General features: G+C 34.6%; 2 protein-coding genes across 3 annotated transcripts in view; both read left to right on the top strand.

Moving 5' to 3' along the window:
* The window catches only part of LOC145297541 (solute carrier family 12 member 2-like), a 101,382-nt gene extending 81,027 nt beyond the window's left edge, over positions 1-20,355 (top strand). For both annotated transcript variants that reach the window (XM_080143498.1, XM_080143499.1), the window contains 8 exons: positions 403-509; positions 3,114-3,238; positions 5,413-5,679; positions 7,252-7,366; positions 10,917-11,003; positions 14,152-14,263; positions 16,716-16,783; positions 19,236-20,355. In XM_080143498.1, the coding sequence (XP_079999624.1) occupies positions 403-509; positions 3,114-3,238; positions 5,413-5,679; positions 7,252-7,366; positions 10,917-11,003; positions 14,152-14,263; positions 16,716-16,783; positions 19,236-19,371 (1,017 nt within the window). In that variant the 3' untranslated portion in view covers positions 19,372-20,355. The remainder of the gene's footprint in view (positions 1-402; positions 510-3,113; positions 3,239-5,412; positions 5,680-7,251; positions 7,367-10,916; positions 11,004-14,151; positions 14,264-16,715; positions 16,784-19,235) is intronic.
* An 18,509-nt stretch (positions 20,356-38,864) lies between these two features.
* Positions 38,865-64,521, top strand: LOC145297540 (uncharacterized). Its single transcript, XM_080143497.1, has 7 exons — positions 38,865-39,034; positions 50,630-50,814; positions 52,931-53,097; positions 55,707-55,776; positions 59,245-59,387; positions 62,563-62,716; positions 64,125-64,521. The coding sequence occupies exons 1-7, from the start codon at positions 38,988-38,990 to the stop codon at positions 64,277-64,279; spliced, it is 921 nt and encodes a 306-aa protein (XP_079999623.1). The 5' UTR covers positions 38,865-38,987; the 3' UTR covers positions 64,280-64,521.
* Positions 64,522-72,089: the final 7,568 nt, after the last annotated feature.

Here is a 72,089-nt window from a genome sequence, read left to right as displayed (position 1 = left end):
CCAATACCAATCAGCTTACAAATCAAAGATATTAAGAATCTCAATCCACAAACTGTCATTTCTGCTGCTACAGTACTCTCTGGTGTGAGTAATTTTCTAACATGGTAGAGGGAGCTCTTCTTCTTTGCCTTGACAATGTCCTCAATATATTTGTTCCAATTCATGTTGCCTGTGAATGTTAGGCTTAGGCGTTTGAACCATAAGCACTAGGTAGGATGCTATTTGTCATTACAATTGGTGGTTGAAAAGGCTTTTTTGTAGTTGTTAAAGGATTACAAGTAAAACTAAATTGCTTTGACATAATGCGGAAACTTATTACACTGTAAATAGTAAGTGAACATATATTAGGAAATTATCACAGCTTATTTATGCTAAACAATATCTCTTGATTTTTTTTTTCAGATTAATGGTTTAGGCAAACTTCGACCAAACACTTTGATGTTGGGTTATAAGAACAATTGGCAAACGGACGATCCTCAAAACTTGGAAAATTATTTGAAAATTATTCAGTATGTATAAATTTTTTTTGCTTGTTTTTTTTTTAATACACTTTCTAGATATGATTATTTAGTTTATCTTCATGGGTAAACCTTACACATGTAAAGTTGAGAAAAACATGGTTGAAATGCGTCAACATTATGTGAATAAGCAAAATGAAAACAAAATGGCGACCGAATTTGACCTGATGTCGTGTGATTTCACTTATTCCTCATAATTTTGACACATTTCAAGTATGAATAAAATACAATACACATCAAGTGCACTTGAAAGCCAAATCACAACGTGGTAGTTTACTTGTTTGAAATTTATGATATAAATATATTTCGAAGCCAAACTCCATCCTCAGTATTTTGTTTTCTTTCTTTTTTTCTTTCCTTCTTTCTTGCCACGTTGTAAAGTTGGAGAAAGAAAAGTCTGTTTGTAAAGATCCGCGCGTTGTATCTCAGCGGTTGTTTTTTGAAATGTTGGAACACTGCATAAACAACGCAAGAATAACATCAAGGGTGTGAATTCCATATAGAAACGCTGATTTAATTTGATTCTCAACTTTACATGCATAATATTAAAAGCAACAAAACATTCCGTACAAGCATTAAAAATGGTTTTAATTTGTTGGGGGGAGGGGGTTTCTCATCGTCAGTGTTATTTTCACAATGTTTCGGTTAATTTAACCTCCGACTTTCTTCAAGTGTATCTTGTTGAACTCAAGAATCTGCACAGACTCATAGTGTAGTGGATAAAGTACTTGGTAAAATTAAGTTGTAAGTTACTTTTCAAGAGGTTGAAAGTTCAATCCTCAGTGTGTGTGGCACTTAAAATACATCTGCTAATTACTTGGGACTTCTACCCAGTCATGGCGTACAGAACGTGAGTATGCTCCTCTCATGGATTAAACAGAGGGTTCTGTTTGAAATTCCATGCAAATTGACGAGCTTGACAGAAAGATAACCAAGTTTAACAAGATACATATGAAGAAGGTGAGAGGTTGTATTGGCCAAAATATTGTGCGAAAAATACTAAAGATAAAATCTATAGTTTGAATAATCCAAATAATACGAATTTCAAAATCTTATTTTAAAAAATATAAATAATTTAAGAAAATAAAAAGCAAAAAAAAAAAAAAAAACGGTTTAACTAAAAAGCAAAAGGAAGAAGTGGACCATAAATGAAAAAAACAAAAACAAAAAAAAAAAAAAAAAAAAAAAACACTCCCGGACAACACCGGTAAATATTGCCAGTTTATGATAAAATACAGCACGAATTAATTTGCTTATGAAATAAAAATGCTGACGTCACACATAACCAATGACACTTAAGCACACATTGCATCTCTATCACTAACTTTGTCAGTCCAACTTAATCCATTAAATTCCAGTTTATCTGAATTTTTTACTCAGTTGAAACTGTGCATAATGATTAAAAATGAGTTCGAATACACAAATTGAAAGGAGCAAAGTTATTTATTTTATTTACAAAGCGAAATATTGAAAATCCTATAAATAGGACACTGGCTACATGTGTGTATATTTTAGAAATCAAGAAGCTATACATTTTAAGATAAAATTTAAACAATATGGTAAATAGCAAAGTAGTTCACACAAAGAGTTGCATTGCACTTTTGGCAATAAGTTAATGGATTATTATTGCAAAATTTATTTATTTATAGAAGTTCATACATCATCGAAGAAATAGAATTTTAGCAAATTTCGCAAGAATTTTTAAGAAGGTTCCAACAACTTTCAGAGAGAAGTTGATGAATACAGATTAATTTTATCTTTTCTTCAGAGTAATTATGCAGTAAGCAGTATTATTATATACTAGCATTTCAGCCGACGTTGCCTGGGTTTTTGGAGGTGTATGTTGAGCAAAAAAAACAAAAAAAAGCGGTCAATTTTTTAAAACTTTGACCGCTATTATGACCCCTTAACATTTATTATTTTGGGCTCAAATCAAGTTATTAAGTTAGATCCATGTCCAAGGAACCTATATATAAAATTTCAAGTGATTAGACCCAAAATTGTCGGAGGAGTTTGGTAGACTTCTCAAAGGTCAAATCGTTGAACTTTGATTCCTTAACAGCCACATTTCTGGCTGAAAACCGATCACAAAGATTTTCCCAAATCTCAGTACCCTGTATATCAAATTTCGAGTTTGTAGGCTTAAAATTGACAGAGTTATTGCATAGGGAAATGTACACAGACACACAGGCACACACACAGACACACACAGATACGTTCACTTTTATAGATATATAGATTATTTTATTAATTTGAGAGAGAAATTATTTGGTGTCTTATTTATAAGTCAGTGGAACCTAATGGGTTAATTGTTTCACGGGCTTTGACCCGATTCTGACTTTTATTTTCTTAAGAAGTTAGTAACGATCATGATTGAATTTAGAAAAAATATGTTTATTTTGTTTTACTTTTTCTAAAGATACTATGTTTTTTGCTAACGTTGTGAAAAATTACATGAAATTCTATACAAATTGGACGAATCTTAAAACAACGTATAAAAATCGTGTCTATCTATGCTTGTTATACTTTAATAAATTTTTCCCGAAAATTTTTTTTCGGTATTTTTATAAATTTATTGCCATTTCTTTTTAACAGTGATGCCTTTGATCTTAACTATGGTGTCGGTATTTTGCGAAACCAACATGGATTTGATAAAGAAAAAATAACGGATGATTTCCTCGACCAAGACTCTGATGGTGACGTTCAAAGTTCCGATGAAGGTACGTCACGGGTTCCGTCGACATGCGGTAAAGTATCAAATTTTTTTCCCTTCTTATAAAGAATAAAGAAACCAACAGCATTTGTAGCTCTACGTAACCAACTACTTCTATACCAACTCACTTCCAAGGTTATCGTTGCCACCTACCTCTACCACAGCAATAAAAATTGGTCTCTCTGGAGTCTGAGTGACAGCAAGTCTACCAAAGTTTCCAGTACTCTTCGCCTCTTTTGCTAACCATTGCGGATCATTTTGCAGTATCACAACAGTTGTTTACCGTTGATTTCTTGCTAAGAATGATGATCGCTTACCTCTGGGATTTAAGTGGTAATAAGCTCCTCTCCCTAAGGTGCCAGTAATTTCTATATATATCAAGTGAAGATCTGGTTGGTGTCCTCCCACCTCAGCTTCCGGTGTCACTACATTTAAAACAAAAATCGTCTGTGTGGCAGCAGTCTCAGATTTGTATTTGTTTTTCTGTTTTTATGGCATGATTTTAATTTGTTTTCTCTTTGAAAAAGAGACGTTTACTCTCGAAATTATCAAAGACATGATACCATCATACCATCATGCTATCATACCATCATACCATCATATCATAATACTATCATACCATCATACCATCTCGGTTATATTTAACAGTGAGTCCATATTTACTGATTTATATGTGAAAGATATTTCATAAACAAATAGATATGTGAAGATTTGTAATTCAAATGCTACTCTCAGTTGTCGGTTTTTGTTCGTACATCATTTCATCCTACATTGATATCAGCCTTCTTAAACATTCATATATTTGTTTACCAGCAAACTACTTCTCCATTTTACTTTAAATAAAATGTTTTTTATATTTTTCATTAAAACCTAGTTCATATATTTCCAAGTATTTCATCGAGTTTATAATATTTTCATATAATACACATAAGAACTGCATGAAATGATTGGGATATTTGTAAAATTGAAACAAAACAAAAAAACAAAACATAAAGTCTAACTGTTTTAGTATTTAAGGTTCCAGCTATACTATCTCTTAACAATTTACCTTTTCTTTCCAAACTCATTTAGGTCATAAATTTTTAACTTAATTTTAGTAAAATCTGAGAAATACAGGGTGAAACGATAAAAGTGTCGCCCTAAATCAAACAACACTACAGCTTGATTTTAAAACTTTTATTGAAAAAAATCAATTCAGGTAACTTGATTATCTATTTAATGTAGCCATCTTCAGCCTCAATCACCATCTCGATATGGTTCCGGAACTGGGAGCATGCCTTTTCCACAAGCGCCAACAGGAGCTCGGCGAATACTTGGCAGATGGCAGTGATCAGGCTGGCTTTGGTGTTGTGAGAAGCCATGTTGTTGAAGTTCTCGACATATGACCAAACGAAGCAGTCTAGCAGATTACGGTCGAGGAAGGAGGGGGGGAGGTATCTCTCAAGTGTACAAAGCCTGAAGCCAAGCCTGAGTCTCTTTGGACTTGTGGGCTGGTTTTGAGACCTTTCGCCACACCCAGGGTCTGCCAGCAGCCACCTGATTGCACCAGGGTATTAACACACTCTTTAGCACATCCAAGTACACTTTAGTGTTGACCTTCAATCTGACTTCAAAGATGTGAGGTGGCATGATGTGGCCTTCACTTGAAACCACACGAAAGACCATAACCGTGGCCGGAAAATTTGTTTTCATCACCCTAGGCATGTCCCTGTTATTCATAGCAACCCAGCAATGCATTTTGAGGTTGCTGGCAATGATCCCATTGTCACAAGTTGGATCGGTAGAGATCATGAGTTGTACAGTGGTGCATCTCCGATCTCGCTCATTGAACATTGTGTCAATTCAGACATGATAGAAGGCTGCTGGGATTCGTACACAACTTGCCAACTAGTAGATGGTCTGAAACAGCAACAAAAAAAAAAAAAAAACGATTTTCATCAAACAGAAATGGAACCATGTCGTCTTTTCTAGGGCAACAATTTTATCATCCCACCCTGTATTTACAAATATAAAATCAAGTAGATTAAAGAAAAACGATCCACAATGGCTATAAAGCTCCAAAATAAAAAATTTTTGATCAATATTCTTAATAAAACGCAGTTATTGAAATATTGAAGTTCTTTTTGTTCTCTCTCCTGTGCATATTAATATGAATGTATAAATGTAATTTTCAACTCACAGAGACGCCCAACCCTGAATCGGAACACCCGCAAATTGATGAACAGCGTACCTCTATCCAAATCAACAATGGTGATATCATTCTGCAACGGTTCGCCCGCAAGAAAAGTTGCTTTGACAATCCGGCTTTTATCGAAGAAGTTTGGAAAGATGTCCCGTTGAGAGAATCGGAGTCTTCTCCTTCTGTAAGTGTCAACTTGGAAGATCAAACACAAACGGATGACAAACAATCAGGAACCATTGATGTCTGGTGGCTTACCGATGATGGAGGTGAGTATCTAATGCAATTTATAGCTACAAGGACTGTCTAGAAGAGAAGTTTGTAACCTTGTGGTTGTCATCGCAAGTAGGGGCCAGTGAACAATTTTCTTAGTTTTTTTTGTTTTTTTACATAGGCATCACCACTTATCAAGGCCAAGAGGCCACTCAAAGATAAGGGTTAAAGAGTGTACAGTAGACATTGGGCAATATAGTAATCATTAGTAATGAAAATTTGGTAAATTTGATAACTTATATAGAACGGCTCATCAAGAACTTATTTATGTTAGACTTGAACTCAACCATATTGTAGTCAGCCGGAAAGCAGGAAAACGGAAGACAATTCCACAGGCGTGCAGTTCTAAGAAAGAAGCTTTGTTCATGGAATCTACGTTTAGGTGTAGGCACAGATAAAGAGTGGGGGGAATTATTGATAGTGTTTACAGCTAGACGAGTGTTTCTAGGTTTTTAATATTGTGAATTTTTTAGATGAGGATTGATAATTCATATTATTTGGATTATTCAAACTACTGTTCTCATCTTGTGTTTTATTTTCACAATGTTTTGGTTGATGTAACCTCCGATCTTTTCAAGTGTATCAAGTTAAACTTGGAAATCTTTCTGTCAAACTTAAAAATCTACACGCAATTTCGAATGGAACATTTTATTTAATCCATGGGGGGGGGGTAACATGCTCTTGTTCCATCAGCCATAACTAAACACAAATCTCAAGTAATTCGTAATTGTATTCTGAGTATTGGATCCCCCTTGTCCTTCTTCCCATTTCACCTTTCTCTTTCTATCTCCCCCACTTCCTGACTGGTTTCCTAACTTAAAATGTACCAAACATTAATACTGTAACTGTTTTCCCTCTCCCATTGCAAAACTCATTCATGTTCTGTAGGGCAGGGAACAAAAACAATAAAATCCGCAATAAAACAACCAATCACTACAAACTAGCGATTGAATATACAAAGAGCTTGAAGAATAAACCCTTTTACAAAATAACTGTATCCAACATGAATAATATTTCCAAAATAACTGGATTCAGCATTAAATAACCCGAAAAGGGTTGATATGCCGTAAAACAACCAAACCAAACTCTACAAATAAATATTTGAAGCTATAAAGAACTTGACGCATAAAAACTGTTTTCAAAATAACTAGATTTACCATTAAATTATCCAAAAAGAGTTGATATGCCATAAACAAAACAACCAAATCAGTCAAACTGATCTATATTTGACCAGGTTTTTATTTATTTATTTATTTTTATTTATTTATTTATTTTTGCTCTATCAAATACATCTCTATCAGTTTCTTCTATGTTTTTCTTGACATATCTTTGCCAACTGATCTTGCTTTCTCAACTGTTCTACATTTATTAATCCCAAAACTTTCATTTATTCTGTGAGCTAGCATGCTCCAAAATAGCCCCAAATGTTGGTAAATTTCTGCAATATCGTTCGTTTTCTCTCAAAATCCATCTAAAATTAGCATTAAGGGGAGATAACTCGTGCTTGACTTTCATTTTCATCATCGTTTAATTCTATTTTATTACATTTTTTTTTTCTTCTTAACCAGGTTTGACATTGCTGATTCCGTACTTGCTTTCCTCCAGAAAGAAATGGAAAAACTGCACTCTTCGAGTATTTTGTGGTTGCAGTAATATTGGGAATGTTGATAATGAACATCGAAGGTGAGTTCACGCATATAACATTGATCTTCAATTGATCCATGGAGTCGTAGAGTTTGATTTTTCCTTTCTCTGTTATTTTAAAATTTAACAAATAAATATGCAAGATATTCCTTTGATGCAAAACTTCATTCTTTCCTTTTGTTTGGAAGCACAAAAAAAAAATTAAAAATAAATAAAAAAGTTTTTTTGGAGGGTATTGATTGTCTCCCTTTGATTAGATTCGTTTTGAGAAGAAAATAATTTGTTCCACCATTCGCCCATGTATGGAGTAGTACTGTTGTCACATTTGGGTCGGTGCATCTGCTACTTGTCTCTCACTCCTGGACAGGGTTCAAAAGATAGTCGCCAACCTGATAGGTCCTGAACTGTCATCTAGGCTTCAGCCTCTGTCCCATCAACGAAATGTTGCATCCCTCTGCCTGTTCTACAAGTACTTTAATGGTGAATGCTCTGACGAACTACAAGCACTTGCACCCCCTCGACGTGAATACCTCCGACAAACCCGACAAGCAGCAAAATCCCACCCCTTCACAGTAGAAATCCCGAGGTATGAGAAAGCCTTCTACTCTAATAGTTTCTTCCCCAGAACTACGAGAGTTTGGAACTCCCTTCCGGGATTCTGCTTTCCCAACTGTACTGACATGCAGAAGTTCAAGTGTAATGTGAACAGACATCTTGCTGCTCATCTCCCTTCATAATATTCCTGCACCTTATGTCCCCGATAGTAGCCCCCTACTTCCAAGTGGCACTGTGCCTTGTTTGGGGTGAAAATTGAATAAACAAAATCTTTTTAAATTAAAACTACATTTTTTACTATTACTACTACTACTACTACTACTACTACTGCTGCTGCTGCTGCTGCTGCTGCTGCTGCTTAACCATGATTGAAAAATAGATTTCGCTTGCCATTTCCTATAGAAATCGAGTGAAAAATAAAAGGAAACATATATTGTAGGGCAGAATTTGGTACACATAACAAATTTAATACTTCAATAGTTGTACATTGTAAAGACATCAGAGAATTGAAAATATAAAAAAAAAATTTATAAAGTCAATTTTAGTGCAAAAAAATTGTTCAATAAATGAAACAGAAATCAAATATTTCAGTTGATTCCCGACCATTTTTTTTTCTTTTATTTTTATCAAATTTAATGATTGTTATATAAAATTGTATAAAAAATCTAAACTAGCTTGTGAAAAAATAGAACACAATATGTTATAAGTTGCCCATCCCTACTTTAGATTGTAATAATGGCGATATATATATATGAGGATGTACTATACGTTACCTCCAGCATGACACAAAAGAGTTAAAAAAAAAAAATTGTCTATTTCCTGACAAAGAATATTTTACTATCTAAAAATTTGAAAAAAAAAAATTGAATTTAATCTTAATAAATAAATATGTATATTAAAATTAATTTTTGCACTTGTTCGTTTCTATTATTATTTGACCCATGCATACGAACGATACCTCACACTGTCATCAGCCATTAAACATCATTCAGCCTCAATTTTCATGCGTTACCGCCAACATGACATGAAAGACAGAAAAGAAAATGTCTATTTCCTGAGAAAGAATATTTTACTATTTAAAAATTTTAAAAGTAAATTTTGAATTTCATTTTGATAAATAGATATGTTTATTAAAATTAATTTTTGCACTTGTTTGGTCTTTTTAACCATTAAATTATATATATATATATATATATATATATATATATATATATATATATATATATATATATATTATGGCAGTAGAGTTTAGTTTCCTAGAAGTACATCCAATGAAACATCATGTGTCTACCAAAAAGTGCTCAATGAGTAAACAGAACAGGTATATTAAATTTATTTATACAAACATTTATGGCTACATATGTGCATACATGTTTCTGTAATCACTCGTTATTGGGGAGATTACGTCTTCAGGCCAATAATTAGGCAGTTTTCGAAGGTAATTCTTGGTCTGAAGACGTAATCTCCCCAATAACGGGTGATTAGAGAAACATGTATGCACATATGTAGCCATCAATGGTTGTATAAATAAATTTAATATATATATAAATATATATTGTATAAATAAATTTAATATATATGTATATATATATATATATATATATATACAGTTTTTATATTTAAATTTGATTTAGAAAAATATAATTTTTCAAAACAAAATTTTATTTGAAGAAAGAATCCAATATTCAAAGTAATTTCTTTATATATATATATATATATATATATATATATATATATATATATATATATATATATATATATATATATATATATATATATATATATATATATATATACTCGGGTTTTTTTATATTCCAAAGTAATGGACTAATGAATTCAACGAGGTTGTTAGATAGTGCTCAATAAAAAGAGCTGATAATACTTGTTTATTGTTATATAAACATGCTCACATCCTGCTGCTACAAATAGCCACTTGTTTCAATCAAACAACAGATTATTCATTGAACTTTTGAATAGTCAAGTCGCTGCCTGATGATATCTGTTGTTTGATTGAAACAAGTGGCTATTTGTAGCAGCAGGATGTGAGCATGGTTATATAACAATAAACAAGTATATATATATATATATATATATATATATATATATATATATATATATATATATACACTCATGACACATTGTTTCACAACCACTATCTCTATTTGTCCTATTTTGATTTCATTCAAAATTCATAACCTATGATATATCTATACAAAGACAATGAAAATGAGAGTACTTTGTTTTTGTGATGCCAAAAACTGCGTTTGAAATTTCCCAAAATATTCAGGTAGAAACTACAAGTAAAAATATAGAAAATTTGATAATTTCATGAGGAGAATTAGATTTTTTTTCATAGAATATAGAATATCAATATAACAATTCTCTTTCAATATTTATCCATTTATTTGGAAGAATTTATTTTAGAATAATTTTTTTTATTACTAAAATCTGTATTATGTTTCAGAACTTTTTAAATAACTATTGAAAATTTGGATTACTGTTATTCTTACAACATTTCGAACAATATGACTTCCATCCTTTTTTAGGTGTAGCTTGTCGAACTCAGAAATTTTGAATGGAACCCTTTATTTAATCCGAAAGGATAGTATGCGCTAGTGCTGTCAGCCATGATTGTGTAGAAGTTTTAACAAATTTGCAATTGTATTCTTGGTATTGTCTGCACTGAAGATTGAACTTTCATCCTCTAGAAGTATCACTTAGATGACCAGAGTTTGACAGAAAGATTCCTGAGTTCAACAGGATGCACTTGTAGAGTGGCAGAGGTTATATTGGCTGCAACATGGTGAGAATAACACTCAAGATGAGAATATTAGTCCAAACAATCTAAATAATATAAATTCCCAATTATTTGAATTGTTGACATCAGATAAGCATTGTATTTCTCTGTATCTGGCCGAATCCATGCTTTTAACAAAGGATTTCCAATTGATAATGACCTCGACAGCATAGAAACATGCATATTATTATATAGATAAAAAACAACATATTTTCCAACGTTTTATTTTCCAAACAGGATGGTTACATTGCTGAGTAAATTCAGAATCGATTATTCCAAATTAACAGTGATTCCAGATTTGCGACACAAACCAAGCGTGAAAGGGTAAGTTTGTCTGCATTATTGGTTGAATTATTTTTTTTTTAAATCACAGACTAATATTTTCTGTAAATTATTGAGAAAACAGATTTATATATGTACATTGTATGAAAAAATAAACTATTATGGTCAAAAGCATAAGAGAAAAAATAACTCCATAATTGATGAAACAGATTCATATATATATTTTTTGTAAGAAAAAAAACTATTACAGTCAAAGGCTTAAGGGAAAAACTAATTCCATAATTATTGAACCGGATTTATATATATACATTGTAAGTAAAAGAGCTATTATAGTCAAAGGCATAAGGGAAAATCTAACTTCATAATTGTCAAAATAGATTTTTATATATACTTTGTAAGAAAAAAGCTATTACAGTCAGAGGCATAAAGGAAAAGAACTAACTCCACAATAGACGAAACTGATATATATATATATATATATATATATATATATATATATATATATATATATATATATATATATACTTTGTGAGAAAACAGATATAGTTAAATGTATAAGGGAAAAACTAACTCCATAACTAAGGAAACAGATTTATATATGCTCTTTGTATGATAAAAGCTATTACAGTCAAAGTTATCGGGAAAAGTAATTGTATTTTATATAGAAGAATACTATATATGTAATGTCATTGGAAGTGAACTAATAGATAATTATGGATATCATTTGAAAAAAAAAAGTGAAAATAGCAGTTAAAAACAGTGCTCAGTGATGAAACAGAGTAATAAACAAATTTTAACATGTGGTGCACTACTTGAGTTTTGTCCTGAAGGGTTTCTCAGGTTGCAAAAGACATTTGCATTCGACGTCTTTTGTAATCTGAGGAAACCTTCAAGGTGAAACTGGAATAGGTTAGCGAATGCACTCTTAATTTTAAAAAATATTGAAGTTTATAGACATGGAGTCAACAGCACACAGGTGTTAATAGTTTCTCCCGTTGCATTCTTCAGACTATTTCTCTTATTTTCGATGGTCTGAAGGACACAAGATGAGACACTGCTAGTCACCATGTGTTCTTGAATTCACATCTCCAAACTTAATAATACCGAAGTTCCATCAAAGCTATTGAGCCCTCTACCCTTGTGTTGATAGTGGCTAAGTGGTTAACAACACAGACGGAAAAACTCGATGTGCTAAGTTCAAATCCAGTTCGTTCCACAAAAAAGCACATTCATCACGCCCACACCTGACCTTGTGCCTACACCTCTTGGCGAGTAAGTTAATACAATAATACAATAATTCTTCAAGGTGTGATATAAAATAAATTATCAGATGACTTTTCGTCAACGCTTGGGCTCATTACCGATTACAACTATCAGCACAAATTATGCAGTAAGTGAAATCTTCATGGCTTTATACGTAGGTTTTATCTGTCACATGAAGTGTGGGAATTTGAATGTACCCTTCAAGGAGTTTTTTGCCCCAACCTCAAGATGTGGTCTCTGCATGAAAGATGTACCATGAGATAAAAGCATCTCAACAGAAAAAAGGCAGCATTCTCTGTGCCCTGTTGCATGGAACATCTTAGCAGAGGAGGTCGTGAAGGTGCTTACCATATCCATGTTTAAAGTCGCCTTGGACAAAATATTCAGATGATAATTTTATTTGATTTAATTCTTTCTTTTATAAAGATATTTGTGTTATTTTGCGATATATATATATATATATATATATATATATATATATATATATATATATATGAACAAATGATTGATAAAATATGTTAAAAGACATCTTGAAAAAGAGTTAAAAACATATTTAATTTTAAAAAAGGAAGCACAAGATAAGTGGATAGTCCTTAATCCGCGGAGTTTCGAAGAAATACTCTCCTTCTCATCAGAGGGCAGGAATTAGCAAAATGCAGGATCGGATTTTGCATATAAAAGTATTTAATGAAACTACAAGTAAGTCAAAGATCTTACTTGGTTAAAAAAAAGGGTGAGGTAAGGGGAACAGGAGGCAAAAGAAAATTAATAAAAAGATTTCACATGAATGGATAGTCCGGTGAAGGGTAAAAATCCAAAAATGGTAAAATCCAAAACGGTCGAATTTAAAATTTCAATCCACTGGGTAAATTCCAAATGGTCCAAAATCATCCAAAAGGCAGAGTTCCTTGGAAAAAAGTGCAAATGGAATGAATTCCAAATCATTAAAAGAAAAGTACTAGAGATAATATTTGAAACACGTCTGTCAAGGCTGGATGAATATATATATATATATATATATATATATATATATATATATATATATATATATATATATATATATAAAATATTGGATATTCTACTCTTCACTGGACCATCTATTCACGTGAAATCATTTTTCCCTTTTCCGCCCATTCCCTCTGCTTCACTATTTTTTTAACTTTTACCAAGTAAGCTCTATGGTTTACTTGTAGTTTCATTAAATACTTTGCAAGCAAAATCCGATTCCACATTTTGCTAACTCCTACCCTCTGATGAGAAGAAAAGTATTTCTTTCAAAACTCTGTGGACTAAGGATAATCCACTTAATTTGTGTCTCCTTTTCAAAAATTAAATATGTGTTTAACTCTTCTTAAAGTGTTTTAACATGTTTTATTAATCATTTTCTTATATATATATATATATATATATATATATATATATATATATATATATATATATATATATGAGAGCAAATAGTTAATAAAACATGTTAAAAAACACTTTGAAAAAGAGTTAAAAACATATTTAATCTGAAAAGGAAACACTTAATAAGTGGATAGTCCTTAATCCGCGGAGTTTTGAAGAAATGCTTTCATTCTCATCAGAGGGTAGGAACTAGCAAAATGCGGGATCGGATTTTGTGTACAAAAGTATTTGATGAAACTGCAAGTAAGTCAAAGATCTTACTTGATAACAAAAAGTGAAGCAGAGGGAATATGGTGAAGAAAAAGGTGAAAATATATTTAAAAAATCTTTTCTTACATTGGAAATGTCTTTAAGTTTACAAAAAGTATTTTATTTTACTTTTCTTGTTTATATATATATATATATATATATATATATATATATATATATATATATATATAATCTCAAATATTTTATTACTAAGAATATATATTATGCAGATGATATACATATATTTATACAAATTTTTTTTTGTATTTAGAATGAAAGAATTCAACGAAATGATTGATCCTTGGATGTTAAGGAATTTAGAAGATCAACATTCACATCCATGGAAAGTGTCGGAAGATGATTTAACAGGAAACAAATTAAAGGTAAGATAATAATGAGTTTCATCTCAGAAATGAAATGCTTTGCTTTGAAATTAGCGACCATTTTTGTTTCAGGCTACAAGCATAGAGTAAATGTCTAAACTAGATTCGAAAAGACAATATTTCATTGATATTAGCAGTAAAATTGTATTGGTTTTATTTTTGTATTTTCACATTCTTACCATGCTTGAGTTTCTTTTCATGCGTTGGATTTTATTGTTTACGTACATGAACATCGCATTTGAAATGAAAAAAAATACTTTAAGTATTTACTTCAAAAGTGCTCAATACGTAGGTAGAGTTAGTTAGTAAGTTATAAAATATATATGGCGATTAAGCTACACTGAATATTTCACGTTTCATCCAATCTAGGACTTTTCAGGCTTATGCACATAAGAAATTTGGCTGTTAAGGGGTCAAAGTTCAACGATTTGACCTTTGAGAACTCTACCAAACTCCTCCAACAATTTTGGGTCTAAACACTTGAAATTTTATATATAGGTTCCTTGGACATGGATCTAACTTAATAACTTGATTTGAGCCCAAAACAATAAATGTTAAGGGGTCATAATAGGGGTCAAAGTTAAAAAAAATTACCGTTTTTTTTTTTTTTTTTTTTTTTTTTGCTCAGCATACACCTCCATGCACCCGGGCAACGCCGGGCACCCATTGCTAGTATATATATCTTGTGAATGCCTTTGGAAAGGCAAAGGGTAAGGGAGTAAACCTCAACAAAAAACTCTGGTTTGATGTCCTGATATGATGGATGGTGAAACACTACAACACCTTTCTGGCAACACCTGCAGCTGCCTTGACTCCGACCGTATTGGTTTGCCTTTCTATCACACTTTGTATGCAATGCTGAGAGGGGAACCTAGTAACTAGGCAAATCTACGTCTCCTTATCACCCGCTCAGGCTTGCATCTGGAGAGCCAATTCCAGCTTCGAACTGTATAGCCACAGCAGATGCTGCAGTGCACCAGAGTAGATAGTAGTCGGTCAGGAAGCAGGCCAATGGAACAGTGTTCCACAGGCAGGTGGTTCTAGGAAAGAAGCTGTGTTCATGGAATCTGCATTGAAATTTAGTCATTAATAAAGAGTGGGAGAAATTGTTGATAGTTGTTGTAATCAGTCAATTTTTTTTTGTGAAAGTTTGGCAAGGAGAGTACCATAGATTGGAGCTCAGACGAACACTTGCCATGAAAATAACGATAGAGCAAAGATAGGCTTGCAACGTTTTTTCTTCATGCATATTAACTTCTCCAAACCATTTTCCTGTTTTTAAAGTCATGAGAAGTAAACAGTGTTAGTTAAATTAACGACACTACCCAATCATGGGCCCCACTTTCTTGTTTGTTTCATTTCATTTTCGCACAACTTTTGATAAAAAAAAATGATTTTATTTTTTTTTTACAATTCCAAAAATGTAGGACAAAATTAAAATATTGTTTTAAATATAATAAATAGGAATATTCATAAACCTGATTTGTTTTTCAAATAAATATATTTATTTACACATTTTTTTTTTAAATATGCTAATTTACAGAAATATTTTCACAGAAATAATGAATATTGAATTTAACCTATGAATTTTTTAGATGTAATATAATTAAATTAAACCACATAATACGAATCGAGTAGATGATATTGCCCCAAAATTATATGTTTATAAATTAAGGGCAAATATGTAGTTTAGTGGCATAAATTATTTGACAGTCAAAAATTTATAAAAATTATTTATTTTTATATAAAACACATTATTAACCCCTAAGGTTGAAATAAAACCCGAAAAAAAATTCATTTTTATTATTTTTTTCAACATTTTTTATTAGACTAAATGTACGACAATCGAGCCTGCCATATTTTTATTATTTGGCCTTTCTAAAGTTTGACAGATGGACTTTTTTATGGCCAAATTTGGCCTTCTTTACACTCTTTCATTACAAAAAATGGTGACCAAAACAGTTCCAATAGCGTAAAAAAGGTCTTAAAAAGGCCAATCTGTCAAACCTTGGAAAAGCTAAATTTTAAGCAATATGGCGGCCTCGATTGTCGTACATTTAGTCTAATAAAAATATTGAAAAAATAATAGAAATGAATTATTAATTCAGGCCTAATAGTGCGTTTTATATAAAAATAAATGGTTTTTTATAACTTTTGTCTGTCAAATAATTTACACTGCTAAACTACCCATTCGCCAATTAAAGGAACGTCATTTGGTGAGGTCGGCAAATTAACTAAGACCATATACGTCTTTTGACATTTAAAACAGGAAATGGCTTAGGAAAGTTAATATGCATGATTACTGAAAATATAATTTGGGGAAAATTGACAAACATAAGCGATAAAAGTTTATTCCACTAATTTAGAACGAATTTATTGGCATTATATTATTATACTTGCGGTATTATTTTGCAGTAAATGAAATTAATTCTTATTTTTGTTGTTTTTTTAGACTTACCGGCACGTAAAGTTACATGAAACTCTCCAAGAACATTCCAAATCTGCCAACCTTATTGTGTTGTAAGTAGACGTCTTCATTTTTGTACAAATTTCTAACACATTCACATAAGCAAGAGTTAATTTTCCAAAAGGGGAGAAAATGAAAAATTGGAACAATTAATGAGGGCCGAACTAATACATTTAAGTTTTTATTTTTACTTTTCAAATGGAAATTGCTCCAGACAAGAGATGAGGTCACTTGATGTAAGGATCTAAAAAAAAATATCACTTCAAGATAAAAAAAAAAATTAGCCTACGATAAGTCTTATATGGATAGATTGTGGCCCAGAAAATAGCAATCCTTTCTCCTCTTTCAGAAACATCGTTCATGGAATGTGAGGACTAAATGACAAAATAAGAGAAGTGAGAGTTACAAGGCTATTGAAAGAAAATCCAAGGTTTAATTTCTACTCTCCAAGTTATTAACTGATATATATTATTTTACCTTTTAAAAGCAGTAAATTCAACATTAAAATATGATAATGTAATATCACTAGTAAGGCTTGTCCAAGACATGGATACAAAATAAAAGAGTTTAAAAAAAAACGTTGTGTAATATCTTTCTTTTAAAACTTCTCATCTTTCCCTTTCGCTCTCTACGCAACCTCATCATTTTGTGAAGCCCCCCCACCCCGCCCTCTGATTGCTTCTCCCTTCCTCCCCTTCTCCTTTTATTCATTGTCGTTAGTCAACACACCTCCTCATCCCACTGCTTCAGTATTATGAAAGAATTATAGAAAAAAAAGAAAAAAAAAAAAGAAAAATAACACTAGCAGCAGTAAGAATGGTTGTATTGTAATCTTTGCACCCACCCCACCACTCTAGTGCTAAAATGGTATATTTGAATACCTATGCAGTAATTTGGACCCTGGAGAATGAAAATTGTATATTTTAATCATAACCAGGCCAGGGTCACATTGAATCCAATGATGTAAGATTTATTAATGTATCTTGTGTAGTTTTGATTTTTAGCTACAGACAGAATTATGACTTTTTGTTATATAATAGATGATCAGGTTGTCTGAAGATACTGTCTTTCTGACCTAAATTGTACCAAACATCGATGTTATTTTTTCCCTTTCACTTTATAAAATTTTATCCCCTTCTTTTAAGTAAAAATAACAACAATTTTCCTCTACAAAACAACTAAACCAAACCAAACATCTTGAATAATATCTGAAAATATAAAGAACTTGAAGCATAAAAACTTTTTCCCAAAATAACTGGATTCAGCATTAGTTAACTTGAAAAGGGTTGATATGCCGTAAAACAAAACAAACAAACAAACAAACAAACAAATAAACAAATATAATAGATTATAATTTGTTGGACCCCTCCCCCCACTTCTGATTTTAAGAATAATCTCATTAAAAAAATTTATTTAAAAAAAAAAAGCACTTAGAAAAAACAATCTGACAAAATATGTAATGCGAATATATAAATCAAATTCTCTCAAATATTTTATCAGATAGTCTCCAAAAATGTCCTCTGTAAATTTATTTTTTACTACTATTCAGAATTGTTTATTTTTAAACGATTTTCGTTACAGCTATTTTTAACTTGATTTGTCATTTTTTTCTAGAGATATATTACTCTGTTACAAAAAGAAAAAAAAAAGAAAAAAGAATTATGTTGTAAATTCAATTTTTGAAATAGTTTTTGGCAAAAAAGAAGAGATATTAAAAGTTCCTTATTAGAATGCAAGATTTACTCAATTTGGTTTCAATCAATTTCCATCACTGGTGAGTCATGTCAGCCACAAATGATCACCTTGTTGTTGAAAAATCAAAGAGGGAGAAAGAAAGAGAGAGTTAAATTATGTTTTAAGCTCATTGCTTCATTATATTATTGTTTAACAAGAACATAATTAATGTTTTCTTATTGATGCCCCCCCCCAAGACAAACGGGAGGTTCAACCACCACTCTTTCTGTAATTCATCTGAAGTCATATCCGCCTAAATATCATCGACTTTCTTTTCTACTGATTTTTGCTTATACACCTGTTTAATTTGAGTTTGCCGTCTACAGCACATCCTGTACAATTGCTAATATTTACTAGCAGAGAGAGAGAGAGAGAGAGAGAGAGAGAGAGAGAGAGAGAGAGAGAGAGAGAGAGAGAGAGAGAGTTAATATTTGTTAAGTATATTGCTTTGTTTAAATATATTATCATTTCAATTAATGTGTTGTCATTTCAATGCTTTCACGAGATTGTTAAACCTCGCATACTTCTCTATGCTGTTCTGTTCATTTGTTAACTTCCTTTTCTTAAAATCTAACTGGGCCAACCGCCTAATCTCTACTGACCTTTCACATTCTGCCTAATTGTATTAGACAACATATGTACTAGCAAACTTACCCACCTTAATATTTAACACTTTTATTTAAGAGATTCACTAGAGCAAAATTAATACGTTTTGTCATTGATATTTAAAAAAGTGTTAATTTTAATGTTTTTTTTTCTTTTTTTTTTCAGAACGCTACCTTTCCCCAGAAAAAACACCTGCCCCGCAGGACTTTACATGACTTGGTTAGAGATGATCACCAAAGATCTTCCTCCCATCCTGCTTCTTCGTGGAAATCAGCAAAGTGTTTTGACCTATTATGCTTAGTCACAAAGTTCATAAGGCAACGCCATGGCAAATACAAAAAAAGAAGCTTTTTTGCTGACTCACGGATACGAATGCTATTATAGACATTTGGAAATGAGAGGAGAGATTTCTGAGAGTGAATCAGCAAAGTAGTTTATGCTTAGCAAAGTTTATAAGCAAATCAGCAAAAGTGAACCTTAGGGGCGCCATGAAACTATACATTTTCAAAAGCTCTGTTTTTTCTCAAGGTATCGTACTTGATAGTTTATAAGATTCGTTTTGGGACTTAATTTTTTGGGAGAATGAATATAAATATTTTCAAAATAGATTTTAATATTTTGGAAAGTTAATTGGAAAGATCTGTTTCGAATTTTGCTTTTTTTAGAAATGGATTTCAATTTCATATTATTTGGATTCTTTCGACTACTGTTCTCATCTTGATTGTTATTTTCACAACGTTTTGGTTGATGTAAAATAACACTGAAGATGAAAACAGTAGTCCAAAGAATTCAAATAATATGATAATTAATTCTCATCTAAAAAATTCAGAAACCTAATAGGATTTCAATTTGGTTTGAATGGTAAAATTGAAATTTTCTGAAGACAAATATCAACTTTGTTTTTTAAATTTTTATTTGATTTGAAGTGATTTTTGTACTAGTACATATTACAAACCGGATTTCTGTAAATGTCAGCTCAGGTTTGCCCGGCATCTGATGTAAACTTCCGGAATATGCCGAGCATTACTGAACAAATTTTAAAAACGCTAGAAAACGGAAAACAACATTCATTGTATACGAATTACAATTAAAAAAATGGAAGATCAAAGTGTAGTATCTGTTCTTCAGATGCGGCACTTCCATTTCTTGTTCTCTTTCAGTGGGGGAGAAATCCTTCACGACTGAGACAATTTTAATTTTTGTACCCTTTCTCCACGTTAAAAAACGACCCTGGTGTCTAACTCTGTCCTGTGGGGAGGCATTGTAAATAGGTACAATTAAAAAATGGAAAAGCAATAACATAAAATATAACAATAACCTACCGTAAATTTCATGAATAAATATTATTTATTTTTTTTGTAAATAAGTAGAAACATTTTTTCTCACATGATTAAAAAATAAATTTGGAGGGACAGAATAGTTCCTTCAATTGGTAACAGTATGTTCTGAGCCCACCCCACATTCTCTTCTTTGGATTTTTTTTTCGGCCATATACTCTGCGCCTTATTTCAAATGCTATCAGTTTCTTCTGTTGACAGTACTGTAAGACTTGCTCCAGTGTCTGTACTAACTTGACCAGCACGGTAAGATTAATTGCCGTGTGCTGGTCCATGATTTAAAAATAATAAAAAGAAGTTCTTTTATTTTCCTTTTCTAGCAATTTATCAAAAGCTGTCTGCTTGGCTTCTTATAGGCTAATCGCATTTGTTGTCACATTCTGATTGGCTGATCAATTTGACCAACAATCGACATATTATGCATTAGTACTATAATTGTACTTTTTATGAGACGATAAGTAGAGACAAAATTGCCTTTAAAATAAGCATAGTTTTATGGCGCCTTTTGAGTACACTTTTACCAGAAAAACCACCATCACCACCATCATGATGATGATCATCATCAAACGTTTTCTCTGCATCTTACAGAATATGGTCTATCATGCCTAAACTGTCTCCAAGACCTATCTCTGTCTACTTTGTCTAGTTGATTGATTGATCTGAAAGTCGAAAAACATACATTATCATGCCATCTTCTCTGGAGTTCACCTATTTTTATGCACTCTTCCGCCATTCTTTCTAGATATACTAGATCGACAATCGATTGGTTTGTGCTGTTGTACATGTTGTATATGTTTTCTGGATTAATTATAGATTTGAGATTAGAAATCCAGTCATTTAGGTGCGTTTCAAAAAGTCTATGAAAGAAAACCATATGACACATATGAAAAGACACTTCCTTTGCTGCCTTAGGGCTACAGATGCTATTATTTACATTTTGAAAGGCAAAATAGAATTTGCGAGATCAACAGCCATTGTAAATATTAATACTTTATAGGATAGTCTATCCTTTCTTTGCTTTAGTTGGGATGCTTTCATCTTATGCAATGGAATTTCTTTAGATGATTTTACTAGTGTAGTAGTGCCATTATCTAAGTGAAGTTTTTATTTAAAAATAATTATGCTGCCATGAAATCAAGAGACTTCACTTGAAACATGGTACGATCACCTGAAGAAGGTGTTAGCAAAAGATGCATCTAAAACATTATGAAAACATCACTAACTAGATACAGAAAATGTCAGAAAATCTTATTTAAAAAAATATTTAAGATATGTTTGCTTAAATTACAAAAACAAGACAAAAAAACTGTTGATAATTTTCTATTTTGGCAATCAACATCATTAACTTTAAAACAAATAATTTACGCACAAACACATTTGTGTATATATTGTGGAACGTTGAACGAGTAAGAGAAAAAAATGAAAGACGTGTGAAGATAAAGAAAGGCAGAAATAATAAAATAAAGAAAGGAGAAGTGAGCACAAATAAAGAAGGATTGAAAATTCCAAGAGAAAAATAAAAAGGAAGAATAAAAATGAGAACAAAAAAGCACCAAAATGAAAAAGAAAAAAATGAAGAAAAGAAAAATAAGAAAAGGAAAAATTAAAATATAAATTGAAAAAAAAAGCGAAAGAAATGATTGAAGAAAGAAAAATAAAAAAGAAAGTAAAAAATGAAAGAATAAATTAAAAGAAATAAAAAAAAGAAGATAAGAAATGATGAACTAAAGAAATGATTGAAAAGAAGGAGTGAAATAGATAACAAGGGATTTATATGAAAAAGAAAATCAGAGGAATAATAAAGAAGAAAATGAAAACGAATCAAAACAAGTTTTCCCATCATTCATTTTTTATCAAACAAAATTTCAACCATATATTTGTTTATATTTGTATGAACTGGACTTTTTCCAAATTTGTATATGACTTTTATCTAAATTTGATTGCATTTTGTAATAAATACAAGAATTGTTTTAAATTGTTCAATCTTTTCATAAGTTGCACGTCAAAAGTTTAGTAAATTTTAGTTTAATTTTTTTATAAATGTAAAAATTAGTAAAATCATACAAAAATGTTAGTAAATTTTAGTTTATTCGCTATTAAATTGAGAAATCAGCTGAATCACATAAAATGTTAGTAAAGTTTATTTTATTTTTATGAAATTTAAAATTTAGTCAAATTACATAAATTGTTGGTAAATTTGACTTTATTTTTATAAAATCTAAAAATGAATCAAATCACACAACAAGTGTTAGTAAATTTTACTTTACTTTTATGAAATTTAAAAATTAATCAAATAACATAAACTTTATTTTTTTTATAGAATTTAAAAATTAGTCAAATCACATAAAATGTTGATAAATTTTACTTTATTTTTGTATGAAATTGAAAAATTAATCAAATCACGTAAAATATTAATAAATTTTACTTTATCTTTTTATGAAATTCAAAACTATTAGTAAATTTTACTTTATTTTTGTATGAAGAAGATAAATTACACAAAATTATAGAGACTTCCAAGTCAGCAAATTTAAAATAACTCCCAAACTTTTCTAACCACGCATCTCACACAGTTTCAACAGAACAGTCAATGTTTTTGATTATTTTAAGATATTTTAGTGTAAAGAGATCAGGTGTATTTTAAGAATCTGAGAATATTTTGTTTATTTCAATCTTATTAAATCACATTTTAAACATTGTCAGTAGAAAGAAAGTCCTCATGGATAACCTTAATATTGTCAAATAATGCCGTCAAATAACACAGTGTAGAAAACTGTGTGAAAAACAGCTTAAATGATTGAAGTTATAGACTTAAAAAAATGTGTATTTAAATAGAAAGTTTTAAAAATGATAAAAATTTTCACTGATTTTGTGTAATTAAATTATCATTTAAATAAGATTAAAATTTGAAGTGGTAATGCTTCATGTTTGGTCAGGGTTAAGTTTATAAAAATAATAATAAAACAAGGTAAATATTACTCCTACCACTACCTTTGTGTAATTCTGGGTGAGCATTCCTATAAAATTTCAAATTCTTATATCTTAAATAAAAATAGTTAATAGACATAAAAACAGGTGAACATCACTCAGTATTACTATAAACTCAAAATTCCAACTATGGATAAAATAACAACTTGTCTTTAATAAATCGTACACATCGAATCGTTTCCAACAGGTACTGTTTTGTTTGGCATTGAATAACACCAAAACGGGTTGATATTTTTAAAACTAATAAACCAGCCAATAAATAAAGGATAGATAATAGCACCAAGTAGGTAAAAACATGAACAGACAAGCAACCAACCAAACCCATCTCATAAAATATAGATTATTCAGCATAGGTTGGAACTGCAGTTAATAGCTTATAGTTATAAAATACTAATCACCACGTTTGCCAGTTATCATTTGATTCGTGTAGTTATTTCAACCACTATTTTATTCATTTGTCCGGAATCAATTCATTGAACATTTCCATTGTGCCTTGTATATATATATATATAAATGTATATTTGTAATTATATTTGTAAGTATATACCAACATGACTATACACTTCTGTGTATTTGTAATATCTTTCTTTTCTGTATTAAAATTCTTCTACTCTACAAAATTGTTTTTATTTTCTTTCGATTTGTTACATGCAAATGTTGACTGTTTGGATTTGTTGTGACATGGCTAGAACACGTGACAACGGTTAATGTATATTTAAAGAGAGCGAAACTCTAGTTTAGCTGCAAGCTGGAAAGGCAAACTCATAGCGAATCATTAGCAGTTTGCTTGCCAACTCAGTTACCAGTTATTGCTACCTGACATGGATATCTATTATTGTACCATTGCTACCTGACATGGATATCTATTATTGTACCATTGCTACCTGACATGGATATCTATTATTGTACCTACCGGAATAAATTTATTCTATATTATTATATTTATGTATTGTTTTCCACTCAATGATACAACACAATTCAATAGTCACAAAATGGTTCTCCCTTGCCAAACTTTCACAAAAACATTCGACTAGCTACAACCACAATATATAATTTCCCTCACTCTCTGAACAAAGCTTCTTTCCCAGCACTGCCCGCCTATGAAACACTCTTCCACTGGCATGCTTTCCAGTTGACTACAACATGGTAGCCTTCAAATCCAATGTAAACAAGTTCTTGTTGAGCCATCCCCCATAAATAATCAAATTGTACCCAATTTACACCATTAACGATTACTACACTACCACCTTACATTCATTGACCCTTATCCTCGAATGGCCTTCGGGGCCTTGATAAGTGGTGACTTCCGAGTAAAAAAACGTTTTAAAATCTTAGAAATTGCTAGAGGCTTTCAAAATAGTAAAATGGTGAAAGAACATTTTAAATCTAAAAGAATTAAAAAAAAAATCTCTATAAATGTATATGAAAATAATTAAGTATTTTATATATTTGTTTGCTTAAGAAAAATGAGAAATCAAATGGTTCCTATTGCTGTGTATGTAATTAAAACAGACTAAATTGACAGAACGTGAGAGAAAGCTTAATTTTTTTTTTTTTTTAATGAAATGTTTTTTTTTTAAACTATCTGACTAATTTTGTGAGATAGACTAAGAAATGTAGAAATAGGCCTAATATTAAAACTATTATCGACAACGTTATTCGATAAAGAAGATTAATGTGGTTTAGACATGTTTGGCACTTACAAAACTTTAGTTATATAAAGAAATCATATTAAGATTTCATTCTAGATAAAATCAAGCGGACGACCACTGAAGAGATGGGCCCAGCAAATAAAGGTTAAGATTGGCATTCCTAATGTTATATAGTTGTGTGTATATAAAATGTCTATTTAATGTGTCCATATGTGTGTATCCCTACTATTATATAAAAAGAACTTTGTATGTGTGTGTGTGCACGTGTGTGAGTTCGTTCCCTATGGACTTAAAAACTCACCCTCAACTGGGCACTTTTCTACAAGGAGGGGTCGCTTTTTTCATTGATCTTTTTGAAAGGCATCCCCTCTTTTAGATTGTCTAGCCTTAATTTAAACCTACATCACTTCCGCTTTGGCAGTGGTCGTAACAGCATAAAGGTTAGGTTTTTTCCCATTCTTTTCCTCCTTCGCGGTATGGGTTCAAGCCTGCCTTCCTATTACCACTTCCAAACACCCGGGCAACACCAGGCACCCATGCTAGTAAATATATATATATATATATATATAACTACTTCATTTATTCACATAAAATTAATATACGAACATATAGATTTATGCGTAAACTTTAAGTATTTACTTCAAAAGTGCTCAATACGTAGGTAGAGCTAGTTAGTAATTTATAAAATATATATGGCGATTAAGTTACACTGAATATTCTGCATTTCATCCAACTATAGGATTCGTCATAAGCCTGACGAATCATAGTTGGATGAAACGCAGAATATTCAGTGTAGCTTAATCGCCATATATATTTTATAAATTACTATATATATATATATATATATATATATATATATATATATATATATATATATATATATACATATATACATATATACAGTTTTTTTACTCAAAACTTCTCCAGACTATATATATAAAGATATTTTCTGAAATCAAGTCGATTTGAAAACATGTTTTCACTTGAAAACGTGTGACGTTTGGTTTATTTCATATAGAGAGTTATGTTAAATCCATTCTTTCCAGATGTAAACGTACTTGCAATTCTGAACCCCTACTTGATCTCAAACATTAAATAAAAATAAATTCATTATTCATGATGCAAGAGAAGCTATTTTGTAATTCCCAATTTCCTATATTTATTTTGGATTCAGTTATGAGATGTGACCCTATTTGTTGCTTATTTATATTAAAGTTGGAGCAACAACGTGACAATAAAGAGAAACACTTATCAGCCTAGAATGCAAATGAAATGAAAAAAGGACTTCTCTTCACAAATGTAGACTGTTATACTGAATTATCATGTTCAAAAATTACAAAAACGATAAAATAGAAAATTAATTATTAATAAAAATAGTTTTCGAAGATAATTAGAAAAAAATTAAGTTTTGCAAAAAGTAAAAAAGAAAAAAAGAAACCGAAGAGTTCTAATTGTAACAAAAGGGAGGTAAATCTTTTCTGAAAACTGAAAATCTTTGGTCAATTTAGCAAAACTTTATTTTCTCTAATTATCTTCGAAAACTGTTTTCATTCATTAATTTTCTACCTTATCGTTTTTTCATAATTTGTGGATGCATTCATTGTTGCGACATAACAGTTGAAAGTCATTAAAGAAGCAACGATACATGCCCTTCCTTAACCCTACAATTAACCTTAAATCTAGAAAAGGTGTACACGATGTGAGCATAATGGGACCGTTAAAAGTCAATTCCCTCCTCATACTTAGTAATTATTTTATTTATTGTTTTTATCAAGAAAACAGTATCTCTAAAAACTAACAACAGATTTCCAAGGCCTTATGAAAATCGCCAATATTTAAACAACAAGAACAAAAATGAGCTACTTCTACTTAAAAACGCAGAAGTTTTATGTTAAATTTATATGCAAAAAATGACCCCTCGCTCTCAAATATAAAATATTTGGTGCAAGTTGCAAGTACACTATAATAGCAAAATTCAAAATTTTTAATATTCTATTTCAAGCAAACCAATGGTATCTATTTAATTGTGATGTTACAGTAATGAATATATCCAAAAATAATGAAAAACGATAAGGTAGAAAAAATTATTAAAGAAAATATTTTTTGACAAAAATCTAATATATAAACGGCTATATGACTGTCTGTCAGTCGGTCTGTCTGTCTCCATATTTTCAAACTCTATCTCCCCCGAAAATAAAAGTCGCAGAGCAGTGCTAAGAGCCTTAAAGGATTCAATTTTTTTTTTTGGTCTTTGGCCAGTTAAAATTGTTTTTAAAGAGTCAAAAATGGGTCAAAATTGAAAAAATCGTTAAACATTTTGTACATTCATCTTAGTTTATTTTTAATTTTTAATCACTTTATATACGTGTCACATTGGTACAGTGGTAACGTCATCAGCTTTGGATGCTGCAGTTTTGATTTCGATTCTAGCTGATGCCATCTAAATACTTTTTTTTTACTTTTGAAATCACAGCTTTATAATATGTACGAAATTTGGACAAATTAAAATATCATATTTAAGCATATTTTACGCCCAGGCAAAGCCAGCGCCCCTTCTTCTGCTAGTTGGTGATCAAAAAATATTTGGCCAAAAAAAAAAAAAAAAAAAAACTGAAGAGTTGCCAATTTTTTTAATAAATTGTGTTTTGCCTTGTTTTTAACATAACTGAGTTACTTCCTTTGTTATTATGTAATTCCTTTCCAAGGAAATATGGCGACAAGTTTTTACGACAAAGATCGGAAACTCATGTTTTAAAAATAATGCTGTAATATTTTAGTACTTCTGAAATGCCAAATTAAGTAGATATCATTGCTTTTAGTTAAAATTGACACAAAAATGTCAGTAGATGCCATTTTTTTTAATTGATTTTTTAGTTTTCCAAATTTCGCTATTATAGTATATTTGCACCAAATATTTTTGTTGTTTTATTTATTTTTGGCATGAACTTTTTCAGGTTTCTTACACACAATCGCCTACAAAAAGTAAAATTTCATTTTTTTTTTTAGAATGAATTAGCATAGAGTTTCCATTTATAGTTCTCTCATTATATTCTTAATCATTAAACCAACCATCCATCGATCTCATTAATTTTTATCACGAAGTGGCTTTTGGCTTTGATAAGTTTATAAAAATAAAAAAATGTGTTAATCAAGAATAGTTAAAAAAAAAAAAAAGTACAAAAAACAAAAACAAATTTACAGCAAATAATTTATAACAAACACAAGAAAATTTAATCTTCTATCAATCTAGGATGGAATACTGTTACCATATCTGGGGAGAAGCTGATTAGAGCATCCTCTCCTGCCTTGACAGAACACAAAACTGGCTTCGAAATCTAGTGAGCAATGTCCTTTTCATCCTTCCTAGTACTTCTGTCTATCTCTGCTCTATCATTATTTTCATGGCAGTGTTATGTTGGGACTTTTGGATATGATCACAGCGTAGTATCTGTGTAATGTTGCAGCGGGCAATGCCAGAGATCTGAACGATTATATTAATGATGTGTTAACTGTTATGTAGAAAAAGACATGCAGAGAGGCGGAATCGAACCCAAGACGCCCAGTTACAAGACTGGAGTGGTCTTGGCATCAAATCCCAATAGAAGTAGACTCACTCACTTACATGAGAGGCAAGAGCGGGTTACTTAAACAAGACATTCATGGCAATAAGGGTGCTCAAATATACGTCATCTTGCCGATACTTTACATGGTATCAACGACATAGGAAACCTGCTACAAACAACGTTGGAATATGGATGAATAAACTGTTGAGCAAATATTACTTCAACAGATCCTTCAGCTACATCGAGGAGACGGAGGACAGCCAAGCAAGTCACTTACAAGGAGACTCAACAGTCCTACCATAGAACTGGACTCAAGTGATAGTGACTGGCCTATATTCATTGACTCCTGGAATAGATACTAGGAGATGTGTGGGTTGGCAGAGTCAACAGCGTTAAGAAACGAGCTGAGAACGGCCTGTGTCCCAGAAGTAAATAGGCTGTTGTTCAACATGGTAGGAGCAGAAATACTGAACTTCATGGACGAACGACACATAAAGCTCGTAGCTGTCAGAAGCCTACACAAAGAAATGTACTGGCAAGAATTCCACTCTGTAAGGCAGAAAGAGGGGGAATCGATTACGGACTGCATGGCATGATTTCGATCAGTCGCAAAATTCTGTGACTTTTCAGTGACTTGTCTGAATGGGATAGGACGCGATCGGAAAGCTACTCCAACGATATGGTAACAGGACAAATGGTGGCAGGGCTGGAGCATCAAAGCAAGGTGCTGTCTGAGGTTGCGACGCTTACGACACTGGAAGAAAAATTCAACAGGCTTGTCAGCCTAGAGACCATGGACAAGTCTACCCCCAATCTCCACAGTAGTATATACCCTACTACAACGACGTCGGACCGCAGGCAGCAGCCTTGGGAGAACCAGACCGTATCAACCCAAAGAGACACTGAACCCTGTAAATAGTGTGAGAAGAGCTCACACCCTCACAGCTCAAATGAACCGCCCCCTTAAGTAAACACTTCATCAAATCTCCACACTAACGTACTGTACTTGCAATAACCCTTATCCCTGAGTGGCTTCCGGGCCTTTGATAAATGGTGACCACCATGTAAAAAAAAAAAAAAAAAAAGGTACTCCTGATCCAGCACCAACCCTGACGGTAGAGATAACTCTTATTCCAGAGGCCCATGCAAAATTCGGGTGTATCTTCATAGGACCAGCTGGCTTCCATCCTCACTAGATTGATGTGATTACAGACACTGGGGCACAGACATGTTCTAGTGGACCAGAAATCCAAAAAATTCTGAAGTTTCCAGACAAATATCTAGTATCGATCAGTCAGCGAATTTGGGGAATCACAGAAAACCTACTAAACATAAAAGGCGTGACATTTGCTAAAATCAGAGTAGGATCACGGGAAACATGTCAGATTATATATGTATCAAAAAATACATCAGGTTTCTGTCTGTCCAAGTCAGCCCTAAAAGACCTTGGTCTGGTACCAGAGAACTTTCCAAACTCAACTTCACAGCAGAATGTGGCAACTAACCACGGCAGAAAGGCACAATGCGGAAGAAAACAAACCCCGATTGAAATGATGGATGAAGGAGCATTTTGAATCCAGTGCATTCAGTGTATACTCACATTAACGGCTACAGGTGATGAAAAGAAAGCTCATGGACATCACGTTTGTCCCGGGAGCTGCTAACACCCCAATCCCAGTCCCACACCATTGGAAGAAAAGAGTCAAGGAGGACCTTGACCGAGACATGGCATTGGGCATCATAACACCTATACCAGTGGGTACACCTACAACATGGTACTTCAGAATGGTGGTGGCACCAAAAAAAGGACAGATCATTGAGGCATACATTGAACCTACAAAAGCTCAACGCTGCTACCCTACAAGAAACCCATCATACACCGTCTCCTTTTAATCAGGCATCTGTAGTGGTCTAAGGTATAGAAGGAAATGTGTGTTCATCTCATGTTCGGATGTCGCCAATTCGTGGTGGACTGGTGTAGGGTATAGAAGGAAATGCGTGTTCATCTTACGTTGGGTCACCAATTTATAGTGGAGTGGTGGATATATTATACATATCCCCCAGTCGTACAAAATAGGAAAAATGAATTGCATTGAGAAAGGCAAAATGAATTGCTTTGAGGAAGGACGGACAACGTGTTTACTTGAATTAAACGAACTAGTATTTATTTCGTGAAGAAACACATGAAAGAAAAGGGTACACCACGCGTTTAGTTTGGCATGTGTCTCTTGCTGTTTACTGGTGAGAAGGAAAATCTATTGTGGTAGAGAGAGAGAGAGAGAAAATGAGAAAAAGTCAATCCAGGCCATGGAGATAGAAAACGTGTAAGGTATACATACTATCTGTTAAATCTTGCCCCCGCACATGCAATAGCAGGGGACGTGACGTGCGTGGGTGCTCCGAAAGGGAGGCGAATGGTCCAACGACCACTCAGCTCAGTCGAAAAAGCTGGTATGAAAAGGGCTGGAAACAGCTTGTCTCTTGCTTTTATAGTTGTTTCCAGTGGTCTTTTGCGCATGTGTGGATTTCCTTTGAAAGGGGAATTGACGTTGTCCATGTGTGCGTACATGTGTGCACGTTAGCGTGTGTGTGTATACACGTGAATGTGAGTGTATATACGCCAACGTGAATATATCTACTTGTGTGTACATGTGCACATATGTTTGTGTACGCGTATGTATATGACAAGAAATTTGGCTTGAGATGTGAACGCGTGTTTTTGTGTGAGACTAGGAAAGGCTCCCACACATCGCTGGTGCCTGCGAAAACTAGAAAACCCATCTTTGATGCATGGAATAGCCATCATAGTCTAACCATCTCCCTATCGACAAGATTTCTAACTTAATATCTAAATCTGACCCCCAAGATCGCCATGGGTGATAGGGATATCTCCAGAGAAAACCCTAATTTACCTTATATGTGCTTTCAAGTTGCATTTGCTTACACCACCACATTTATATTTGCCCTCTATCACCCCCCACAACAGCAGAGTTACTATGTTTAAGAGTATATCTGAGAAAATTGACCACATCCTGTCTGCTCATCCATCGGTTAACATTCACATTTGTGGTGACTTCAATGTTCACAATGTGGAATGGCTGACCTACTCGAAAATGACAGATGATGAGGGGAGGTTCTGTCATGATTTTGCCATTGCCTATGATCTTACCCAGATTTTTCATGAACCCATCCGTGTGCCCGATACTACTGGTCAGTATGCAAGTCTTCTAGACATTTTTCTCACAACTTCCCCTGAACTATGCTCATGTTCCGTTCTATCTCCTCTGGGATCTTCCGACCACTCCGTTGTATCAGTTAAGATAAAAATGAAATGTAATAAGTCTTCAGATGTACCTCTCCACTGTACTGTATATCAATACTTTACGGCTGACTGGAATAGCTTCCGTACATTTATATCTGACAATATCACTGTGGATATGCCCAAGAAAACAAGATGTATAGACGACACGATACTATGGGACGACTCTATTGAAATATCATTTTGACATACTATGGATTACATAAATAACTGCAGCAAAAATGGTATTGTATTCAACCCCCAGAAATTTCACTTCGCAGAAAAAGAGGTGGAATTTGCCGGAAGACAAGATAAAATCCACAAAAAAAAAAAACACCGGAAGAAAACCTACCAAAAAAATGACTGAAACAATACAGAATTTTCTGACACCAAAAAATATAACTGACATAAGATCCTGGTTTGGAATGGTAAACCAGATAGCCTACGCCTTTTCTTAAGCCGAAGTAATGGCCCCATTCCAGGAGCTGCTGAAGACAAAAAGTCGAAAATTCTACTGGAATAGCACACTTGATCGGATCTTCGAAGAGTCGAAAAGAAGGATCACGGAAGATATCGAGAATGGTGTAAGAACCTTCGAAGTGAACAGACCAACTTGTCTGTCAACGGACTTCAGTAGGACAGGCTTGGGATATTTTCTTTTTCATGATTTCAGGTGGAATGCGATAACCACCTGGAGCTTTACCACTAGCAAGAGCATCAATGGCTTCAGTGAGTTCGTCAGGGGAGTGGGGATTATCCATGACTGGCAGGGGTGGGATGCCTTCAATTGCTGTGTTAGTGACGATATTCTCATGTGAGTATAACTGCTTATAGTATTCAGCCCATTTTTCCATTTGCTTTCTGCAGTTTGTGATAATGTTGCCTGATTCTGACTTTAGTGGTAGTCTTCATTATAGTTGGGCCAAAGGCCACCTTCAGTCCCGCATACATCACATGAACGTTTCCACAGTCAGCAGAAAGTTGGATGCTGCTACATAGGTTTAGCCAGTATTTGTTGGTGCAGCGCGTGGCAGTCTTCTAGGCATCACTTTTGGCCATCCTGAGTGCAGCGAATGTCTTCTCAGAAGGCTCTCTTTTATACTCAAGCAGCGCAACATGTTTAGCTGAGATAACTGGCTCTAGTTTAGTGATCCCTGCTTCAAAACAGTCTGGATTCTTCTTCTCCTACTTAACAAAGGTGTCCATAGCAAAGTTATAGATAGCCTCACGAGTGTGTCCCCATCTCTCCTCCACTGTATTGGTTGGACAATCCTTTTGTGAGTTTGCAAAGTGTGCGCACGCATTGGAAAAGAAGGTGAAGGCTATATTTATGCGGGGTCGTTCGTTTTGCTTGGCATTGTGGATTTTCTTAGGTTTGATACAGACTTTAGCTGCAACTAGCATGTGGTCAGTATCACAGTCTGCACTGTGATAGCTGCAATTATTCTGGACACAATTCAGCAAGTTCCTTCTGGTAATGATGAGATCCAATCGGTGCCAATGGCGGGACCGTCGGGTTATCTCCAAGACACTCTGTGATATGGCTTGGTTTGGAAGAATGTGTTTGTGATGCATAAGTCATTGAATGTACACAGCTCGAGGAGTCTCTGTCCATTTTCATTCATCTTGCTTATGCCACAATGACCGATGCAACGAGGCCAGGAGTCACGGTCGGCTCCGATACGTGGCATTGAAATCACTGAGGAAGTATAGTTTATCTGAGGCAGAAATTGTCTTTATGGTGCTCTCAGCTCCCCATGGAACTCATCCTTTACCTTAGCACTAGAGTTGAGAGTGGGAGTGTAGATATTCAGGATATTCACTGGGCCTCATTTGCTGGAGAGACGCATGGGGAGGATTCTTGGCTTTGGATGGAAGTTCAACGACAGACAGTTCTTCATTGCCAGTCCAACACCATGTAAGTGTGGCTCCTCTGGTTCCTTGCCTTGCCAGAAAAATTGTAATCCTGTTCTCTGATACTGCCACTGTCTGCGAGTCTTGTCTCCTGCAGGACTACAATGTCAATGTTGAGCCTCTTTAACTTGTGGCTTATGATAGCTGTCTTTCTTGATTCGTCAATTTGCTGGAGATCATTTGAGAGTTCAGGACACATGGTCCTAACGTTCCAAGTTGTCAGTCTCAGTGCTGGTGGCTTTGAAAATTTTGAAGATTTGGTTTTGGCAGGTGACACAGTTTCTGATCTACTTTTTGGATTTTGTCCTAGCTCCAATCACCCAATGAAGTAAACAGACCATGGCGAGTCAGTATCTAATTGACCGGGTGCTGCTTGGCTTAAGGCGGGCGATGGCTGACTAGTCGTGATTTTGATGATCCCTCCCATCGTCGGAGACAACTCGTAGCATCCAAGTTTACACAAATATACTCAAGACTTATAACTCGTAACTGCTGTCTCCCGTGTTGTTTCTGTCGTTGGAGCAGGTGTGTCCTCTCCGGGTCGTGAGCCTGAGCAAAGTGTATGGAGGTCCTAATCTGCCCAGTATTTAAGACCACCCACTCGACCTCACCAGTGTGTTCCAAAGGTTTGGCACCAGTTTGGTTGCAAGAGTTGCCAGAGTCAGTTAGCACAGCACACTGATCCGCCTTCAGGACTCCACTCCTGATTTGGTAGGTTTACTCCCCTACACTTGGGCGTTGGATCATTAATATCATCTGCCCTCTAACCGTTGACAAATTAGCAGCAGTTCCTCCGCCTAGATTAGTGACGCAGTGTAAACATGACCCCCCTCACGTTGTTTAGCCCGCCAGCTGAAGCGGTTGTTGTACCGGGGTGGGATGCTTGGGGTATAGGGGGCGCTGAGTACAGGTAGTACCAGCTGGGCATGCTGTGTCCTACCTTTTAGGACAGATGAGCGCCACTGGACCCCATCCACCTCCTAATCTCTCATGTGCTGAATCCAAGATGTAAGGACTAGAGTGAGAGAAAACGTTATAAATCCCTGAGGGAAACACCCGACTGTGAAAATGAAAATAAACGAGGAAAAACAAAAAGAAGTTCTGTTGTTACTGGTTCACAGTGAAATGTTTTCTTGCAGTGTCTCTTTATTGACGTGTCACGTGATTAGTTGCAGTGAGCTTTTCTTAAATTCCCTTACAATAAACGGTAAAAAGAAAACAATAAAAAATAAAAAATAAATAAAAATGACCCCTACTGATCCAGAAATATATCTACTGATACCGAAATATATTTTAAGTGTCTGGGACCAGTAGGCCATCTCTTTTATTTTTTATTTTCACTTATTTATTATTTTTATTAATTATCAAAGTTACATAGACACGAGAACTATGTACACACAGAAAATCTCACTAGTCGGATGATATGTAGGTAAAGAGATGTACAGTAAGTCAGGGAGCAAGTAAGTAGAACGTTATAACGAAAAAGTGAACCCTCTTCTTAAAAGTTCTTAAATTTAATTTTTATCATTTTTTTTTGTTGTTGTTGTTAATATTTTAGTTAAGTCTGTAGTCTATGAAAATCATCGAAAAAGAAAAAAAAAGAAACGGTGAAAACCCGCAATTTTAGGTGGGGGCACTCTCGTACAGGTCTGCTAATAAAATCATGAAAACATTTTTTTTTTTTTTTTTTACAGTGTCATTGTGTATATATTAAAAACAAAACTTGAAAAATATTAAAATGTATTCGGCCTTCACTTGCCGGTAAAAAAAAAAAAAAAAAAAAAAGAAACAGCAAATTTGCTTTTCGAAAAACAAACAAACAAACAAACAAACAAACAAACAAATAAACAAAAACTACTTGATCAATTTTTGTGACTTTTGGAATATTTCATATTCATTCCGTGACAAGTAGGCACACGATAAAAAATTTAGTGCTAATGCTGAGAGTGATCCGCGCTATTTTTTAAAATCATATTTCCACATTTGATTATGTTTTTTTTTAATTCAATTATAAGGTTAAAGTACAGAATAGGTACAAAACACCCTCCCCTCCCCATGTTAAGAATGGCTTTTTAAATAATAACGTTATTATTTCAGCACAGCGGACGGATCACTCTCTGCATGAGTACCAAAAATTTCCTCACTTTTGTTTATCGCCATAAGTGCACACTGCACATCTGAATAAGCACCAACTCAGTAAATTCTATTTTTGCATGTAATTATTTTTTACTGGATAATTTTTCGTATTTTTTTTTTAGAATTTATAATAATTTAGCTATAACATGTGGGAACATGCCAACCGGATGCTAACGTCTCCAGCATAAGAGATAAAATAAAAAATCGTCGTTTGCACATGGCTCCACGCATCGCTTCCGTTTGGAAAAAGAAAAATAAGAAACCATAAAAAGAATTATGAACCAATGGCAGAGCTCCCCGCCGAAAATAAAGGCCTAAATTATCACGGCCGCTGGAAGCCGGTTTACGACTATAAAAGGAGGGGACCAGAAAGAAAGAAAGGAGAGACTCGCCTAGCTGCGTCAGTGAACGCACGGACAGTCTTCCACCCGACCTAAAGAAATGAAGGAGAAAAAGAAAAGAAAAGGAGATTCGCCCAGCTGCCTCAGTGAACGCACAGACATTCTTCCACCCGACCTAAAGAGATGAAGAAGAAGAAGAAGAAATAAGGCACCAGTGAACTGAAGCCAACTCCGCCCTCACGTTATAAGCCGAGACGCCTTCAATTCTAACAATGCCTATCTTACACAAACCAAAGAAGAAAAAGAAGAAAAACACAGGAGGCAAAAACGCCGCGCTGCTAGCTTGATAAATGTAGTCGTCGCTCTCCAGTTAAAAGCCTGACACATATCACCGAAGTAGCACGGCTGGCCGCCACTTACCACCCCCGTCGTCTGAAAAGATAAGTACGCTTTGTTTAATTATACTACCCCCACAGAAGTTAATTCCTTATCAATGCATACACACGCTGGACTACTATTCTCAATTTTCCTACAACAATTATTTCTCTTCCCACGCGCGAACAAACAATAGTGACCCGAACTTCAGATGAAAACACATTTCCCTTCTTGCAACAACACCAGTCCTGCAACGAACATTGGCCACATACGCGCGGACATATTGTGACTAAAACGTTCATTTCTTTCAATAGCAAATAAACAACGTTTATCTTATCCATTAACTGAGCCTTTGTTTCCTTCAATTCCTCATTCGTTTCATTATTCTCTTGTAACGGGATTGGGGTATTTATATATGACCTAGTCCCCTACAAATATGGTGACCCCGCCCCTTTATTTAAATGAGATGGATGAGGTTGAACGAAGCATGCATACACACCTACAAACATTCTAGGAACACTTTACCTCTTCTAAATGAAATTATCCAAAAAAAAAAAAAAAAAAAAAAAAAACCTCCTCAACCTCCTCAACCTCCAAAAAAAAAAAAAAAAAAAAAAAAAAAAAAAAAACCTCCTCAACCTCCTCAACCTCCAAAAAAAAAAAAAAAAAAAAAAAAAAAAAAAACCCTCCGAGTCATAAATGGTGAACCAACCAACGAACTAACCCACCAACGAACCAACAAACAAACCAACCAACAAACCAACGAACCAACCCACCAACGAACCAACCAACGAACCAACCCACCAACGAACCAACCAACCAACCAACCAACAAACCAACGAACCAACCAACAAACCAACCCAACCAACCAACGAACCAACCAACCAACCAACCAACCAACCAATCCACCAAAATCCTCTCGGGCACTCTCGGAATAGCTCCGCTATTTCGGGTGGCGATGTGTGTGGGAACATGCCAACCGGATGCTAACGTCTCCAGCATAAGAGATAAAATAAAAAATCGTCGTTTGCACATGGCTCCACGCATCGCTTCCGTTTGGAAAAAGAAAAATAAGAAACCATAAAAAGAATTATGAACCAATGGCAGAGCTCCCCGCCGAAAATAAAGGCCTAAATTATCACGGCCGCTGGAAGCCGGTTTACGACTATAAAAGGAGGGGACCAGAAAGAAAGAAAGGAGAGACTCGCCTAGCTGCGTCAGTGAACGCACGGACAGTCTTCCACCCGACCTAAAGAAATGAAGGAGAAAAAGAAAAGAAAAGGAGATTCGCCCAGCTGCCTCAGTGAACGCACAGACATTCTTCCACCCGACCTAAAGAGATGAAGAAGAAGAAGAAGAAATAAGGCACCAGTGAACTGAAGCCAACTCCGCCCTCACGTTATAAGCCGAGACGCCTTCAATTCTAACAATGCCTATCTTACACAAACCAAAGAAGAAAAAGAAGAAAAACACAGGAGGCAAAAACGCCGCGCTGCTAGCTTGATAAATGTAGTCGTCGCTCTCCAGTTAAAAGCCTGACACATATCACCGAAGTAGCACGGCTGGCCGCCACTTACCACCCCCGTCGTCTGAAAAGATAAGTACGCTTTGTTTAATTATACTACCCCCACAGAAGTTAATTCCTTATCAATGCATACACACGCTGGACTACTATTCTCAATTTTCCTACAACAATTATTTCTCTTCCCACGCGCGAACAAACAATAGTGACCCGAACTTCAGATGAAAACACATTTCCCTTCTTGCAACAACACCAGTCCTGCAACGAACATTGGCCACATACGCGCGGACATATTGTGACTAAAACGTTCATTTCTTTCAATAGCAAATAAACAACGTTTATCTTATCCATTAACTGAGCCTTTGTTTCCTTCAATTCCTCATTCGTTTCATTATTCTCTTGTAACGGGATTGGGGTATTTATATATATCCTAGTCCCCTACAAACACATAAGAACGTAACAATGTAACCTAGAACCTATTGGTTTAAAAGGTCACCAATGTAAACAAGCACCGACTATTATTATTCTAGTAAAAGTTCTGTAGGAAATATCAGAAAGTTCTGGAAATTCCTGGAAGTTTTTTTTTTTAATTTTATTTTATTTATTTAATTCCTCTCTCTCTCTCTCTCTCTCTCTCTCTCTCTCTCTCTCTCTCTTTTGCGTTTTAATCTGGAGTTCAACTGATCTAAGGGGAATAACTCTAAAGTCTTCGTCATCGCCGCCGCTAGAGGGACACACTACGTAGACGAAAGGTTTTTTTCACCTGAAAAGGTCGAAAGAATTTCAAAAACAAAATGAGTAATTTCGGTGATGTCTTCCGATTTCTCTTTGGAGAAACCAGGTACGTTGAACAATTCTATTGTTTCGATTCTTCTTCAAGCGCAGTTTACGATATTACACGATTAAGTTGGAGGAAATCTTTAACAGTTTAAAAGTAATAATCAAGTTTGTTTTTCTTTTTACATACAAAACAAACTGCTTACAATGAATTCGACGAATCACATTTCGTCTTATGTAATAACATTGTGTAACTATTTCTCGTGTGTACGTGTGTTTTTCACACCTACGAGACTTACACTTTATGTATTTATCTAAATAAAAATATACTAGTGTAAAGTACTAAAAGATAAATAATTACAAAATTAATCTACCATAATGCATTTTGGTTTCGCATGTTTTAGTGTTTTCCTTCACGACTTTCAGACTTTTGCTTAGGCCATTTCCAGGATTGATTCAGGATTTTTTTTTTTTTGATCTGGAATTAACATATCTTTCAATTGTTAAGTGAAACTGAAAAATAAAAATTTGCGGCCTGTCTATAATATAATGGGGATTTTTTCTTGTTAACATAGTTTGAAATATTTAACTTCAGATTTGGCCGCCATGGCACAGTGGGAAATTTCAATATTTCAAGTTGATTTTTTTTTTTATTATTATTACGACGTAGCCCAAACACCCCAACCTCCCCATATTAAGAACGGCTTTCGAAATAAACACCCCCTCAACATCGAAAGCTCTTAACATGGGGAAGTCGGGCGGGGGTTATTCCGAAAGCCGTTCTTAACACGAGGTGGTTGGGGGTGTTCATATTACGCTGAGACAGGTCGTAAAAAAAACAAAAACAAAAAAAAAACCCCTTTTTTTTAATTTTCGTGCAAATATGACTTTGAAGTGAGGATTCTGTTTCCGGCCAATAATAATAATAATAATAATAATAAAACAGTTTAGTTTTTAGTCTGGAGACCACTTTTCTATATAAATTTAATGATCACTCCCTCCTTGACCAACAAATATGAAATAATAATTCCCGTCTCCCCATATTAAAAATGGAAATTTACCATTTCTGACATTAAGAAAAAAAAAAAAAAAATGATCGATTAAAAAAATCGAATTTTTCTGAACAATTTAATTTTCCGTTCATATATATATATATATATATATAGAGAGAGAGAGAGAAATAAACAAAACAAAACCCTGGCACACTTATGAAAGTTGGTTCAAGAATTACATCAGCAAGTCAAAAGTCCGAAAATTAGGAAACCGATGATCGATGTCTGAAAACAAGGGAGATAATTCTGCTAGGTTTAACAAAAGTTTAAAGATTTTATCGTGTTTCTTCGTTATTAAAACGAAATATTAAATTTCAAGTAAAATCAATGGTATCTACTTAATTAACCTGTGGTAGTAATGAACATACCAAAAAATTACGAAAACCGATAAGGTAAAAAAAAAAAAAAAAAAAAAAAAAAATTAATAATGAAAACAATTTTCAGTCAGTGTGATCCGTTATTCCAACTGAAGACGCCTCAACATTTTTTGATAAACCTGTACCGTGGCTCTTGGTCTTGGTTAGGGTTATTTTTGACAAGTTTAGCATTTTTGAGGATTGCTAGGAACTACACCGACCATTACTATAAGTAAGAACATAATATGATTCTAAATAGTGAAGGAATATAATATGATTCTAAATAGTGAAGGAATATAATATGATTCTAAATAGTGAAGGAATATAATATGATTCTAAATAGTGAAGGAATATAATATGATTCTAAATAGTAAAGGAATATAATATGATTCTAAATAGTGAAGGAATATAATATGATTCTAAATAGTGAAGGAATATAATATGATTCTAAATAGTGAAGGAATATAATATGATTCTAAATAGTGAAGGAATATAATATGATTCTAAATAGTGAAGGAATATAATATGATTCTAAATAGTGAAGGAATATAATATGATTCTAAATAGTGAAGGAATATAATATGATTCTAAATAGTAAAGGAATATAATATGATTCTAAATAGTGAAGGAATATAATATGATTCTAAATAGTGAAGGAATATAATATGATTCTAAATAGTGAAGGAATATAATATGATTCTAAATAGTGAAGGAATATAATATGATTCTAAATAGTGAAGGAATATAATATGATTCTAAATAGTGGAGGAATATAATATGATTCTAAATAGTGGAGGAATATAATATGATTCTAAATAGTGGAGGAATATAATATGATTCTAAATAGTGGAGGAATATAATATGATTCTAAATAGTGGAGGAATATAATATGATTCTAAATAGTGGAGGAATATAATATGATTCTAAATAGTGGAGGAATATAATATGATTCTAAATAGTGGAGGAATATAATATGATTCTAAATAGTGGAGGAATATAATATGATTCTAAATAGTGGAGGAATATAATATGATTCTAAATAGTGGAGGAATATAATATGATTCTAAATAGTGGAGGAATATAATATGATTCTAAATAGTGGAGGAATATAATATGATTCTAAATAGTGGAGGAATATAATATGATTCTAAATAGTGGAGGAATATAATATGATTCTAAATAGTGGAGGAATATAATATGATTCTAAATAGTGGAGGAATATAATATGATTTTAAATAGTAGAGGTATATAATATAAACGGACATGAGAGCTAGGGATTTGTGAATTTGTAAATATGCATGAATAATATGGCAGTGTGGCATTGGTTGTGTGGTCTACCTTTATTCTGTTAATGTATGTTAGTGGGTAGCAATTTGTTCGCTTCACCTCTTGTGCACAACATGATTGAGCTGGTATGTGGTTGAAATGTTATTTTTGCTTCCTTGGCCCAAAAGTGCGGGGATGATGATGAGTATACGCTCTGGATCTTTTCTAAAGTATGTCGGTGTGGATCTGCCTTTGTTTGTTCAGATGTCTCGTTTTTATTGAAATTTCACATTTTTACTGGTGAAAAGATGTTCACACTTCTATGTTATTTCAAATAGTGTTATATTTCCGTTAAAGTAAAATTTTCTATGGCACATGATTTTGCACGCGTTCCTTTTCCTTTTTAAAAGGGCTGAGTTTTTTTCTTCAACATTTCGTTACTAACAGTTCTTGTGTTTACTACTGCAACCTGCTATTTGCTCTTATGTTTACTATTTGCTCTTACGTTTATTATTGGCTGTGAAATTAGTTTGGTAAAGCCTAGTAAAGAGGTTTTGGTCTGTCTTCCGTTTTATGATAAAACACCACAATTTACCAAACTAATTTTTTATTTTCCTCATGGAGAAGATAATTCGCCTAGATAGATTTTATGTTTTCTCAGCAGACCCTCAGGCCAACAAGCTTTGGAAATTATGGTTCCGCAACTTTAATTACTACTTATCAACTATTGCTTCGTTAAACCTTGATAAGCTAGAAGTTCTCTATTTAAACATCGATCCCTCTGTTGCTGACGTTATCGAAGGTTGCTCTGGTTTTGAACATGCCGTGGAATTATTGAAAGGCATTTACGACAAGTCTCCAAGTGTTATTCACGCTAGACATCTGCTTTCCACGCGTTTGCAACAAGAAAGCGAGTATGTCGACCAATACCTTCAGGCCTTGAATCGACTTGCCGCTGACTGTTGTTTTAAAGACGTAACGGCCACCATTTACAGGGATGAATCTGTCCGTGATGCATTCATTTGTGGTCTCTGGTCCTCATTGATACGTGCTAGGCTCATTGAAACAGACATTCTAACTCTCACAGAAGCTACTCAATGTGCTAGGGCTTTAGAACAAGCTCACTTTCGCACGGAATCATATGGCTCTCAGATTGGGGCAGTCGCTGTTATTTCTACGGGAACTAAAAATGTGCTGGCCGATTTTGCTGAGGAGGCCACTTGTATTTCTAAAAATTCTGTTCCAACTGATTCTCGAATGGAGTGTGACTCTGTACAGTTCTCTGCTGCCCTTCCTGTTTGTGGCAAGTTCTACAACTGTGGAGGGCGACGTCACCTTAAGGATGACCGCCACCTTTGCCCTGGGCGCGATAAGGTATGTCGAAGCTGTGGTAAACTCGGGCATTTTTCTAAAGTTTGCCATTCTACTCTAACGACACCTTCACGTTCTTCTCCTGCTATCATAGGGGCCCGCGCTAAAGGTGGTGATAGTTGCCCTCCTATCACTGAAACTGTGAAGTTAAAAGGAAAAAGGTTAACTGCCCTTATAGACACCGGCAGTTCTGATAATTTTATCAGTGCCCGCATTGTCGAAACAATGAGACTGCCCACTTTAAAACGGAACTCCGTAATTTCTATGGCATCATCTGCCGTTTCCCTTAAACTGAATATTGCACCGAGAACATTTTCTTCAATGGTTGCGAATATAAAGGGATTAACCTTACTGTACTTCCTGACTCCTGTATGAACATTATACTCGGGGTGCCGTTTTTGAAACTACACCGGGGCGTTACTATTTCTTTTGGTGGATCTTAAGATGCCTTAAAAATCTGCGCACTAACCAAAATCAGTTGTGCCCCTGTAAAATTGTTCCGAAACCTGACTCCTGATTGCAGACCCATTGCTACAAAATCCCGAAACTACCGTGCGGAGGATGTCCGATTTATTGAAAAGGAAATTCTTCAACTGCTTAAGGATGACGTCATTGAAACCAGCTATTCACCGTGGCATGCTCAAATTGTCGTAACTTCATCACCTAATAGAAAGAAACGACTGGTGGTTGATTTTTCCCAAACTATTAATTGTTTCACCCTACTTGACGCGTACCCATTGCCTCGGATTGAGGTCTTGTAAACTAAATTGCCCAGTATCATATTTTTAGTACAATTGATTTGTCTAAGGCTTACTACCAAATTGAAATTTATCCTGAAGATCGGCCCTACATGGCTTTTCAAGCTGGAAATTGTTTGTATCGATTCAAACGAATACCCATGGGTGTCACTAATGGGGTTTCTGCCTTTCAACGATTTATGAATTCCTTTATTTCTGAAAATAAGTTATTTGGAACTTTTTCTTACATTGATGATATTACCATTTGCGGTAAAACTCAAGAGGAGCATGACGCTAACTTGGAACGTTTCTTAAAGGCTGCTTCAACATACAACCTCGAAATAAACCGAGTAAAATCAAAGTTTTCGCTTCGCTCTATCAATTTGCTTGGATACCAAATCTGTGACGGAACTATCCAACCTGATTCTGAGTCGTTGAATCCCCTTTTGCAAATGCCTCCTCCTTCGGATTAAAATTCGTTAAAAAGGTGCCTTGGTATGTTTTCTTACTACGTGAAATGAATACCTAAGTATTCACACAAAATTCATCCCCTGGTTGAAAATAAACAATTTCCCATGCCGCCTATAGTTGTGAATTCTTTCGAGAAACTTAAGGACGTCGCCGAATCATCTGTAAAGGTTATCGATGACGAACTACCAATTACTATTGAAACCGATGCGTCAGAAAAGGCTATCGGAGGCACCCTCTTACAGCCTGTAGCGTTCTTTTCCCACTCACTAAACCTATCGGAAATACGACTACACATAGTTGAAAAAGAAGCTTATGCAATAGTTGAATGTGTCCGAAAATGGAGGGACCTCCTTGCTGGGAAGCACTTCTTTTTTTTTTTTCTTTTTACAGGAGGGTCACCACTTATCAAAGCCCAGGAACCACTTGGAGATAAGGGTTATTGTGTTAACACTAATCAGTGAGATTGTATCGTAGTAATAGTAAGTATTGGGGATTTGATAGGTGTCATTACTTAAGGGGGCGGTTCATCAGGAATTTGTTTGTGTTGGACTTGAAGACATCCAAGTTGAATTCGGGTGGGAAACAGGCAAGCAGCAGAGAGTTCCACAGCCGTGCAGTTCTGAGAAAGAAGCTTTGTTCATGGAATCTACGTTTTGATTTAGGCACGGATAAAGAGTGGGGAAAATTATTGACAGTGGTTTCAGCTAGTCGGGTGTTTTTCATGAAAGATTGGTGGGGGGGGGGACCAGAGAATGGAGCTCAGACGAGCACTTGCCATCGAAATAACGATAACACAGAGACAGGTTTGCAACGTCTCTTCTGTGGGAGAGAGGTTGCAGGGAAAAGAAAAGGTCATCCCCCACCAAGCCACTCTGTCGAGGTAGGATAGACTGTTTTTAGCAGCTCTTGCCCAGATGTGGCAGCAGTACTCCATCCTTGGATGCACTTGGCTTTTATACAGATAGAGAATTGCATCATTAGTGAGTTATCTTCTGGAGTGGTAGAAAGATCCCCCCATTTTCCCAGCAACCTTGGCCACAGACTTGATGTATGTGTTCCATTTCAGATCAGGAGTAAAGGTCAAACCCAGAAGCTTATCAAAACATGGGGCCTCCCCTAGACGAGAGCCATTCATTTCAATCGATGCCAGATGGAGATCAGAGCGTTTATGATGTAATGATAGGAGCTTGGTCTTAGATGCATTAAAGGTAACCAGCCACCTCTTCTCCCACTGAACCACGCGCTCAAGATCTGAGGAGAGAGAATCAGAGAGATTGTTGCCATTTACGGCCTTTGATGTGCCGCCATAGACAGTCGTGTCATCAGCATAGATGTCAGCGAATGATTTTAGTATGTGTTTTAGGAGATCATTGATGTAGATCAAGAAGAAAGTTGGGCCCAGGATGGACCCCTGAGGGACTCCAGCATTAATACTGTGGGCCTCTGATTTCTGCCCATCAACCACGACTCTTATGAGCCCATCAGAGAGAAATGATTTAATGATAGAGAAAACACCTTCAGCCACATCGCAGCCGGAAATCCTGTGAAGCAGGCCCTTATGCCATACCTTATTGAAGGCCTTTAATATGTCAAGAGCAATTGCCCTAGAAATTAAGCCTTTGTCGAGAGATTCGCTAATTCTATGTGATATAACTGTTAGCACGTCAGCTTTAGATTTAGCAGAACGGAAGCCATATTTCGTGTCACTAAGAAGATTATTTCTGCTGAGGTGGTTGACTATTTCTCTATTTAATATGGATTCCAGCAACTTACTCATGACACACAGGAGACTTATTGGTCTGTACTGAGAGGGAGATGACTTATCACCTGAATTCTTAAATACAGGGCATACTGATGAGGTTTTCCAGGATGTTGGAAAGCACTTCTCCTTAAGGCAACGTTTAAACAGTTTGGTAAGTATGGGGGCAATTTCTGGTTGTAGCTTTTTTTAATACTATAATTGGAATACCGTCAGGGCCAATTGCTTTACTGGAATCAAGGTTCTTGATTAGCTTGGCGACCTCACGCACAGATATTTGTATGTTACCTAGCGTGTTGTGTGCTGTAGGAGGAAATACGGGGAGTTGATGGCCTTCGTCGCATAGGGTAGAATTTGCTGCAAAGTTCTTGGCAAATAGTTTTGCCTTGTCGGATGCTGACGAGATGACCTCTGGACCATTAATAATGGTTAGGATAGAACGCACGCTTCTGTTCAGGATCCTATTTGCTATTTGCCAGAACTGGTGGGAACAAAGCCGCTGCTCAGCTACTTTGGATTTAACAGATTGAGCGTGTAGCTCTCTTGCATTTTTTATTATTCTTTTACAGTGGTTGCTGGCGTTCCTGAAAGCAGCTTTAGTCTCAGTGCATCTATTATGTTGGTAGCTATGGAAAAAGTGATTTCTATGTGCGATGGCAGCAGCACATTCAGGAGAGAACCATGGCTGGCTGTTAGGTTTTTATTGGAATTTTTTGGATGGTATGAATTGGTCTATGCCAACAAGTAACCATTTGGTCAGGTCTGATACTATAGAGGACACATCCTTTTTAAACATGGAATGGAGAGGTAGATCAGATAGGAATGTACGGAAGCTATCCCAGTCAGCCATAGAGTATCGGTATACAGTACGGTGGAGAGGTACATCTGTAGAATTATTATATTTCATTTTTATCTTAACTGATACAACGGAGTGGTTGGAGGATCCCAGAGGAGATAGAACGGCACATGAGCATAGCTCCGGGGAGGTGGAGAGAAAAAGGTCTAGAAGGCTTGCGTACTGACCGGTAGTATCGGGCACACGGGTGGGCTCGCGAACAATCTGAGTGAGGTCATAGGCAATGGCAAAATCTTGACAGAACCTCCCCCTCATCGTCAGTCTTATTTGAGTGGGTCAGCCATTCAACATTGTGGACGTTGAACTCACCACAAATGTGAATGTTAGCCCTGGGATGAGCAGACAGGATGTGGTCAATTTTCTCCGATATACTCTTAAAGATAGTAACTCCGCTGTTGTGGGGGGGGGGCGATAGAGGGCAAATATAAATGTGGTGGTGTAAGCTAGTGCAACCCGGAAGCACGTATAAGGTAAGTTAGGGTCTTCTCTGGATATATCCCTGCCACACGGGAAGCCATCGTTAATGTAGGCACATATTCCATGCCCATGGCGATCTCGGGGGGTCAAATTTAGATGTTAAGTTAGAGTATCCATTAATTAAGAACTCATCTAGGGAGGTGGTCGGCCATTTTCCAGTTTTGCTTAGAAAAAATATGTCTGGTTTTGTCTCCTGTAATTGGGTTTCAACCTCTGGAAGGTTGGAACATAGACCCCTGACGTTGGAGAAGGAGACATGGTAGTAGGGGTCTACGTTGGAGGATGGGGTTCTAGGTTTATTCGTTTTTTTTAGATATTTCATGTTGAGGATTTTGGGATTTGTGGAACAGGTCAGCATACTTGGTTAGAGCAGTACAGAGAGGGAAAGTAAGACAGAAAAGATGGAAATTTTTTTTTTTTTTTTTGTAGCACATGATAAGGTAAAGCCGTAACAATTACCCACTAGTATGCCATTGAGAGGACCCACCAGAGATTACTGCAATACAGCAGCCCCAGTACTTTGCACCTGCTGATAGGACAGCCTCCTTAGTGGTTAATCCAAGGTTTGGGTCCTTGATTATCAGGCGGTTAACGTCAGCCGAGATGAAAACGTTTACCTCCAGCACCCTTACTAGTGACATGGCCGCAAGGATAGACATAGAAACAAAAAATTTCCGACATCTCAGACTACTGTTCACAAAGTACTACCGACCTGGGAAGCAGCTTTTTCTTCACCCTTTGTCAGAAACATCACTCATTGGAAATGAGGACTAGGGGACAAAAAAGGAGAAGTGAGAGTATCGTAACAGACCAGCAAGCCGTATCTTTCATATATAAGCCAGTTAACCGAGGAAAAATTAAAAACTATAAAATCATTTGGTGGAAAATGGAGCTTCTCCCATTCTTGTACGATATAAAACACCGTCTCGGAAGTGAAAACATTGTTGCCAATGCTTTATCAAGAGTATGTGGTGCTGCTACTTCCTCCTTGGAGGAGCTAAGGGCCATACACACTTCATTATAGGCACCGCCAAAAATGGCCGAAAAATCAAGTTGTTGTTGTTTTTTAAAACTAAATTACATTTATTACAATCCATTATTTCTGAGTAACTTTTTTTTTTCCAGAAAGATAAAACCCTGAATTTTATCATATAGAAAACAGAATAATGTAAAACTTTTTCTACTATTTTTAATTCAATTTTAAATGTTAAATTTTCCCAAAAAGTTAACAATTGATATTTTTTGTCTTGCACAAATAACGTACTTAAATATTTAAAAAAAAGGGTTTTTGAAATAATTTATTTATTCATTTATTGTCTAACTAAGATTTAGGATGATTTTCTAAGAGAATATGCAAAAATATTATAATATAAGTACCTGAATTTCAAATAATTCCACTTATTCATATAGGTAACCAGACATTTCGCGTCGCCGTAGAGTTCAGATCGACTCTGTTTACGTTTTCTTTTGATTGAGACGAAAACTATGGAAGACCAAACAGGCCAAAAAAACTTATTTTTCAGTGACGAAAATTTCAATGTATTATTAAGCTGAGGCTGGCCAGTACCAGATGGGTGACCATTTGTATGAGTTTGGTTTTTAATGTGTATGTGTGTGGGGGCCAGGCTCCCCAAAATGGGGGGAGGGGGCAATTTAAAGCAGAATAAAAAAAAATTATTTCAGCGCGTTTGGTCCACCGTAGTCAAAAGGCGGCAAACGTTTTCAAACGAGATCGAAAAAAATGATGCTATTTTTAACACAAAGGGCACAATATTTATCGAATTTTTTTTTTTTGTATCGATTATTCAAAGCATGCTCTGTTTAATAATGGTCATGCATTATTCGGCTCGCTAAAAAAAAATTGTTAATTTATTTATCAAAAATTTTAAAATGGCTTTTTTCGTATAAATATAAAAAAAATTTTTTTTTTGTTTTGCTTAACTTAAATTAATTATTTTACTTAACATATTCACCGAATTTCACACTTCAAAACTCAAAAGCGGGATAATTAAACACAATCGAAGTTCTGATATTCAGACGTCAAAATAAGGTATGCAAACAATGTTTTTTTGTTTGTTTTTTTTTAATCTATAATTCTGTCCCTTACAACAACACAATATGTTTTGTTCAGTTTCAGATGATTATTTTAAGCATATTTGTTCCCACTTCAAAACAAGGGGGGGTTTTGTAAGCAAAAAAAAATATATATATAAATATCGTTTATGAAAAATAAGTACACTGTTATAAAGTTCATTCTTCTCCTAATAATCGCTGAAAATTTCGTATTGATCGGATAATTACCTGATTTTTGGTAGATTTTTAAAAAGACGGTCCGTCAAAAAGTACTGACCTGCCCCCCCAGTTTTGGCGGTGCCTACTTCATTAATACAACCCAAGAGGAAACAGTCAGTGTGAGTGCTATAATGGCGTTATTTGGCACTCAATATTATTGGCCCTGGAATCTAAACAGCTACTCCTTAGTGCTTGGCAGGACGTTCTGCCTGATGTTTTAAATTCTATTTGCTCCTTACTATGCACTAGTACGAATGCAACTCTCCATGAACGATTGAAATGGTTTGGTAACAGGAGCAAGTACGACCCCGATCGTCAAGGTAGTGGAACTCTTTGAGACCAACCCTACGCATGTGAGAATACGGCATAATGATGGCCGGGAGGATTCAGTGGTGCTAAGACATTTGGCTTGTTTTCCGCGCTCTGATGGACCTCAGGTTCCTGCTGAGAATACTCGACCCGACCTTGCAAATGCAGACCCGGCCCATTTGATTGAAACAAATCCAGTTGACAATACACATAATGCAGAAAATATAGAGAATTCGCAGAGACCGGCCAGTCCTTCGAATATTGAACTGCTTCCACGCCGGTCTAGCCGAATCCGTAAACCAGTCCAACGACAGATCACCACTTTCAAAGATAACTTTCTACTTCGTTAAAAAAAAAAGAAAATCTACACCTTGCAATCTCTCTTACTAGTGGGAGGGGGGAGATTGTTATATTTCCGTTAAAGTAAAAGTTTCTATGGCACATGATTTTGCACACGTTCCTTTTTAAAAGGGCTGAGTTTTTTTCTTCAATATTCCGTTACTAACAGTTCTTGCGTTTACTGCTCTTGCATTTATTATTGGCTGTGAAATTAGTTCGGTAAAGCCTAGTAAAGAGGTTTTGGTCTGTCTTCGGTTCTATGATAAAACACCACAAATAGTAATTATTTAACTAAATAAGTAACAATTAATATTATTCTAAACTCTTAAATATCTGTATTTTTATTTTGTTTATTTATTTATTTTTTTTTTCAGAGATTCTCCTTACAATGAACCATTTTCAAGAGATTGTCCCCACGGAGAATATGGCTGTGAAGACAATGGGAATGTTGATTCTATATTTTTTCACTTCCAGTCAGACATGCAACAACACATGGAAGAAATGCAACAGCAAATGGAAGACATGATGAAAAACTTTGGTGCCGTAGAGTTTTCGAATGGTTTGTAAAAATTCTTTAGATTTGTTTTATCGATGAATTTCTCAAACGTTTTTAATAATGATAAAGTTGACGCCTTTTCATTTTCTTATTTTTTTTATTTTTAAAATGTTCTTATTCATTTTTACCCATTTTCTTAAATCCAATTGTTTTGCCGTTTTCTCTACCACATCCACCACTTTTTTGATCTTCCCGTGTCGTGTTTCATTCGCCAAAGTTACACTTGATGTCTTTCTCTCTAAACATGCCGCAAACACTGTTTGTTTCTATGACAATTGTATCTTTATTATTACTAATAGAATCCTTTGGAAATTCTACATTTCCTTTCTTCATCTATCTGCATCATTTACTGTTTTGAAAAACTACGTTTAGGTTTAATAATATAAAGCAAAACTTGGGTGCATATTTAGAATTGTACTTATTTAGGAAAACAAAAATAAAAAAAACCTTTATGGTGTAACTATTTGTCAGAAAATGAGGATGTTATATTCTAAAAATCCACAAAATTAAAGTTATTAAAGAAGTTATGAAGTTATAAAATGAAGTAAAATATTAAAATATTTTTTAAATATTAATTAAAATACTATTAGAATATTTTTGAAGATTAAAAATAAAATCAAAATAAATACATTCTTCTGGAATTGCATCATATTTCCGGTATTGTCTGTACAAGAGTTATGCCCCTTTTATCACAAAACTACCTGATGTTCCTATTTACAATGCCTCCCCACGGGACAGAGTTAGACACCAGGGTCGTTTTTTAATGTGGAGAAAAGGAACAAAAATAAAAATTGTCTCAGTCGTGAAGGATTTCTCCTCCACTGACAGAGAACAAAAAATTGAAGTGCAGCATCTGAAGAACAGATACTACACTTTGATCTTGTCCCGAATGCCAATTGGTACCTGATGTTATCCATATATTTTACGGATGTAGCCGAAGTGAAATTCAAAATCAAAATAAATAATATTAAAATATTTTTTAAATATTAATTAAAATGTTAGTCTTTTTGTTTATTATATCAGACTTTAATATCAAATTTTATTTTTAAAACTTGAATTTTTGCCTGGAGAAAGCCTTGGAAAACCTTAAAAAAAAACTTTGAAAATAGACATTGAAAATCTGTATGAATCCTGTAAATCGTTTCAAAATAAAACTGTCTCTTTCTTCTTACTATAAAATAATTGTCAGCTAAATATCCTTTAAATAAAATGAAATCCAAATTCAAAATTTACTTTTTTTGCATTGAATCTTTCCCAGTCGGCAATCTCATATTTTAAAATAGAGATGAATGATAACATACGAACAAACATGAAATTACCAAATTATTATATAGATTATTAGTCCCTTGACAAAAGGAGGGTGGAATCTGTAAATTCACCCTTGTCTGTTTGTCTGTTTACACTTTTAAAAAAAAAATTTGCACAAACATTAAACATGATATGAGTAAAAAAAGTAACAGAACGGATTTTCCGGGAAAACTTCACCTTTCAGGTTAAAATGGCTAAAATTAACACTTCTGTGCTTATTAAAAAAATTGATGCCTTGGATTTTTATAAAACATTCTGAAAAGTTGTAACTAACTGATTTCTATATAATTTTGTTTGTCTATACTTCATGATAACTCTTGGGTGTGTCCCAGGGGCTTTTTTAGGGCCAATAAAAACGCTCCATTTTTGGGACTATTTTACCATATTTGTCCAAAATTTTCTGTGTATGTCTATTTAGCAATTTTACATGGTACTGAACTCAAATTTAAATATGTTAAGGCCTTGGAGATTTTTGGGGCTAAATGGGGGGGGGGAGAGTAACAAATGATGGACTTAGTCATTTCTTTTTTTGCATGGTGCAAAACTCAAATTTATATATGTTAATGCCTAAAACTGTACCGTTTGTTCATTTTCACCAGGATTTGACGTCCCTTGAGGACTTTTGGGGCTATATGAGAGGGGGGGGGGGCAACGCTGAACTTAGTCATTTTTTTCATGCCTCGTTCACTGTGCACTCATGGGGGGGAGGCATGCATGCTTCACTTGTTTTTATAGAAGTTTTGCCCACATTTGTACTTGTTTATATCCTGCATTATATATCACATCTATAATTTAAAAAATTTGCTTTCAGTCCCTCATATACAATTTCCAACAACTGGTCCATCATCAAGTGGTAGTTCAGGTAATTTACGAGATGACATGTTAAAATCGCCAAATGCACCGCCAGTGAAATCACAGTTACCTTCAGAGCCACCAGCAATAATCAGGCCATCTCCAGGACAACAAGACAGATCTTTTGTAAGTATTTATATACTATTAGTATATCTTTTGTATTTACTATAAGTATACCTTCGTATTTTCAGGGTGACCAAAATTAAATGCCACCTAATAATGGGATCATTAATAAAATTCACACCCCTTTTTGCAATCGTACAGTATTTTGTACAAATGAACTTCAGTCTATGCCTGGTTTGTCCACCAAGATTTTGTCACAGATGTCCAATAGTATTTGTTTTATTACTGTTCAATAACAGTCTTCAAATATACATTTTTGTAATGTAAGCAGATCTAAATATAACTGATGGTGATGGTTCTCTTCAGCTCCAGAATAATTTTACTATTGTTCTGACAAGCCTTATACGTTTGTGAAAAACTCGGATAAAAATCTGCGGAGTTACAATCTGGTAAGCATGAAACCGATTCAAGATCACACCTGCTACTAATGAGAACATTGAACAGTAATAAAACAAAGACTGTTCGACATTTATGACTAAAACTTGGTGGACAAGTCAGACTTAGACTGAAGTTTAATTGTATCAAAAATTGATAGCAGAAAGGATTATGGATTATTAACAATTCTATGGGTGCCATTTTGGGGCAGGGATCCCTGCGTGTCCATTCAAAATGGCGGATAGTTTTATGCTTCATGATTATGACTGTATTATATATAAGAGTTTACCAAGGGAGCATGACAGTACAACTCAATATTTTGTTACCTCTGATGTGCTTATCATTAAATGGTTATAAAACAAGACTGTTATAGGTTCATGATTAAAACTTGGTGAACAAGTCAGATATAGACTGAAGTATATACGGCATAATCACGTTGACACACCAGTTCCCGCTGGATCACAAAAGTTAAGCAACGTTGAACCTGGTCAGTACTAAATGGGTGACCATTTGGGGCTTTCAGGTCCTGTATGTGCTCTTCACTTATCTCGGCATTGTTTCCGGTCGTCCTGATCTTCTCTTTGCCACTGGACTCAAGCAGTGCCGATTCAGGAGAGGTGTGGTTGGAGATTGTGCAACTCTTGTCTCACAATTACACATATTACTGCTCTTCGGGACAAGATCAAAGTGTAGTATCTGTTCTTCAGATGCTGCACTTCTATTTCTTGTTCTCTTTCAGTGGAGGAGAAATCCTTCACGACTGAGACAATTTTTATTTTTGTACCTTTTCTCCATGTTAAAAAACGACCCTGGTGTCTAACTCTGTCCCGTGGGGAGGCATAGTAAATAGGTACACATATTACTGCTCTTAAGGGTTATCTTCTGTCTCTCAAGACTGAACGGAAGCATGGATGGATGGCGACTGAAGTTTCAAGTGGCAATATATCTTATTTGAGGGAAAGAGAAAAAAAATGCGTAGAGATTGTAAGAGTGTCTTACCCATTTGAGTTTTCACCCAACAATTGACCATGTTAGAAAATATTGAAGCATCTTTTTCATGGTAATCCCGTTGTGGATGAAGTAGGCAATTATTTCCATTTAAAATTTGTAGAAAAAAAAAAATGCTTGAAAGAACACAATGCTCATGCGTATTATTTACGTTACCTCAGTTATAATTTAAAAATATTTTTTCTTTTCATAAAATTGAAAAGGTAATGAAGGCAGAATACATCTTTTGTTTGCATTCAGCAAAAGTTGATAAAGTTTATTGAATGTGGATGCAGTTATTTAGATATTTACAAACATAATCTGATGTATTTTGGGCTTGATGGAAAAATATTTACTTATTATAACATTAATCTAAGTTTTCATGTACAACAAAACTGACCTTAGTAAAAAATCTTTTTTTTTTCCTGTTATGGGTAAGCTGATATACCTAGTTTTTAAATAATGGACTTACCCAGAGACTATAAATATAGTTATATCTAACATGTTATTGGGTAACAACTTGTTGTGATTTTCTGGCCTTCGGGCCAAGATCATAGTATAGTATCTGTTCTGGTGCTACACCTCACCTTTTTCTGTCCTCAGTTGGTGGAGGAGAAATCCTTCATGACTGGAACAGTTTTTATTTTTGTTCCTATCCAGAGTACTCATTTTTTTTTTTGGGGGGGGGAGCTGGATTTTCCCCACATTAAAAACTGACCTTGTGTCGAACTCTGCCCTCGTAGGGAGGCAAGTAAATAGGAACGATTTGTGGCAGTTATGAACCCTAGAATCATGACCTGTACTTCTGTAACATACTTTTGTTAATACACTTATTGTTAACGATACTTCTGTGTTTGTCTTTATTATTACTGGCCTGCAAGGTGACATTTTCTAATGAGAGTTAATAATCCAAAAATATCCTCTGTCTAGATCCTGAATCGATTTTAATATCAGATGTGATTTTGTTGTTAGTTACTCGTCTCTATCTTTTTTTTCAGTTGTAATCATCACAAAAACAAATTCTGTTCTTCGACCTTTTATCATTCTCTTCAGATAATTAGCACATCAAACTGAAATCAAAGGCTGATAACTTGTTTCACCTTTTGTATTTGAAGTCTTCTGTCTTTTGCGCCCTTTAACATCTTTGCATGATTTTTCTCTTTTAAATTGGTGAACTTTTGTGGTTTATATATTTCTTTCTTTTGTTTTGATCTGAAGAATTTAATCTGAGTATTTTTACTTTTGTATAGTTTGGTGCCTTTGGTTTACCTAGATTAAGACCGATCTTTGATCCTCCAGATGAACCTAAAGTAGATCGAGGTGAGTAAATCAATTTGTTCAAGACCCCATCAGCTTCAAAGGTTTCTCTCATATTTAATTACCTCCTTTTAAGGAATTAAGGTATGTATCTATAATATAAAATGTAGTTTGTATGTCTGGCTAAAGCTCGAGAAACATAAAACAAACCTTCATAAAGTTGGTATTTTTTTGATTGGCATTGCACTGAATTAATATGTAAAATTTAGGAAAAAATATTCATTCTTTAACTCTTTAACTCTTTAAGTACTGCCAATTTGGAAGGATTGGATGTATAAGAGTCCTGCCATTTGATATACCAACTAAAGAGAAATAATTCTGATTTTTTAGCAAGGAGTTACTTCCCTTATGCTCTACAAGAAATTTATAAAAAACGGTCTGTGTGTGTGTCCAGAGAGAAGAATGGTCTGGGTGGAGGAGATAAAGGAGAAAAGAGAGAAAAATATAGAAAGGTAAAAAGATAGAAATTTTAATAGAAATATTGGTACTAGTGCATGCTTTGAGTGAGACGTAACTCAGCTTTCGCTCAACTTTCCCCAGAGCATGACTTCAACAGCTGGATTATGCTGAGCACCGCTAAGGAAATCATAGCAACTCTATGTAAAAGAAAATAGCAAAATGTTAAATGTAGCAACAGCAAAAAAGAAAAACTTACCGTAATTTTTAATTTTTATTAACTGTGTAAAGAAAAGTTTATAAGTGTTGTTTTTTTTTTTTTTAATTTTTTTTTTTTGTTAAATAAATAATTTTAAGCGAATGCCTTCAAGAAAAGGTTCAAAGAAGTTTGAGAAGGAAAATTGAAAAAGAACTTTTTTTTTTTTTTTTTTTTTTTTTTTTTGTCTTTTAGTTCCACTTGGTTTTTAGGGGTATTCAGGTTAAGGTCTTTTTTTTTTTTTTTCCAAGTAAATTTTGGTAAAAAAAAATTAAAACAAAAGTGGGTGGGTTAAGTTTTTTTTTTTTTTTTTTTTCTGAGATTTAGCGAAGAACGTCCCAGTTTGAATTGCTGTCCACCATCGACACATCACATTCGCACATCTCCAGCCACAGTCATCGGTAATGCTCCTCTTTTTTGCTAGGCTGCACTTGTAACCACATGTTGCACATTGTATTATTTTTGCCAGTAGTTTCTGCTGTTGATAAAAGTCAATTACAGCATTCAGTGTCTATAGCTGTTGTTTTGCTCTTCTCTTCCTGACTTGCATGTAAGAAATCGTAGCTTTTTTTCCTCTTCCAATATTTATCCAATTTTTCATCTGCTGCTTGGGAGTAGCACTTGCGCGTCAAGTTAAAACTAAGTTCCGTCAGACAGCTAAACCAGAGCTGTTATGTTCGGGGAAAGCTGTTCAAAGAATGCACTAGTACTGAAATGTTACACTTTTTCCATAGGCAACACCAGGCAGCCCTACTAGTTTGAAAGAAATGCAAGAAAAGTTTATTGGTAAGAGTCTATATTTTCCTTTTGTGGATGTGGAGAAAGCTTTTGACAGAGGGCCAAGACATGTCTAGTGGGTATTGCATAAAATAGGGATAAACAAATACTTGAGGTTGTTCAAGTGGTGTACAGAAATGTTCAAAGTAATGTTAGAATGAACAGCACATTTTCTTTTTAGTAAAAGCATCCGGGTTCTGTATTGAGTTTGTTGCTTTTCATCTGTATTTTGGAGGCATTGTTCGAGGAGTTCTGTACGAGTTGTCCTGAAGAGATGATTTATGCTGATGATTTCGTAAGAACTTGCCTGTGAAACAATGGAAGGTTTATTTGTCATGGTCAAAAGGAATATTACAAAGTGCCTTAAATAAGTTTCCAGACTTTTTTTTTTTTTGTATGGGCACTTTTATTGATAGTACACACGTGAAACTCTAGTACTCTTCGAAGTAATCTCCTCTGCCTGCAATGCACTTGTTGTACCATTCCAAAAACTTCTGGAAGGCCCATGGAAGTCCTCTTGTGTGAGTGTGTCAATAACCCTCGTCACATCCTCTTTCATTTTCTGAATTGTCTGATAACGACAGCCTCTAAGGTTTTCCTTGAGCTTAGGAAATAACCAAAAGTCACAGGAAGCAAGGTCTGGACTATATGGAAGATGAGGAACTGTCTTCATGCCCATCTTGGTCAAATAGTCTGTGATCTTCTCTGAGTACCCTTGGGACAAACTTTGCGCGAATCTACCGCATCTTCAGTTCCTCACAAATAATTGTGTGTACAGTTCCCACACTGAAATCAAACTATGTACTTATTATTTCTATAGACACACGATAGTCCTTATCCATGAAATTCTTTATTTGGCCAATCAGCTCTGACTTCCTTACTTCTCCCACACCTCTCTGACTTCCTTACTTCTCCCACACCTCTCATCATCTCTCACAGACTCACTGCCTTCCTTGAATCTCTTATGCCACTCAAAAACTGATGCTCGATTCATGCAAGATGTTCCAAAAGCAGTCTGAAGCATTCTTTTACGTTTCTCTGGCATTTTTTCCAAATTTAAAACATAATTTTATTGCACATCGTTTTTCTAAAGTGTCCTCATGTCCAGATTGTATTTTTGAAATTCATCAGCTGTGACAATCAGGCTTTAGTAGGGTGTATTCCAATTCCTGCTGTAGCTGTTCATTTGAACCTGAACTCATAAAAATTGGTCTGTCATCTCCTAAGATGTATCGCAATAGCATACTTAATTTTCGAGAGTCTACAACAATTTTAAATGCCTGTACAAGAAAAGTCTGGAAACTTATTGAAGGCACTTCATATGTTTGTTTTGTTGTTTATTGTATGGCATTCACTCTAGGTGGGTTGAACCGGTATCGTCCAAAGTGTCAAGGTAATGTTAAATTTACACACGGTCGCCAGTAAGAAATACTGTGGAGAGTTAAGGCCTGAGAGTGAAATTCACCAAGACAAAAGTTTTGATCCGTGGTTGTAGTGTTGGAAATCCTCTGAAAAGAGGAAGATTCCCATTGGCTTAGTTTGTAGTAAGGAAGTTGGGTGAAACTTAATTTTCTATTGTATTACATGTAAGTGGAACTTCAGATTGAGAATGTGCAAGAAGTGTAAAACAGCAATCACAAACTCATAAATGGAGAAAATAAAGTTTCTTTGTTTTTGTTTTTTTGTTTTTTTTAAATTTTTCTTTTAATTTCTTTTTTTAAAATTTTTTTTAAATTAAAAGAAATTTTTTTTATTTATTTATTTTATTTTTTTTTTTAGAGGTAGCAAATTTTGAATTAAAATAAATCCTAGAAAAATGTTTTTATTATACATAGATTAATTTTTGCCATTTATAATTTAAATACAATTTTGGATATATGGCTCTTCTCCACTCACAGCTCGCGCATATGACATAATCTAGAGGTCCAATGTTTCACAACTCTACGCATTAAATTAGGCTGTATTTCAGCAATAATGTGCATTTTCGCTTCTTTTACTGATGGGAGCATTTAATTTTTTATTTTCCAAAATTTGTTTTTTAGATCTTGATGGAAAAGAAGCTGAAGTTCTGAAAGATCTCGGAAATTCTCGATGTACAGAATGTCCAGTCCCAAAAGACACACCTTCAAATTCGTTCTTCAGTGGCCACAGTGTAACCGTACGAAGTGTACAAGGCCCAGATGGAGTAAGTGACATGCAAAACCATTTGTTGATTTTTTTTTGTTTTTGTTTTTTATTTTAAAAAAAAACTTTATAAGCATAATATTATTACCAGTTTATTTTAAGCTACTTTGAATAGTACAAAATTTATGATAATATTAACTTATATTAAAGTTACATTTTGTTATGTATCACGAGAGTTAATTCTGTGGTGTGCTTTGGAGGTACCTAATGAATTTTTCTAATTGTTAGCTTCATTGGTATCTTAGCTTAATGTTGATTTAATAATATTTTAAAGACTTAATGTTTCATCGCTTTAGTAATGTAATGTTTTCCTTTTATATTTTTCATAATATTCTACATATTTCATTGCAGACATTGTGTTTTTTTTTCTTTCTCCATTGGCCTCCATATCGTGTTGTGATTCAATTTTTTATATTTAATTTAATATTCAATCTATTTCTCTCTGAAGGTCTATGAAAGAAATTTCTCAGATGAAAAAAAAATGTTGTTGTTTAATGTTGAAAATTTTCTACCCATAAACACTTAATCATTTTCCTAATATGATAATTGTATGTTTATTTATATATTTGATGCTGCTGTCTGTAATTTCTATTAATAGTCACATAATGTAGACAAGTCATGTGACTTATTTTATCAAAAACTAGCAAGGGAGGAGGGCTTTGCCCGGTTGTAAAAATACGCTTAAATATATTTTAATTCATCCAGATTTTGTATATATTATTATAGAATCGTGATTTCAAAAGTAAAAAAAAAAGTATTTGAGTGCCATTGGCTAAAATCAAAACCGAAAGCTAAACTGTAGCATTCAAAGCTGGTGATGTTACCAATGCAACATGAACTGATTAAAAATAAACTAAAATGAATGTATAACTATTTTTTTTTTCAATTTTTTTCCCCTTTTTTGACCCCTTAAAAAAAACTATTTTAACTGGCTAAAAACTCATAAAAGAACAATCCATAAAAAATCCAATCATTCGAGGTGCCGCTCAACTACTTTTAGTTTCAGAAAGGATAGTCTGAAAATATGGAGACAGACAGACAGACAGACAGACATACATAGTGCCTTTTTATATATTAGTCATCCTGTCCTATTCATTCACTTTTTCTGAAATTTAGCAACATTTGTGACCTGACCTTTGAGTTAAGAATTTTGACATGGATAAATTTGCTACACTAACCACACTAGAGAGTCATGATATGATGAATCAACTATCTGGAGCACTGTATTTTATATACATACTAGCAGGATCCGTGTACTGGAGTTGCCTGGTGAAAGTATGATACAAAACCAGAACACATTCAGTAAAGACCCTCCCTCCCCCTGAAAACAAATTAAACGAAGGTTGTCTGCCTTGGAAAATAGCAGGCACTGGTGGCCATAGCCAAAATGAAATCGTCTGGCTTTCATTCTTGGGCATTGTCTGGCAGTAGCAGCTAGTGAAAACCAGTGGTAATTAGTGTTGGTTTGGGGTGATTACTTACGGGTACTTATGGGTACTAGCTACCATGATCAATATCGGCCTCCATTAGACTGCACTGAACTGAAATCGTCTGTCTTCAACTATCAGGTATTGTTAGGCATTCGTACCCACTGATGGTCACTGGTGGTTAGTGCTGTTTTGAGGTAGTTTCTTGCATTTACTGGTGGACTTTCCAGCTGTCCTTGTTGGTTCCCGGCATTTACTGTCAGTCATGACCAGTATTGGTCTCTGAAATGAAATTGTCTGTCTTCAGTGGTGAACTCTGGTGTTTTTTAGGTGGTTACTTAGATTTGATCATAATCAGTCACTATTAATTATGACCATTGTCGAGTCCTATTGAACTAATTTGTGCACTGTCATCCATTGTATGGTACTGTTATCCAGTTGCATGCAGTGTTGGTCACCGGCAGTTATGACAGTGATTAAGTGTTATTTTCAGGTGGTTACTGTCAGTTTTTGACAGAAGCAGACACTGGAGGAAACTGGCTTTTGACAGAAGCAGGCACTGGAGGAAACTGGCAGGCAAATCACCTGTCTTCAATTATTAGGCACCGTCATCTATAGTAGTCATTGCTCTGTTGTGTTAACTATTGTCACTTCATGGCAGTGACAGGCACTGTTGTTTTGAATTGATTACTGCTGTTATATGTGAGCATTAGTACATTCTTGTTCATTGGCCATAATCGTCACTTAAAGGTGGCCAGCACCAATGTTGTTTTTTTCCAAATCTGAGTAAAGCAAGGGCACCCTATTCTCCGTTCTACGCAATCCTGATTTGCTGCATCGGTGTACATGTTTTTCTGTATAAGTACGCATTTGTGAAGTGATAAGTGATAATGACAACTGCTATATCGTTTTATTAAATTGTTACGTGAAAATACAGAATAGGTTTTAATTGTGCACTGTCTAAATAAAAAGTTGCATGACAAAAATTTAATTATGGATTTATATGTGGATAAAAAGTCGAATTAAAAGTCGTTAAACTTGTTAGGTTCAAATTATCAGATTGTTGTTTGATGACATCATTTTGTTTAATTTGTGACGTTTTTAACCATTTGAAATTCCCTCATTATGATATTCACTTAATCTGATAAACATAAGCAAACAGCCAAGGAAATTAACTGGAACTTTTGAAGAGTGGAGTCCTTATTTTAAGCCTTGTAGATGAAAGAAATAATGTTAAATATATTGGAATACAAGTTGACAGTGCTGGTGCCAAAAAAATGTGACAAACCTAGAAAAGTTCTCAGTATCGTTTGCAAGAGAGAAGGAGAAGAAAATAATCAGTGAGTAAATATTGTACTACCACCAGTAAATGACTTGTTTTGGAATGTGATTTTCCTAGGAATTATTGTAAGAATTTGCGTTAAAAACATTGAAAGCGACTGATAATATGTGCAAGACCTTTATCAAATATTGGCTAGTAGTCTGATCATATTGAATTTATATTCTTCCCCCTTTGTCAGAAGCATTGCTCATGGAATTTGAGGACTAAAGGACAAAATAAGGGAAGCAAAAGTTATGAGGCTGTTGAAAGTAAATGCAGGGTCCTCATTCTACTCTTATTAATAAAGACGAAGAATATTTCTGGGAGGACCAACTAGAAAAACACTAATAATTTCCATGTGTGATTCATTCTGAAATGTAATTGTTCGCGAATAAATTTGGATTATTTTTTTATGATTTTGTTTTCAGAAAATGGAACAGTGGCGAACTGTACAAGACACCTCTGGCCGCAAAGAAGAGACTTGTACGCGTTATGTTGATGGCAAGATGCACACAGTAACACGGAAGATCGATGACAAAGGAAATGAAGAAAAAATTGAAGAATTCAAAAATATGGATGAATGTGAGTGAAATAAGTTTTAAAAAAATGTACTTTTTTATCACATTTCAAAGTCTGTCATGCGTATACATTTTCATTGGTTTGATGCAGTTCAGTTTAAAATGAAATTTTATTTCTAAAAAAAAAAACTCATCCCTTTCCACTGCCTCTCTTTCATTCTTGTGTAAACTTTGTCAACTGCTTAAATATAAAAAGGAAAAAGTAATTAACAGTCAACTGTTTGATTTAGTCGTTTGGAAAAACACCTTAAACTACTAGTAAGAATAAAAGCAAAAGTTTACTAACCTCGTAGGCACAGTGGTGAACTAGTGACCTTCATTTTGTTAATGCATCTTAGTATCGTAAACGTCTCACTCGTACCATCAAACAGTCCAACGTAGGTTAGCTCTCTTGTAACATTTTTGTCTACAAACGTTTATGTATAAATCTTAGCAGAAATTTAAGATATGTTGACTTTAGTGGAGGTCTCTTCTAATGTTTTTTTTTTTTTTTTTTTTCAACTTCTCCACTTTGTCATTTTCTCTTTGTCTATTAAATATAAAAAGCTTTGGAGTGAAATTCTAGAAGAAAAACAAATCTATTTGATAAATGTTAAAGATATTAAACCTAATAATTGTCAATAGATTTGAATATGAAATCTCTTTTCCAATAAAAAAACAATCTGTCAAAGAAAAACAAACAAAAGTCATATAAGAATAGTATTAATAAAATAATGGATTAAAACGTAGCATTTAACCTTGCATTAGTCACCTGTGTGTTTTAAACATGGTTAGTCTCATGGGGTGTTTACACACCCCAATACAAAAATGTTTATAGTGTTATCATTTTGTAAGATATAGTCATCCTGCTGGTTCAGGATATATCTACAGTCCCTGTTGAACAGTTTGAACCACTTGTAGCTTGTTGATATTTATATAAAATATTACAATAAAATAAATTATAAAACTAAGGAAAAATGAAGAATCTTAGATTTATATCACATTTATTAAAAAATACCTACAGGATACACCTATCTGTGTTATTTTTTTGTGTATTTGATAAACACAAAAATTTCCTTTTTTTTTTTTTTTTTTTTTTTTTTTTTTAAATAGCAAGAAAAATGAATATGAGTTCATTATTCAATCTGATTCACCTCCAAAAGGAAAAGTGAGATATAACTGCGCCATATCATGTGTATTATATCTTCAATGAGTCTGGAGAGTACTGGGAACAAGAAGAAATGAGTTTCCAACTAGGAATTATGAGCACTTTAGCAAAATTGGGGTGACAAAACACCTTATGGGACTAACACAGCATTAAATGCTTTCATGAGAATTTTTTGTATAAAAATATATAAATAACTGTTTATGAATGAAAATCCAGTATTAATTATTTCTTTTGATGTTTTTTTTTTCTTTTTTAATACTTTCAGCTGATTTATCAGCATTTAACAAAACTTGGAACACTCCTCAAATCGATGCTTCCCCATCCGAGCACCCAGCTAATATCATGACAATACCGCAACAACCAAGATCGGATTCTTATCTGGGTAACATCTTCTCCAAACTGTTTGGTTTCCGACCCTGACGCATTTTCACAGTAGAAATGCTAAAAATTATAATTTTGTTATAGTTTGAAAATAATTTTTTTTAATCAACGAAAACATTAAAAATTTTGATGTACTAAGTTTTTAAGATTTTTTTTTTTTTTCAAACCTGGATTTTGCTTTTATTTTTATCTTTTTTATTTTAATTCCATATTTAATGATTATTTTCTGCCAATTGACATCTGTATTTATTGATTCTTAAATAAAATTGGATTATCTAGCAGCAGAATTACACAAAGGTTTAATTAGTGTGTACTTTTACACAGGTATATCATGAGATTAAAAGAAATACAAAAATTGGGTATTTCCTGTAAGCTATTTTTTATTAATTAGACTTTCAAGTTTTCCAAATATGATTATTAAATGTTGGATTTGATAAAATATAACTTCATATAAAAAAAACAAAAACTAGCTGTATTTACTCGTCATTGCTGGAATAGTGACATTGCTGGGTGAAGGGCTTGAAGAAACAATTTAAAATGAAGTCGTGTTTACAATTTTATTTTTATTTCAATAAATATATGATTAATATTAAAAAAAAAAAAGAAAATTAATAAGTTACATATAAGCAAAATACACCAACACAAGAAATAAAAAAAACAGAATTAGTTACTTAAAAACGGTTAACAGTAATGTCATTAATTTTTGATGGAGGTAAATTGGAAGAAATTAAAGTTAAGCATTATTCCATAGTCTGTTTCAAATACGATTTAATTTTAATAAATTGAAATGTTTTATTTTATTATTGGAATCCTTTGAGATGAAGATGAGTAATTTGTATATTTATTTGTGGACTGTTATCCTCATCGTCATAGTTGTTGTTTTATAATGTTTCGGCTAACTATTACTCTGGCATTGGGAGCCCATGGTGCAGTGGATAGATGCATTGAATCTCTGATTCCAGATAAGCATATAATAAATAAATAAATAAATTACTCATCTCAAAAGGATTCCAATAATAAAAATAATATACCATTCAGTACGGATCCGATGATGGAAGACCAGATAAGAATGAAAAAAATCCAACCTTGAATATCCTTCGCAGCCCATGGTGCAATGGATAAAGATGTTGAATCTCTACAATTCCAAGTGAGCATTGTCTGAAGATAGCGATTTCAATCCTACCCAAAGCAGACCAGAGGATTAATTGCCCAAAACGTGGTGAGACGATAACAACTACGGATGGCAGTGATTACTGAGGATACAGTTAGAGACTCAGCATTCCTATACTGCACAATTAACCACCAGATGAAGGCCAGAGAGGAATAGTTGGCTGAAGAATTAATGAAGATGAGGATAACGGTTTGCAAATAAATAAATATGAAATGTTTAAATGCATTGTTGCTATTGTAAGCAATAATATTATTGTATTCAAATATTTATACAAAAAGCAAAATCCTCATGTGAATACTTTTAAAAAAATATAAGAACACACACTATAGACATTGCACTAATATTTGTAGTAATGCAACTATTAATCCGGTGACTAAAACTACTACCACAATATACAAGCAAAGGTTTAAATTTGTATGGAGGCACAACCATTTATCTTTGTAAAAATAAAACAAATTAAAAGAAAAATGCTTGTTGTTATATTTTGTTTCCTGATTAAATGCTCATCTTAGTTACAGCAGAAAGAGAAGTTATCTCTCTTCTATGACAGAATGATGTGACAGAAGGGTCAGAAAGTGAGATTTAAAAAGCCGGCACCCAAAGGAAGAGCACACTGGCCTGCAAAAAAATGCCTGGGCAGCCCCGTCGGCATTTCCTGAAAGGGATGCCTCAGATGATTAGCAATAAACTAACACCTTCTTCAAGGGAGAAGGTAAAGCCTGAGAAAGTGAACCTCCTTGAACTGTACAGGATCAAAGACATACTTCAGTCAATAGGGAAGAGGCCATTTCAACAATGATGCTGAAGGAAAAACCCTGGCTGATGGCTAAAAATAAAAATTACTCCTTTTCTTGCTCTTTAAATTTTTTTGTTAAACCTGTTTCCTTTTTTTTTCTTTTTTTTTTTTTTAACTGTGTATCTGTAAAATATTGCATGGGAGTCTTTAGAAAAATATGGTAAGCGAAATAGTATTAAATGAATTCCATGGTGATGTTCTGGGTTTTTTTTTTTTTTTCTCAGACACAATCATATTAAGCAATGTTGAGTACCAGATAGGTAACAATTTGGGAATACTAAGCACTGTATGTAGGAGGACCTCAACACCTTACAAAAACTGCAAACATCATCATCTCCCTTGACTGGGATATACATGCGAGTATGGACCACATGTGAAATTGATATCCCCATTACACTTTCTCTTTTGGAGGAAGCTGGTTCAACCCACCTAGGGTGAATGCTATGTTTTTATTTTTAAATTCAGACAGGAAAAACTTCTGCCAGGATTAGTTGCATAATGTGCAGAACTACAGGTGTTTTTTTTTGGGTTTTTTTTTTTTTTTTCACATAGGCATCACCATTTATCAAGGCCCAGAGACCACTCAAGGATAAGGATTAGTGTACAGTAGTCAATTGGACAATAGAGTAAGTGTTAGTAATGGAAATTCAGTAAATTTGTTAACTTAAGTGGAACAGCTCCTCAAGAACTTGTTTATGTTGGACTTGACAACCATATTGTAGTCAGCTGGAAAGCAGGAAAACAGAAGACAGTTCTACAGGTGTGCAGTTCTAAGAAAGAGACTTTGTTCATGGAATCTACATTTAGGTTTAGGCACAGATAAAAAATGGGGGAAGTGATTGATAGTGTTTTAGCTAGACCAGTGTTTCTTGTGAAAGTTTGGCGAGGGGGCGGGGAGCATAGATTGGAGCTCAGACGAGCACTTGCCATGAAAATAATGATAAAGCAGAGACAAACTTGCAACATCTGTTTTGTGAGAAAGAGGTTGCAGAGAAGAGAAAAGGACATCTCCCACAAGGCTACAAAGTCTATTTTGAACTCTGTCAAGGCAGGATAATTCCTTTCTAGCAGCTCCTGCCCAGATGTGGCAACAGTATTCCATCCTTGGACGTATCTGGCTCTTATATAGAAAGAGAATTGCATCAGCAGTGAGATATCTACTGGATCGATAGAAAGATCCCACCATTTTTCCAGTGACCTAGGCAACGGATTTGATGTATGTGTTCCATTTCAGATCAGAAATAAAGGTCAAGCCCAGGAGTTTGTCAAAACATGCCACCTCCCCAAGATGAGAGCCATTCATTTCAATTGATGCCAGATGGGAATCAGAGCGTTGATGATGTAAAGATAGAAGCTTGGTTTTAGATGCAATAAAAGTAACCAGCCACCTCTTCCCCATTGTACCATGTGCTCAAAATCAAATGAGAGAGAATCAGAGAGAACTTGGTCATTTACAGCCTTTGATGTGTTGCCATAGATGATAGTGTCATCAGCATAAATGTCTATGAATGATGTAAGGATGTGATTTGGAAGATCATTAATATAGATTAGGAAGAGAGTTGGATCCCTGAGTGACTCCAGCATTAATACCGAGAGCTTCTGATTTTTACCCATCAACCACTACTCTTATGAACCTATCAGAGAAAAATGATTTAATTGAGAAGACATTTCCAGCTATACCGTAGCTGGAGATCTTTATGCCATACCCTTTCAAAGGCCTTTGATATGTCAACAGCAATTGCCCTAGAAAGGAAGCCTCTGTCGAGAGATTCACTCATCCTATGAGATATAACTAAGCACATCTGCTGTAGATCTAGCAGAACGGAAACCATATTGCATGTCACTAAGGTTATTTTTGCTGAGATGGTTGACTACTTCTTTATTTAACACAGATTCCAGCAACTTACTCATGATGCACAGGAAACTTATTGGCGTGTGCTGAGAGGGAGATGAGCGATCACCTGAATTCTTAAATACAGGGCATACTGATGAGATTTTCCAGGGTGATGGGAGGCAATTCTTAAGACAATGCTTGAACAGCTTTGTAAGTATGGGAGCTAGTTCTGGTGTAAGTTTTTTGAGCACTATAATTGGAATGCAGTCAGGGCCAGTTGCTTTACTGGAATCAAGGCTTTTGATTAGCTTGGCAACATCACATACAGACATTTGTATATCACATAGCATGTTGTCTGTTGTAGGAGGAAATATTGGGTGTTGACGGCCTTGGTCACAAAGGGCAGAATTAGCTGCAAAGTTCTTGGCAAAGAGTTTAGCTTTGTCTGATGCTGATAAGATTACCTCAGGTTCATTGATGATAGTTGGGATAGAGTACACGCTTCTGTTCAGGATTCTATTTGCTATTTGCCAAAACTGATGGGAACCAAGCTGCTGCTCAGCTACTTTGGACTTAACGGACTGAGCATACAATTCTCTCGCATTCTTTATTATTTTTTTACAGTGGTTGCTAACAGTCCTGAAAGCGGCTTTAGTCTCAATACATCTAAGCAATGGAAAAAGTGATTTCTGTGCGCAATGGCAGCAGCATATTTTGGAGAAAACCATGGCTGGCTGTTAGGTTTTTGCTGGAACTTTTTTAAGGGTATGAAACGGTATATACCTACAATTGACCATTCCGTCAGGTCTGATATTATAGAGGACACATCCTTTTTAAACATGGAATGCAGAGGTAGATCTCATATAAATGTATGGAAACTATCCCAGTCAGCCATAGTGTATCGATATGCTGTATGATGGAGAGGTACATCTGAGGACTTATTACATTTCATCTTTATCAGAAGATTCCAGTGGAGACAGAACGGAAACTGAACATAGTTCAGGGCAAGTTGAGAGAAAAAGGTCTAATAGACTCGCATACTGGCCGTCAGTGTCGAGCACACGGGTGGGTTCGTGAACAATCTGAGCGCGGTCATAAGCAATGGAGAAATCGTAACAGAACCTCCCCTCATCATCGGTCTTGTTTGAGTGGGTTAACCATTCCATATTGTGAACATTGAAGTCTCCACATGCATGAATGTTAGCTGAAGGATAAGCATACAGGACATGGCCAATTTTCTCAGATATTCTTTTAAAGATAGTAACTCCACTGTTGTAGAGGTGATAGAGAGCAAATCTAAATGCAGTAGTGTGAGCAAGTGCAACCCGGAAGCATGTACAGGGTAATTTAGGATCTTCTACCACATGGAAAGCCATCTTTAATATAGGCACATATTCCATGCCCAAGGCGATCTTGGGGGTCAAATTTGGAAGTTAAGTTAGAGTATCCTTTAATTACGAACTCATCTAGGGAAATAGTCTGTCCAATGCTAGTTTCACTTAGAAATAATAGGTCTGGTTTAGTCTCCTGTAAGTGGGTGTCAACCTCTGGAAGATTAGAACGTAAACCTCTGATGTTGGAAAAGGAGACATAGTAGTGGCGGTCTACATTGGAAGTTGGAGATCTGGGTTTAATTGTGTATTTTTTCTGGAAACTTTTCATGATGGAGTTTTGGTATTTGTGGAATAGGTTGACAGACTTTCTTAAAGGCAGAGAGGGAAAGTAAGAGAGGAAAAGAAACAAAGAAATGTATTTTTTTGTAGCACATGATAAGATAAAGTCGTAAGAATTACCCACTAATATGGCATCGATAAGCCCTATCAGAAGCTACAGCTTTGTCCAGAATTCATTCATCAAATGGCAATACAGCAGCCCAGTATTTTGCACCTGCTGCTAGGACTGCCTTCTAAATGATAAATCCAAGGTTCGGGTCCCTGACTCTCAGGCGGATAACATCATCCCAGATAAAACGTTTACCTCAAGCACCCTTACTAGTGACATGGCTACAAGATTAGACATAGAAACAGAAAATTTCTGACATCTCTGGCGACTGTTCACGCAAAATACTGTCAACCTAGAATACAGTTTTTTCTTCTCCCTTTGTCAGAAAAATCACTCATTAAAAAATGAGGACTGAGGGACAAATAAAGAGAAGCAAGAGTAACGGGAGCTGCCGATAATGCATCCACAAGAACGTAAGAACCCCTGATCTTCAGAAGCTTTGTAAAACTCGGCTCGTATTGTCTCGTACTTTTGGAGGCGTCATATTGAATCTGGTATGCTGAAAACGAATAACAAAACTCACGCATGCAAGAAGGACAACAGACGCTTGAATTCTATTCTACTTCACAAAATATATTACAGATTTTTTTTACAAATATATGGTTCAGTTCTTAGTAAGTTTTTAAAAGTCTCAAATCTCTCTTCTCTTCGGAGGCAGCCTCAGACGGGTCGGAGAAGGAACGTGTTCATCACGTCTTCAGGGAATGGCGAGTTTCCACACGATCTGTGCCCCTTGTAGTCAAATGGGAATCTGCTTAATTTCTGAGCGGTTTAGCATTATATAGGGGGTGGTGGAGTGGAGAGTCTCTTAAGCCAATCAAATTACGCCACATGGTGCGGATTGCGTGTGTGCAGCTCGACTGGCCCCTAACTCACCTGATTGCAAACCCGTGGACTATTGTGTGGGATGCAGTTTAGAAATAAAAAAAGGGTTAACAGTAATGTTATTAATTTTTGATGGAGGTAAATTGGAAGAAATTGAAGTTATGTATTGTTGCATAATCTGTTTCAAATACGATTTAATTTTAATAAATACTAAATTGAAATGTGCCGTTTACAATATAAAGGACACCAAGAAGCCCACATGTGATAGAGAGTCAGTGTGGCTTTTTCGAGTGAGCTTTATTGGGCAAAGAGCATAAAAATACTGTGAATTTTAAGAATACATCAATTATTGGCTAAGATATGACATTTCTTTAGTTTCCAAAAATGTCATATTTATTCTGAACACTCTTATAGTAATTTCTTCTGGGTTTTTTATTTGATTGGTGCAAAAATAATGTTGTTTTCTGATGTTCAAATTCAAAAGATCATAACTCCTTTCATAATAAACTTTAATAATCAAAATAATCGTCACATTTTTGCCAACGAGAAACAAGTTTATTTATCCCATTAGCATAGAAATCTGGAGTTCTGGAAACGATGAAGTCATTGAAGGCCGACTCAGCATCTTCTTGGCTTTTGAAGCATTTTTCGCACAGAAAGTTGTTGAAATGCTTGAAAAAGTGATAATCGGTGGGAGAGAGATCTGGCGAATATGGCAGATGAGGCAGAGTCTCGTAGCCCAATTCGTTCAGCTTCTGTCGGGTCAGTTGAGCAAAATGCAGGAGAGAGTTGTCATGGAGGAGAATTGGTCTCTTCATATTGACCAATCTTGGGCGCATACATTGAAGCTTCTGGTGCATTTTGTCAATTTGTTGGCAGTACTTCTTCGTGATAAGCGTTTCACCTTGATTCAAGAAGCTGTGATGAGTGAGACCAGCCGCAGACCACCAAACAGTCACCATAACCTTTTATTGGTGCAATTTAGGCTTCGGGAAGTTTTGTGGAGCTTCTTTAACATCCAACCACTGTACCGGATGTCACAGGATCCACTTCTCATCGCACGTCACAATCCACTTGAGAAATGGGTCGTTTTGTTGGGTAGAAGACACGTCTCGTCACCATTGCGAAATTTCTTGAACCAACATTGTGCTACACATTCGTTAGTGGTTCCTGGACTAAACGCATAATTGATATCACAAGCTGTCTCGGCAGCTTTTTGGCTTAGTTTAAACTGAAACAAGAAAATCGTGCGGATTTGAATTTTGTCCATGCTGTCAAAAAGCCTGCAAAAATAATGAATGAAGAGATTGAGAATGATAACGAACAACACAATTCGATAGAGTGAAAAAACATGCTTCAAAATGATAACTAACATGGCTATATATAACAATGAATTAATTCAGAAATCTATAAATATAAAAGCGAAAATGTATGTATGTTT

This window comes from Euprymna scolopes, chromosome 18, assembly GCF_053919585.1.
Source record: "Euprymna scolopes isolate OS-2025 chromosome 18, ASM5391958v1, whole genome shotgun sequence".
NCBI classification, from domain to species: Eukaryota; Metazoa; Mollusca; class Cephalopoda; order Sepiida; family Sepiolidae; genus Euprymna; species Euprymna scolopes.
Note: the sequence above shows the minus strand (reverse complement) of the source record. Positions and strands in the feature narration are given on the sequence as shown.

Bases quoted from the DNA above. Each gene is read 5' to 3' on its own strand.
- LOC145297540 (XM_080143497.1), top strand. From the start codon at position 38,988: ATGAGTAATTTCGGTGATGTCTTCCGATTTCTCTTTGGAGAAACCAG. The intron at 50,815-52,930 runs GTTTGTAAAAAT...ATTTGCTTTCAG, and splicing joins TGCCGTAGAGTTTTCGAATG to TCCCTCATATACAATTTCCA. The intron at 59,388-62,562 runs GTAAGTGACATG...TTTTGTTTTCAG, and splicing joins GTGTACAAGGCCCAGATGGA to AAAATGGAACAGTGGCGAAC.